The 51652-nt window shown below is 42.9% G+C and overlaps 3 protein-coding genes across 3 annotated transcripts; 2 read left to right on the forward strand and 1 right to left on the reverse strand.

The window, feature by feature from the left end:
• The first annotated feature begins 6859 nt into the window (after positions 1-6859).
• LOC143706061 (trace amine-associated receptor 13c-like) lies at positions 6860-7879 on the forward strand. Its single transcript, XM_077197613.1, has one exon. It carries the CDS (start codon positions 6875-6877, stop codon positions 7877-7879), a length of 1005 nt encoding a protein of 334 aa, XP_077053728.1. The 5' UTR covers positions 6860-6874.
• A 5427-nt stretch (positions 7880-13306) lies between these two features.
• On the forward strand, positions 13307-15769 carry LOC143706060 (serine/threonine-protein kinase pim-3-like). The gene is made up of 6 exons (XM_077197612.1): positions 13307-13423; positions 13569-13619; positions 13710-14088; positions 14874-15050; positions 15279-15367; positions 15496-15769. Exons 1-6 carry the CDS (start codon positions 13310-13312, stop codon positions 15505-15507), a joined length of 822 nt encoding a protein of 273 aa, XP_077053727.1. The 5' UTR covers positions 13307-13309; the 3' UTR covers positions 15508-15769.
• Positions 15770-17194: 1425 nt separating this feature from the next.
• Positions 17195-29456, reverse strand: LOC143706059 (alpha-2-macroglobulin-like protein 1). Its single transcript, XM_077197611.1, has 34 exons — positions 29265-29456; positions 24256-24439; positions 24032-24188; positions 23873-23925; positions 23718-23738; positions 23449-23614; positions 23272-23356; positions 23094-23208; positions 22896-23016; positions 22700-22809; positions 22457-22627; positions 22153-22377; positions 21864-22076; positions 21636-21785; positions 21299-21448; positions 21135-21210; positions 20851-20989; positions 20532-20757; positions 20318-20441; positions 20122-20243; positions 19995-20046; positions 19819-19902; positions 19557-19733; positions 19344-19419; positions 19105-19261; positions 18950-19024; positions 18714-18876; positions 18435-18619; positions 18149-18367; positions 17935-18056; positions 17737-17818; positions 17573-17656; positions 17370-17475; positions 17195-17292 (listed from the first exon to the last, which is right to left on the reverse strand). The coding sequence occupies exons 1-34, from the start codon at positions 29342-29344 to the stop codon at positions 17252-17254; spliced, it is 4311 nt and encodes a 1436-aa protein (XP_077053726.1). The 5' UTR covers positions 29345-29456; the 3' UTR covers positions 17195-17251.
• Positions 29457-51652: the final 22196 nt, after the last annotated feature.

The raw sequence follows: 51652 nt of genomic DNA on the forward strand, positions 1-51652 counted from the left end.
AAGACTAAGACTAAGACTAAATTAAAAATAGGTGCCAAAATTAACACTATATCATTGAGCCAATTACATTTTCAAACTGGGCAGGCCCAATCTTTCCTGTGCTAAAAGAGGATGGTACAGTCCGCATTTGTGGAGACTATAAGCAGACAATCAATCAAGCAGCGAAGGTGGAGACAAACCCTATCCCAAGAGTGGAAGATTTGTTCTCAATGCTGACGGGAGGCAAAACCTTCACTAAGCTTGATATGAGACATGCCTATCAGCAGTTGTTGCTGGAAGAGGAGTCAAAGCAATACGTCACGATCAACACTCACAAGGGGCTGTTTAAATATAACAGGCTGGTGTTTGGGGTGGCGTCTAGCCCGGCCATTTTTCAGAGAACAATGGAAAACCTGTTGCAGGGAATTCCAAACGTGGCAGTATACCTCGATGACATTCTGGTCACAGGGAAGACAGAAGAGGAGCATGTCAGTAACCTCGACCAGGTGCTCAAGAGGATGTCGAAGGCAGGTCTGCGCTAAAAAAATGCAAGTGTACATTCCAGGCAGAGAGTGTAACCTTCATGGGACATCAAATATCAGCCCATGGCATTTTTCCAGTGGCCGAAAAAGTCAGGGCCGTCAAGGAGGCCCGCAAGCCTGGAAATGTGTCAAAGCTTAAGTCATTCCTGGGGATGGTAACGTTGTACAGGCTGTTACATCATGATTGCCAGTGGAAGTGGGGAGGGTAGCAGGAGGCTGCTTTCACCAAAGTCAAAAATCTGCTGCAGTCAGCCAGTGTGTTAGTCCATTTTGACCCCGAGAAGGAGCTTACAGTGCCGTGTGATGCCTCTCCATATGGCATTGGGGCTGTTCTGTCACACATAATGGAGGAGGGCTCAGAGAAACCTATTGCTTACAAAAGCAGTGAAGGGTTATTCTCAACTAGACAAAGAGGGCTTGGCCGTGGTATTTGCTGTGAAGCGTTTTCACCAATATCTCTACGGCCATTCCTTCACAGTTTTCACAGACCATAAGCTGTTGATGAGCCTGTTCAGTGAGCATAAGAGTGTCCCTTCCATCGCGTCGGCTAGTATCCAGAGGGAGGCACTGACATTCTCTGCCTATCAATATCGTATAGTGTACAGAGCGGGGAAGGAGAATGCCAATGCGCATGCACTGAGCCGATTGCCACTTCCAGACACCCCTGTGTCCACTCCTCTGCCTCCTGAAACTGTTTTCTTGCTGGAAAAGTTGAGTGACTCTCCAGTGAGTGCGAAGCAGATCAAAGCTTGGACAGAAAGGGACAAGGTCTTGACAAAAGTCAAAAGATTCGTGCTACAGGGTTGGCCATCCATTGTTGCGGACGCAGAGTTGAAACCTTTTGAGAAAAGGAAAAATGAGCTCTCAATTCAGGATGGTTGCATCTTATGGGGTTCAAGAGTGGTGGTGCCTCTGCCAGGGCGAGCCAGAGTCTTACAGGAGGTCCACATAGCCCATCCTGGGGTTTCATGCATGAAGAGTTTAGCAAGGGCCTATGTCTGGTGGCCAAATATGGATCAAGATATCGAAAACAAGGTCCAACGCTGCAGGGAGTGACAGGAAAACCAGAAAATGCCCCCACCCGTTTCTCTTCAGACCTGGGATTGGTCTAACAGGCCTTGGTCCAGGTTGCACTTGGATTTTGCGGGTCCTTTCATGGGGCGTATGTTTTTGGTCATGGTGGATGCTCGCACCAAATGGCTGGAGGCACCCATTTTGAAAAACATTACATCTGCTGTGACAATTGAAACACTGCGGGATGTAGTTGTAACTGATAATGGACTGACCTTTACAGGAGAGCTGTTTCAAGAATTTGTCAAGAAGAATGGAATTAGACACATTCGTACAGCACCTTTCCATCCGGCATCGAACGGGCTGGCCGAGAGACCGGTGCAGACGTTGAAAACCGTTTTAAAGAAGATGTCAGGGGCAAATGTTGAAACTAACCTCTCTCGTTTTCTGTTCCAATATTGGATTACTCCGCAGACTACTACCGGCCTGGCGCCCGCGGATATGTTGCTGGGTCGGAAACCGAAATCTCACCTAGATTTGCTGCATCCTGATGTTGGGGAGAAAGTGAGAATCCAGCAAGAGAAGCAGAAAGCTCGGCATGACAAGCATGCAAGAGAACGGAGCTTCGGGGAAGGTGAGACGGTCTTTGTCAGGAATTCCGCCAGAGGTCAGCGCTGGTTGCCGGGAGCCGTTGTGAAAAAAAGGGGTCCCCGCTCATGTGTAGTGAGGCTGTCAGATGGACGTGATGTCCATCCTCATCAGGATGAGGTGAGGAGCCGTCATGTGGAGGAGCAGCAGGAGTGTGAGGATCAAGTGGAAAGGGCTGAAAAACGAGAGAACTCTGACATAACAGCTCTCTCTGTGCCACAGGGGGCACTTGTGCCTCCAGGAAGTGTACCAATCGTCCCTGAGGAAACTTCAGAGACTTTAAGGAGATCAGGACGCCAAATGAAAGCACCTAATAGGCTTAATCTTTAGGTCATAGTAGGGTTAATTGTTAAATAGCCTGTATGGGGATACTGAAAAAGAGACATTCTGTTTGGGCTGTTAAGGGTTGGTAATGTTGATTATTAGGGGGGAGAGATGTTATAATAATGGGTTATGGTACCTTTAAGGAAGGTTCTAGTATATGTTATGCTGTCACTACTCAAACCCTGTCTGAACCCTGTCTGAACCCTGTCTGAACCCTGTCTGAACCCCGTCTGAACCCCGTCTGAGTCCTGTCTGTGTCCTACCGGATCCCTGTTTGGTGATGCCTTTTCTCATTAATTGCTCTTTATCAATTTGATCTGTATTCTGCCCAGTTAATCTGTTGCTGAAGGCTGGTCCTACCCCGCGTCCAGTCTCCCGCTGCCCGCTACTTTAACGTTGACTGCCCGCTGACTTCTGGTGTCCAGTCCGGGGTCTTCTATCTACCTGAGTTATTATTTCAAGAAGAATATTTCTGTTGAACTGCCTTCTGCCCGTTAAGTGGCCAATTACCTTTGTTACATTAAAGAGACATTATTTACCTGCATTTTGCGCTTGGGTCCTCTGTTTTCCATCTGATTCAATAATCTCGCCAGAACGGCCCCAGCGGAGGATAATCCTTTCCAGATGGCGGTCGAACTTCAAGGAGCCATGCTGGGCAAGCATGAGCAGGAACTCTCTGCTACTCGGCACGCAGTGGACTCTCTGACTGCCCAGATGTCCGATTTGTCTCAGCAATTTTATTGTCTTCGCACAGAGCCTCCGCACTCCCCAAGGACCCCTGACGTTCCCAAGCCCAGGAATAATAATCCTCCCTGTTACGCAGGTGAGCCCACAGAGTGTTATTCATTCCTAACCCAGTGTGAGGTGTTTTTTTTTCCCTCCAATCTCTCACTTATGCTAAGGACCGTTGCTTTTGTGGTTTCCCTTCTGACCAGACGGGCTCGTGAGTGGGGAATGGCTGTCTGGGAGGCTGAGGCGGAATGCTGTACTCGCTATGCTATTTTCAAGGAGGAGATGATCTGGGTTTTCGACCACTGCGCTCACGGGGTTGAGGCATCACGTCTTCTCTCAACACTACGTCAGTGAAGACGCTCGGCTGCTGATTTTTCGATTGAGTTCCGTACCCTGGTAACCACGTGCAGCTGGAACGAGCCTGCGCTGATCGCTCGTTTTTTGGAGGGACTCAACGCTGACCCCAAGGACGAGATTCTCTCCCAGGAGCTACCTACTCGTCTAGATCCCCTCATCGACTTGACCATACGCATCGAAAGACGCTTTGACCTACGCCGCTGGGCTCGGAGCATGGAAGCTGGTCTCTTTTCCGTCCCTGTCTCTGGTTCTTCTTATTCCGTGGTCCCTGAGCCGGAACCTATGCAATTGGGGGAAATCGCATCTCCGCCCCTGAACGTGAACGGCGAATCGTCAACCGCCTATGCGTATATTGCAGGTCTGCAAATCATTTCGTCTCACTCTGTCCGTTAAAAGCAAAGGCTCGCCAGTAGAGAGAGGTGTAGCAATGTTCAGGGAAGAAGGAGGCGGGAACCAGCGAACATTTAAACATACTTTATTTAAAATAAAATAAACAAACTAAAATACCGCCAGCAGCCCCTCGCGGACGACTGCTGGCTTACCCAAAATAAACATAACGGCCAGCAGCCCCTCGCGGACGACTGCTGACTAAAATAAAACACAAATACAAAAAACAAAACTCAACCAAAATACAGGCCTGTTCCTCTCTCGATCATCAACGTCGTCACTCCTCCTTTATGCTTCCGCTCCTCAGTGAGAGATGCGAAACCGGTGTGCTCACAGGTGTTGCTCATTATCAATCGCACCACCGGCCTCGCGCCGTTCTCTCACGTCCCTCGGCCGTCCTGTTCGCCACATACCCCCATCGCCCCTCACAGGCCGGGGGGTACCCACGAGCCTGTGCCTACTCCCCCCGGCGGCGGCGATCCCTGGGGGGTATGGGCCGACAAGCCGAGGCAAACGGAGACGGAAGCATGAGGAGCGACAGATCGAGAGAGGGGAGAGAGGAAAAAAAAATTAGTCCGGTTCCCACAACGCGCTGCCATCTGGTCCCCCACCAGCTGGGCGATCTCCTCCGCGGTGCCTGGCGGTGACGCTGGGTAGCCCTCGGTGGACGTCTCGACGCTCCTCCGCCGCCTGGTGGACCGCGACGGCTCCTCGGGTGCCTTGGGAAGACGGTAGGAGTCCCCCGCTCCCTGCTCCTCCCCTTCGCTGGTGGACGGCAGCAGGCTCCGGCCCACGGCGAGCGGCGGCGACTCCTCCTCTCCCTCCCGGATGGCAGCCGCCCCTCCAATACCAGGGCGGCCAGCAGCGAGCTCGACCGTCCCACCGGAAACTCACTCCAGCGCACCGCCTCGAGCGTCCATGGCCTCGAGTCCCCCGCTCCCTGCTCCTCCCCTTCTGGCGGATGGCAGCAGGCTCCGGGCCACGGCGAGCGGCGGCGACTCGTGCACCATGCTCGATGGCACCGCGGATACCCCACAGCGGCGAGGACTCTCTGACAGCGCGTTCCTGCCTCTTCCCGGATTTCGAGAAGACTAACTCGGAATGGCATTTCCATTCCCTGTGTGTCCCAGCCTGACAGAAAGTATGCTCCCACATTTAAATTATCAGGGGTGTAAATCACCCTGAAGGACAGGGACCTGTCCTGAGTCCAAAGCAGAACCTGCTGCACTAGCCTGTTCAGACGGGCTGAACGCAGCCCACCTTGGCGATTTATGTAGGCAACTAACGTAGTGTTGTCCACTCGCTCTAGGACATCAGAACCCTTTAACTGTTGGAAGAAGTACTTCAGGGTCAGAAATACAGCCATCAATTCGAGGCAATTGATGTGCTAATCGAGATGATGACCACTCCAGATCCCTTGAGCTGGGTGGCCATCTACGACCGCACCCCGCACCCTCAATTTTGATTATTAATTGATTCATAGAAATGTTAATTTCTGGGGTTGGGCAATAACTTTCTGTTTTACAGTACTACAAAGAGCATTTTAGTCAGCATCTAGACTCTGTTTGCAGGGCAGATAATCAGAATCAAATACGTATAGTGCACAAGTTTTATTAACTAAATCACAAACATAACTAATCTAAACACAACATACACACAATTACACATACGTGGGTAAAATGGTAAGTGACAGAATGAAACTGGAAGCAGGAAATGGAACTATGGAAAATATCCATTTAACTATGAAAAGAACCATCAGCTTATAATTTTTAGAGCACCTAATTAAATGTATACTTGCAGTGAAAGCATTTCGTGAAGCTCTTGAAGAAGGATTTTGATGGTTCCATGAGTATTCAATCGATTTCTTCTGCGTTGAATGAAGAAATGGTGATGAACTGGAATGGTTTGTTTGATCATTCTGGTTGAAAGTTCTCTCTCTCTCTCTCTCTCTCTCTCTCTCTCTCTCTCTCTCTCTCTCTCTCTCTCTCTCTCTCTCTCTCTCTCTCTCTCTCTCTCTCTCTCTCTCTCTCTCTCTCTCTCTCTCTCTCTCTGTGAGCACATGGCTGGTTGTAAGTCAAGGCCTGCTGCCCTGGGGCCTGGTGCGACCACGCAGGACAGCAACTCGAACGTACCGAGAAGGCCAAGAAGAGTTGATGGTTGCCCATTCAGTGATGGTACAGTTGCAGTTTACTTCTGAGTTGGAATGAAGAAATTACAGTCTGACTCTGTTGGGAGAGTGAAGGCATAGCAGGCCGTGGTAATGGCCTGCCGGTGCCCATGGGCCCCAGTGGGGGTCCCCAAAGACGCATCAACGTTTAAAAAACATTCAGAAATAACGTTAATAACTTAATGGGAATGTTAGTGAAACATTCTAAGAACAAATTTTTGTTATCTGGGAATGTTGTTCTAAAAATGTTTTCTCTCAATATTATGAAAATGTATTTAACTATGGAAAGGAAACATTAAGACTGTTCCAGAAACATTATTTTAGGAACGTTTTTTTAGCTAACATTTACATAACTTTTACATAACTTTTTAGTGAAAGTTCTGGGAACGTCCCCTGTTAGCTGGGTAACTGGTTAAAGCAATAACCACCACACCTGTGTTTAGTTCAGTTCCACCTGTGCATTCATGTGAAACTACAAAACAATAACAAAACAGTGAAGAAATTAAAACCGAATGCATTTGCTTTTGAACAGCGTCTGAGAATCCTAAACTGGACTGAATAAATGGCTTGTATTTCAAAGCTAATGTTCAAAAAATAAATTATTCACACAAAAAAAAAAAAAAAAAAATACATCAGAGTGGGCGTCAGAGGGGTTGGTCCATCTGATCCAGACACTGTATAAATGAAAGGAGAGCAGAACAAACTCCTCACAGGAGGAGACTCAGTCATGGCCTATGAGACAGAAGATCGTGAGACTCAATGCTTTCCTGCCATCAACTCATCATGTATCAAGGGAAAACGCTCTAAATATGAATACAATATCATGTATGTGTTTGTATCATTCCTATCAGCATGGACTGTGTTTCTGAACCTGCTGGTGATCATCTCCATCTCTCACTTCAAGAAGCTTCACACTCCAACCAACCTGATTATTCTCTCTCTGTCTGTGGCCGACCTACTTATGGGACTTATTGTGATACCCATAGAGGGCACTAGGCTGATTGAGACGTGTTGGTACTTTGGAGACACTTACTGTAGACTGTTTATGATAATCCTTGGATTGGTCTTCTCAGCATCTTTCAGTAGTTTAGGTTTAATTGCTGTTGATCGTTATGTGGCTGTGTGTCACCCTTTACAATACCCACAGAAAATAACCACAACTAAAACTTTAGTGAGCATCGGTCTGAGCTGGCTTTCTTTTTCAACTTATAACACTATCCTTGTAATTTATAATGGATATTTTGACACTTCACACAGAACAGACATGTGTTATGGAGAGTGTTCGGTTACGGTGGGTTTTGCCTGGAGAGTTACTGATCTGTTCATGTCTTTTATTTTTCCATGTACCCTGATCATAACGTTATATTTGAGGATATTTTATGTTGCACGTCAGCAAGTGAAAGTTATAAACTCTCTGATGAAGGGTGGTAAATGTGTAATGGGTGGTTCAGTAAGGAGAAAATCTGAGCGCAAAGCTGCTCTGACATTAGGAATTATTGTGACAGTTTATCTGCTGTGTTATATTCCGTACTATATCTGTTCTATGTCAGTAATTTCTTCCACAACCATAAGTTTTTTGACATGGGTTGTGTATACAAATTCAGGTCTGAATCCTCTGGTCTATGCTTTATTTTATTCCTGGTTTAAAAATACTGTTAAAAACATCTTAACTCTTAAAATATTTCAGCCAAAATCCTCTTTGGTCAACATTTTTACAGAATATCAATTGTAAGTAAACTGGTAAAGCTGTCACTCATGAAGGTAGATATAATTATCATTGTCTAATTTATCTTTGTAATTTTCAAAACATGTATAGCTCATTTAATTGAGTATGTTTGCTGTTTACATCTCAAATGCAGGTTTTGTCAGAATTGAACAATTAAGCAAACTTCGTTAGACACACATTGAAATTAAGTGACAAAATTGTTCATGAATTGTGTTGCATTGGATCATTAAGTTAACAGTATAAATCCTCAATCTACTGGAATAATGAAAAAGGTAGATAGTATGTACTTTATACTTTCATTAGTTATGCCTCATCTGTGTTAGCATATAGGAAAAACACAATTACAAAAAAAAGGACAGTCATATAGAGGAGTGGTTGTCAACTTTAAACCTGGAGTTGTCCAGCTCTGCACAGTTTAGATGTCTCTCTTATCAAACCTGATTCAACTTGTCCGCTCATTAGTAACTCAGCTAACAAAAATTTTTGTGGAAAAAATCACCTTTTTTTTTTTGTGTGCGAACATTCCAAATAAGTTATGAAAACGTTATTTCTAAAAGTTTTTTTTAATCGTTCAAAATGTTTTTTTAAGAAATTGTTTTAATTGGTTTATGTGATTATTAGAGAAACATTCCATTCTATCATTAGCCATTTCTTCTTATTCTTCTTCTTCTTCCGCTCTGGAAGTCTATGGTAGCCCATAGAACCGCCTGTGGGAAAGTTATGAAATTTGACACACTGATAGAGGACGGTCTAAACCGTCACCATAGCAAATTTGAAGTCAAATATGGGTCATCACGATGCCCTGAAGGACCCTGAGAAGCTCTGGAAAAATGTAAACACCCTGGAAAAATGTGTCAACATCTCGAGTTGCCATCTGGCTCTGCACCGGTTTTGACCGTTGCTGCAGGACAAGCACATACTGTATTGGTTCAGACAGACAACACTGCAACGGGTGGTTTACATTTACATCGCAAGTACCATCATAAAAGCCGCTATGGGCCAAATCTTCCACAAGATTTTTTTTTTTTATGTTGTTGTAAATGTAATTGACTTTAATACTATGATAGTTGCGGGTTTTTAAAAAAAAAAAACTTTTAAAACAAGTATTATGTAACTGACCCCTGAATAGCGAGCAGCCGCATATTGCATCAGTGCATTCACAGTGTGTTTAGATGTGTTGCATGCACACCTCTAATGAATCTCAATCTCATCTCACCCTCAGGTGCACATTTACTCAACAGCAAACCATAATTGACTTGTCATCAGGAGTAAATGAGACACTTGTCATTGCTTGTTTTACTAATCAACAGCTTCAAAGAAACTGGTAGCCAGGCAACAGACAAGTGACCAATCCTGAGTGGAGATTTCACTCCATGCATTCTACCAGCACTGCTTCCTACTGTTTCCTTCCTTTTTCTGCTGTGTAACAAGAAAGGGGATATGTGCCACCCAATGGTCAAAGTTGACACACTGTGCATTAGAGGGCACCAGCAGAAAGAAAAAATATATTGTTACAACCAAAAGGGAGACCACATGCAACAATTCTAAATGAAACATTTATTTTAATGATGCATACGCACAAGCTCAAACGTTGGGTATCTGGTGAAAAGTCAATCTCCCCTATTGAGATTGCGCAAGCAATTTTAATTAGTCCAGGATAAGCACAAGTACAATTTTGATGAACAAAACAACACACGTGTCTTCTCTTTATGTTGTAAACAAACACAGCATCCACTCATGTGTGAGTTTGCTCCTGCGCATACGTCATTGTGTGACAGGTAGCTCGTGCTCCAGACTGGTATGAATACGCTCTGGACTATTTGCTGAGGCTGTGGATTACGTGGAAAAATATTGTATATAGTTTTCAGTTTCTTGCATAGGCCGATTGTTTCGCTACTTAAGACCTCAGTGCATCGTCAAGAGGAATGGGTATTAATTGACCCATGCTCTGTGTGGCCAAAACATTTTTGGACTAAAACCCAAACTCTCCTGTGTCACCTCCAGGCTACGAGCATCAAGACAGACCCTCTTCCCAATCCTGATTAAAAATTCAACATAGTAAGTGCGTAACAACGACTTCAGAGACTGATGAAAACGCTTTGACGCAGCTTGACTCAAAGCGTCATATGCACAAGACTGGTTCTACATTCTAGATGTAAAACTGGTCCTTCAATCGCTCTGAATAATCTTGAGCATACCGAAAATGGAAATAAATTGGTTTAAAGCTTTGACCACAGCCTTGGTAGTCATCTTACACAGGGGATAAATCGTGGGATAACGCATTGTTTGGAACATTACTGTAAGCAAACACGAGTTTTTTGGAGGCAATGGCCCAGGCCAACACAAATAATTATGTGTACAAAAGGTTTATTTATTACTGGAATCGGGCACAACAGCACAGGTTTTAAAGCCTGATTGGGTTTACCCAACATCTAGCAGGTCACTATAGCAATAGCAGCTACAGCAAGTTAAAATATATGCAGCAACATCTTTTTTTAAAGTTGAAGCCAATAGAAATTGCCACAAAACCCTGTGATAAGTTTTTTTCCAGTCCCAAAAGGCCGGCAACATCTCTATGGGCAGCACTTAAAGAGATATTCACCCATAAATGAAAATTACCCCATGATTTACTCAACATCATCAAGTCATCCTAGGTGTATATGACATTCTTCTTTAAAGGGTAACTAAACCCTAAACCAACTTTTTTTAGTTAATGATCTGTAAGAATGGGGCTTTATTAGTGCTGTTCATTGATTCGAGTAACTTTTTTGACATTTGGGTGTAAAGTGTTTTAATTTTACAATATATGGTGTAAAAACGTCTGAGTGCTTCCCTCTTCAGGTTGAACGGTGGCTACTGCAGTTGAATTTTCCTATTGGGTGTTTGCGGTGGTACGTGACGTAAGGGGCGGGAGGTGACATAAGCAGGTTCCACTTCACCACGCCCTTGGTACGAGTTTCGTCATATCCACTGTAGAGAGTCAGGAGTTGGAATAGCAAGTATTGAAAACGATCAGGATAGAGTATTTAACTGCCCTCGGTTCATCCCCTCTATCTCCGCTGGGCTCCGCCCACTTTTCCAGCATTTTTCAAAAATTGCCAGTGGGTGGAGTCAGGCTGTGACCATGGGTTTAGTTACCCTTTAACTGTGACCGTAAAGGGTTTGCTATCCTGTGGCTCCCTCTGGTGGACAACATTAGTATTCATCTCTGAACCGAATTGACATACAGTAAATGTCTGATACTTTTTTTTAATGATTACATTTTTTAATGATTATTTTATTACTGATAATATTGCCGCATCAAACTCAAATTCACTGATTCATGGTACCTTATTTCATGCTGTAACAGTTGAATTTTAAACTTCCATTTTGTAGCTAAGCAGTAAATATACATTATTATATCACTAGTTAAATGGTTATTTAATAATTACATTCAGTCCTGCATGAACAGATTCGGTTTGTTTGCAGATTCGATGTGCGCTCACGCTCTCTGCTCACGCACGCGACTTCGGGTGCGCGTGCGTGCATATTAGTGATTCGAATTTGAGTTGCTATGGCGACGCGTGTTATGAATTCTGACTGCAAATATCAACACTTTGATCGCTATCTGTTGGTTGAGAGACGAGGCGAATTCAGAGACTTTTGCTGAATATTTTCTGAGCTGATCTTGATATTTTGAAGCTGTTTGGAGGATTTCATAGAGGAGACTTTTATTCTAGAAGGAGATGGGATAATATAGCTAACGTTACATCGTTTTATTTTTTAAAAGTTCATATTATTTCTGAGGACTCTTTAATTGTATTGTTCTTTTCTTATTTTAGAGGGAGTTTGGAGGTTTTTTTTTTTTTTGGGGAGGGGTATTTCTGAGGGGAGGGGTATTTCTGAGGAGCATTGTATTTTATTGTATTGTATTTTGTATTGTTTTTATTGCAGTTTGAAGGAGGATGCCAGGCCCGTCCCAGGCACAGAGCCAGGAGCTTATTCCCGGATATTTAACACCTCTGTCTTGTGAGTTTGTTTCTGTGTCCACAGGTCCGGCTGACAGGGAGAGAGAGTGGCAGAGAGACAGCCAGCAGAGCCCAGATGATGGACGTCCGTCCACTTCCTCTAAACACTCTCGCAGAGGTCCGGCACTGAAGAGAAAGCGTCGTTCTAGCGCTCAGGTGTCCGACTCCCATCAGAGCGCATCCTCAATATCCAGCACCCATGCGGCTGAACACCATCAACCCGTTAGTGCTGGTGCTGAGGAAGATGAGATGCCAATGGGAAAGAGGAGGAGGATGGAGAGTTTTGTGAAGCTTCATTACTGTGACTGGAGCGGCATCATCTCAGACCAGAAAACTGCACCGATAACTGAGAGAAGAGCTGAGGGTAAATCAAATGACCATTGGAGATTATCAGTGTCATTAATTACCATATATGACCACACTATATTATATCAAAATACAACTGAAGTTTGATCGAGGCAATAATCAGATTTATTTTTTATTCCAAGACATGTCATGACATATTTAAACAAGGATTGTTTAAAAATTAAAACATTTTACCAGAAGAATAGCCATAATATGAGTATCCAAAGCTTAATAATTATAATTATTAGTTTGAAACATGCTTTTGTTTGATATTCCCTGCTTTAGATCAGAATGGTGTCCAGTCCAGTGCCTGTGCTGCAGAGGATCATGGTCTTCAGGAAGCTGTATCCAGTGGTGTTGAAGATCAGCAGGTTCAAACCACTCCAGCTCCAGTCCATCACAGTCCAGCACTTCTCCAGGAATGGTTTAAGGTATTGGCCCTAATAAGCTACAAATGAATTTGAATATTAACATTTGGAAGATTTTGACACCTTTTTGTGCATTTGTTTTAAATGTTCTTTGTTTATTGTGATATGGGAATAAATCAAGGTCAAATCTCTTGTATGTGCTCTATGTATATCATCAGCCTGTTAGTGAGGAAAGTGCTAGTCAGGAGAGACAGAGGAAGAAGAGTAGTTGTGTAGATCTGCTCTGTCTTCACTGGAGTTCTGGAGAGCATCTCTCTCTTCACAGCAGTGGCTCAGGTCAGGCTCAGAAAGTGGAGGATCAGACCACTGCAACCATTAGTGAGAGACACGCTGAGGGTAAATCCAGTGACCAGTTGAGAATGTGGAAATGCTGTGTTTATTAGTGCTCTGTACATCAGAAAGTCTACATAATTTTTCCAGGACTTGTCTTAAATATTTAAACAGAACTTTTATTTTTTAAATCAGAGGATCATGGTCTTCAGGAAGCTGTATCCAGTGGTGTTGAAGATCAGCAGGTTCAAACCCCTCCAGCTCCGGTCCATCACAGTCCAGTCCGTCCAGCACCAGCTCACAACAACAGAGTGGACGTGACGACTGAGCGTGAGTTTACGGCCATGACCTCAAACATTAAACTCACTGCTGTCCATGACACTAAAATGAATCATCTTTTTGCAGACGACATTTTGAGCCGGTATGAAATGGGCAGAATGCTTGGTGAGGGATCATTCGGCTCTGTTTATGAAGGGAAACGCTTGGAGGACGGCCTTGAGGTATCGCCATTTTCTTACAATATTTAGCCAACAAATTATTTTGTCTCACTATATCCATTTCAAGTCTTTTTGTGGATATTTTTCCACTATTTACTGCATTTGACATATTAGAAATGTAACAATTTATTTATTTTTTGTTGATCAGGTGGCAGTGAAAATTGCCAGAAAGCCGCAGAACATGAAATACATCTACATTGTAAGTAGGCTACACTCACTATGTGTTTTTCAAATTAAAATATGTAAACATAATGACAACACCTTCATATAACAATGATCTTTGTTCCAGGCTGGTCATCCCGCACGCTTCCCATTAGAGGTCGGCCTATTAACCCTTGCTAATAGCGGCCCCAAAGTCTCCGAGATCATTGAGCTGCTGGACTGGCAGGACCAGCCTGACCGATATATCATGGTCTTGGAGCGTCCCTCACCCTGTGAAGATCTGTGGGATTTCTGGAACGGTCACGAAGGCGTCCTAAATGAGGACACAGCACGGTTTATTATGGCGCAGGCAACAATGGCAGCTCAAATGTGCTGTCGCCGTGGAGTGTTTCACCGGGATATTAAGCTGGAGAACCTGCTGATCAATACAGAAACTCTTGAGGTCAAACTGATTGACTTCGGGTGCGGGGATCTCCTGCAGGAATCTGGCTATGAACGATTCTGTGGTATGAATTATGAATCAAACCTGTAGTTTGGGACTTAAAGGGTTAGTTCACCCAAAAATGAAAATTAAGTCATTAATTACTCACCCCCATGCTGTACCAACCCCGTAAGACCTTCGTTCATCTTCGGAACACAAATGAAGATATTTTTGATTAAATCTGAGAGGTGGATCACTGCTACATAGGCTGCCAGAGGGAATGAAACTTGACGGCCCAGAAAGTCATTAAAGAACATGTTTAAATATTCCGTGTGCCTACAGTGGCTCAACTATAAGTTTATCAAGCGACGAGAATACTTTTTTTCCGGAAAAAAAAACATAAATAACGACTTTATTCGACTATTCCTTTTCTTCCTTGTGGGCCTGAGACGAGAGTTCAAGAGATTTCCACGACGCATGCGCGAGAACTGAACAAGAAGTATTAGAAGAAGAACGTCCTCTTCTCAGTTCTCGCGCATGCGTCGTGGAAATCTCTTGAACTCTCGTCTCAGGCAGTAGCAGTGATCCACCTCTCAGATTTGATCAAAAATATCTTAATTTGTGTTCCGAAGATGAATGAAGGTCTTACGGGGTTGGTACAGCATGGGGGTGAGTAATTAATGACTTAATTTTCATTTTTGGGTGAACTAACCCTTTAAGTTCTAGTGACTAGTTCAATCGGTGTCATATAAACCATATCTCACATGTGAGTCAGCATTTTTAAAAATTCAAAACACCAGATGTTTTTACCACATGCTACGGTAATTCATGCTATGGTACTTACCCATCAGACAACTCTTTTTCCTGCAGGCACTCTAGACTACCGCCCGCCTGAGTCCTGCACAGAGGGCAAGTACCACGGGAAACCAGCGACTGTGTGGTCTCTGGGAGTGCTCTTATTCCTGCTGGTGTGTGGACGCTTTCCAGAAGCAAGAGACAGGCAAATGATGGATGAAGACATCTGGTCTGAGCCGGGCTTGTCCAACGGTAAGATGGCATTCATCACAACAAAGAAGACCAACTGTCATTTAAATCATACAAAACAAAGAAATTACAAAAAAGTAACACCAAAAGATAGATATTGGATAATACAAGCATTTTTTTCTGATTTTCTGACCGTACTTTATAGAATAGTCGAATCTTACAGCTTAACACAAAGACAGCAGGTGTAAAGTTGAAGGTAATAATCTGACTCACTTCTGTCGTTCTGCACAGAATGCTGCCTCCTGATCCGATCCCTCCTGAAGGAAAGCCCAAGACAACGCATTTATTTGAGGAAAATCCTTCGACATGAATGGTTTAAGGTAATGAGCCTAAGATCAGCTACAAATGATTTTGAAGACTACATTCACTTTTCATTTTAAAGATTTTAAAAATGTTTCCGTTCTAATTGTAATCTATGACTGTAACCTTTTGTGTTTGCTTGTTTCAGGTCACAGAATAAGACATGAAGAGGAATGCCAGAAGTTCCTGTGAAAGCTGCTTCTGCCACGGCCTTCTCCAAAGATCCTGCACCGGATCCACAGAGTCTCCAGTCTTCGGCTGCTTCCTCCTTCTGCTGTGCATCTAACAGCTGATATGAGGCTCACACAATGCTTTAGATACTTTGTCCGGCTCCTTGTTTTGAGGAAGGAATATTTTCATCTTGCAGTATTTGGTGACCACACATGCAAATGCAATGTAGATAGTGTAAATATTAGAAATCTGTTATTTGTTCCCGATCAAATAGTTTTGACTGAGGACAAAGTTAAGTTTTATAACTTTATATTTTTATTTAACCTTTGTACTTTGACCGAAGATCAAATTATTGTTCATTATTATTGTTCAATAAATAATATTTTATATAAACAATATTGGCGTACCTGATTTTGAGAAATAGTATGTGTGTTAGACCGCTTAACACTGATTACTATCAGGATATGAGGAGACTTTCAACCAGCATAATAAAAAATAATGTAGACAATCCCCTATTGCACCTCAGCATTTTCCAAACACTTCTATCTTTATATGGAAATAATTCTGTATTCTTCAGGAGGGGCAGGTCCTCTATCCACATTATTATTTATTTTTTAATGCCAATGTATCAAAAACACAAGTACATAGCAAAAATGTAAAAGTTACATACAATTAAATGAGATTATATCCCTAATTTATACATGGGCCTATACATACAGGTTTCATAAAGCCCATTACAGCATTATTAGCAAGTTAGACCTCAAGTTAGTTCACGTAGTGTAATAGCGTAGCGCTTCTGTGTTGTTCGTCACATGTAGGCTCACTATTCAAAATCTGTTGTGACTTAATGGGCCATTAAAACGAATAAAAGTTTCTTGCGGTGTAGAGATCTTCTTGACCCAGACACTTTGCGCATCGTAGAGGATCACCCTTGAGGAGCGGTTAGGGTTGAGCAATTTAAAGTAATTTTATGCTGTGTTGGAGACATGTTTTCAGCCGTGCAAAACTTGTTTTCCATATTCTCCAACTGTAAACGTTAGAATGTCATGTAAACATTTCACTGCTAAAGTTCACATTTAACAAGCACTGCTGCATGCACAATAATTCTGGCTAAAACATAGATTTTGCATAAATTAATTACAACTTAAGGAAATTCTTTTTTTGGAAAGCAAGAATTCCCAGTTTTAAATGAAACAAAATGAAGCGTTTTAAACTTCACATAAAACTGCTTCACTGAGAGGCTTATTGAAACTCCACTATACATTCTAGTATTGTTTGTTTATTGCTTGTTATAGTAAAACTGGCTACACTGATATTATTCTAACTGAATGCCTACATTTAAAAATTAGCTTCTTGCCATGGTTGTCAAAGTAGTTTTGTAATCTGCAAGCTGTGCTTGATGAATGGATGCTTGCAAGCAAAATACAGAATTAATATGTGAAAGGAAGGTTAAAATTCAGTTAAGTGGCTTTGTAGATTAGTCTTTTTGTGGAAAATTGTCAAGTTCAAGCTCAAAGTTAATAACCACCACTGCCTGAGTGAAGTACATTTCAATCATGTTACAAGGATTTGAAGTCAAAGGATGAATACAAAATCATGAAGACTGCAACTTCCTGCTTCAAATGTCAGATGACAAACAAAACGGCACAAAAAAAAAAGCAATAAAAAAAGGACTTATTGTATAAAAGCAGTTTTATTCTAGTCAAGTGTCCTACAGCCAGTACTGAATCAAATCATGGACAGGGACATGTGTAGGTAGTCTCAAACGAATCACCTGAAAGGGAACAGAAAATAAACTGGATCATTTTTAACAATGAATTCAGCCAGAGCATGATTAGGACGAAAGCATACTTGTTTGATAGTAGTCATAAACGTTGATGACCGCTGGCTTGAGATTTTTCACTGCAAGAACCTGTTTCAGCTGCAGAGTGTAACTCATGGGGACGCCTTTGGGAACCTGCGAGAAAGGAAAGAAAAAAGGATGAACAGCAGCACATACACAGCACTCAAGATGGCAGTTAGTGAATATATACACCCAGTGTACACAGTCTCACCTCTTTCAGATACACTAAGACATGATCATCTTCAGCATCAACTCGCTCCACTAGCGGGGCAAATGATTGGGGTGAAGAACCAAGCTGAGGATAAGACACTAGTTTACAAACAATTACATCTGAAGGAGCTTAAATCATCTTGGGACTTTCTAAACCATACGAACCAGTGACGTATCTGCCGTGAAGCCCGACAGGAGCTTAATGTCCACTAGAACCATGTTAGTGCTTGCTTTTACACCATTGTATCTGAATGAGGGTGATGGAAATAAAGAGGTATTGTCAAAAAGGATCAAGACCGCTTCCTTTTGGAAGCGTCATTTACATGAGCTGCTTTCAGGACACAAATTCAAAGCTGCTCTTACTTCACCCTGAAGTTCAACATAAGATTGGCTCCAAGCAGTTGACAGTCTCCAGTCACCTGCGCTTCGACGCTCAGCGTTTTGGCAGTTTTAACAGGTGTTGGGATGTTGTAGAAACAAGCAACCTACAGTATGAGCGCAGAGCAAACAAAGCACAGTAACATTTGGATGTGCACAACAGAAACAGAAAGGGGGGGGAGGTGATGAAACTACAGACCTGCACAGACACACAAGAGGATCCTGACGCTTTAACACTATATTTGCCGGGAACGTTCTTCAGCGGCTTCTCCTGATACAGCAACCTGTTGTCCCGATCCAGGTTGAAGCTATAAGAGTCTCCTACTACTGAGGACTGTACGGTAACGGTGCTGGAGCTGTCCAAGCTGAACACTTGAGCAGCGTACACCGACAGGGCATGAAGAGCCACCACAGTGTCCTAAAAACAAGCACTAATTAAAAACTCATCATAAATGACTGCGCTCATGTTTGGTAGTCAGAGGCACCTGGGTGGAGGAAAAGCCCCCATAGGGATTCTGCTGGGCCACTAGCCAGTTGACAATGCGGTTAGCATACACCAGATTAGCTGACGTGAGAGGCTGGACAGAGAGTACCGCTAGCAGAACGTAAGAGCTGATCTCCACTGCCAGAGTATCACCAGATGTTGTCTGAGACCAATGGACCTTAGAGCCTTAGGATGAGATGGAGGGGAGAAGGTTGATGACAAAGTGTGATGACATTTGTTGGACAAATGATGAACCAACATCGAGGCTGTTAAATCTCACCATCAGAAATGGCAAGGTTGTTCAAGCAAGTTAAAAGCTGCGATCGAGTGGTGGTCTCTCCAGCCAGACTGAAGGTGTAGGCCAGCAGAGCCGTGGCATAAGTGTTTCCCAGGTTCCCAACAAAAGGCCTCAAGCATGACAGAGCATTGGTAATGATGGGATCCTGAAAAAAACAACCAAATATCAGAAAACTCATCTGCAAGGAGCGCATAGAACTAGTGGAGATGTTATTTTACCGTGGTGGGGACGCCTAGTTCGAGCAGTGATGCAACAATGTAGCCAGTCATGGTCACGCCGTCACCAACTCCACCCTAAAACACCACCACATGTCATTTAGAAGAACGGTCTCATGCCAAGTCTATAGAGTAGAGCTAAGAAATATGAAATGCACCTTCATGTCGTTGTGGTGCAGAGTTCCCTGCTGCATGAAACAGCCGTCTGAACCCTGCTTGCTGATCAACCAATCCTTTGCACTCTGCAGGACTTGTGGATCAATGAAGGTAAATTGCCTCGCTAGCCCAAAGGACCTCAGGACAAAGGCAGTCAACCTGGCCATGGAGAAGATGTCAAACTGAACTTCACCACTGGTGCCACAACAGATTATACGCAGTAGAACAGTGCGAAACTCACCATGTATTCGATTCATCATTACCAAATGTGCTGTATGAACCATCCTTGTGTCTGTAGTTCAGTTGTCTTTGGTATCCTGAAAAGGCCAAAAGCCAATGCAAAATGCAAATTGGTCAGGGAGTTAGAGAGTCTGGCACACTCCAAGGGGAAAAGGACTAAACCTCCTTGGAATTTAGTTTCCTACAGATTTAAAGTGAATTTAGTCATCCATACCTTTTTGAAGGTATCCTGTGGCGGTCTCTCGGATGGCTGCAGTGAGTTGCCCCGTGACTTCCAGGTACAGCAGGATGTAAATATTGGGAGCAAGAACAATCATATTCTGTTCTCCACAGCCATACGGCATCTGTAGTAACCTGTCCAGATTCTTCAGTGCACGACCCATTATGTCCCCTACAAGAGGTCAAGCATAAAACACATCAGAAACAAAGTTATTCTGCTAATCACCTGTCAGTTTCTACACAAAGACATGCTTTACCAAGGACTGAAACTGAGCATCTGGCTGATCCTTGAACCACATTTTTTGGAAATGTCAGCGTCACGTCTTCAGAAAGAATGTTTCCTGCAGACCAAAAAAGAAAAAAAAGAAAAGCGCTAGGCAAAAGTTTGGCTATACAGGGAGAATGTATTGGGGAATCATTGAGTGCAACAAACCCTTTGGACACAGCAACCAACTCTGGGTGTTTGTCCTTTCAACTCCTTCAGGCTATAAATACAAAACTACATCAGAAAAGCAGCATGAGCTCCATGATCAAACTCCAGAAGGCTGGTTAACATTTACCAGGACAAGTAGTCTCCGAGTGACTATGTCAATGCGTCCTCTCGTCGGCACGGTCACAACCTCAGTGCCACATCGAGTCCGGGATGCTTCGGCTGAAGCACTGACAGTCACATTGACGGCTCCTGCAGTGACAGACAGGAAGTGAGCCACGCCTAATATACACTTCTAATTTAGAGAGAGGCAGTCCAAAACCTACCGAGAACAGAAGCTGAGAGAACCCATTTGAAGGTCTTTCTCCCATTGGCACAAAGACAGGATGAATATGGATCAGTGTATGGTTTAAGAGTGAAGGCCGTGGACGAAGCTGGTGTTACTTTAACCTGCCAATGAAACAGCACATGGAGCAAAGACACATGACCTTCTATATACACACACATCCATTTTATATGGCAAAATAAACCATGGTATACCATGATGCACTTGGACAGATAGCTGAAGACCGTGGCCTTCAGCTCAAAAGACTCCCCACGGACGATGGAGTACGGCAGAGAGAGCTCCAGGAAGAAGGGCTGGAAGACCGTCAGCAGAGCAGGAGGAGCCAGACCAAAACCTTTTGAGGACAGGCAGAACGCCTCAGTCTCCCATGTGGTGATGGTGTCAGGAACAGTAAGGGGAATTTGTGTGGATCCAGTGTCTCTGAAGGACAACAAAAGAAATAAATAAGGGGAACAGGAGAAGTAAAGATTGTGGGAAACTAGCTTAAGGAATAACACAAGATGCTTCACTAACCCCACTTGAGCAAGCTGCCAGAACCATGTTTCTGGAAAGTAAGTCCTAACAGTGACTTCTGCAGAGGAAGTGTCGCCTCCAGCACTTTCTTTTTCAGGAGGAGCACCAGGAGCCATTTCAAGAGGACCATTCAAATTCACTGAAAGAGAAAAAGCAACTTTACACCCATTTACTCAATTTGCCCATCCACAAAGAAAGAGGAATAACCTCCTAAAACTCCAGGCAAGTTCACCATGTCATGCAGAATTGTTTATGGAAAGAACTGCCCATCTGCATAGACCTACTTTCTGAGAAACGTCGATACAGCGGGCACGGAGGGGCTTGTACAGCAAGATTTGTTGCGATCTTCATTCCCAGGCTCTGTCATAGTAACAAATCAAAACAAGACAGATTTAAAGTTAATCACTCTGTATTACTCAGTGCCTATATATCATGAATGGTTTTCTACCTTGAAGGTTGTGTAGGCTTGATTTGTAGGACCAGTGTAGGCAGGATCTATAAGAAAAGCTAGACTGGGTCGAAAACCTAGACAATCTGGTTCATCCTGAACGCTGTATGGGTAACCAGATAGTGATCGCACCGGGAGCAAGTCAAACACCTAGGACCATAAATCAGTTTTGGTATGTCACTGGTTTACGGCATGTTATGGTCACATAATGGGTGTTAAATGTACATTGAAATTGCAAGAATTATAACATAGGTTTGTCCAATTGATCCATCAGCATGAATAAAATTCTAAAGCCAGTCAAGACCAACAAGAATTTAGATCAACTGCACATGGATACCATTTTAGCACTCAGACGTCTTCCTGGCTCAATGATCCGGATGCTCTGATCTACAGCACTGATGCCACACAGAGATCCTGCTTGAGCAGAGACGGTCAGAACATTTTCCTCAGCAGGAACGGCCGTAGCAGGAGAGAACTGTAGAGACACCTGGAACAAGGACCAACACGCTTTAGGACAAGTCACAATTACCCTCTTGAAGCCAAAAGATGCTAGTGCACATCATACCTGGTTTTGGAAACCCATTTCAGTGTCAAACGACGCACTACCAACAACAACATTCTCACTGGGCAGAACGCAGTAGACCAGAATCTGCACTGCTGGAGCCATATCCACACTGACAGACAGCTGGAACGACACAGAGCCGCTTGTGACTGTATTAGAAGCCCTCGCTCTGACCGTCTGAAATCCATGGAGGACGATCAATCCTCTGGACAAGACCTGACAAGACAAACAGGTGCATAAAACAGGCAAGAGCAATGTTTCTAAAATAAAAATCCCTCTGATGTTCACTCACTATATAGATTATGTCAGTGCTGTAGTCTCCAGCCTCTCCAACAAAAGAATACTTCACGGTCACTGGATACGCAGCATCAAATTTGAGCGGCTGCTCGAGCTTCACTATAGTCAGTTCACTAGATGGGTTGCTGGAAGAATCTGGTTGGAGAAGCTGAACAACCCTTGTATCTGTTGTGAAGTATGGAGATTTGGAGCTATGAACAGCCGCTGGAGTCGCACTTGCCTGGGGAACAACAAATGGAATGGGTTTCTTGCGAGTGTGAGAATATATGGTCTATACTTCACAAAATAGCAAATCGTACCACCAGATTCAGAGCGGCTTTAGGAAGACTAGCAGTGCAAAGGGAGAACGAGGCCAGTCCGTTCTGGTTTGTGGTCAGATTCTGCAGCAGTTTGTTGGGCCAGCTGTTACCATCCAGGAGATAAACTGCTTTGTTCGCGATTGGAGTCCCATCAAAACGAGACACGGATATCTGTTGGGAATCAAGGTTAGGAAAGGGAACCAATGGGAAGGTTTCTGCGACAGAGGATGAACTTTTACTTGCCTTTCCTTTTATTGTTGATCCAGGTTTAAAATAATCCGGGAGGTCCACAAACGTGACCTTGCCGACTTCAAACGAAATGGACACTGTTGCAGATTTTGACATCAAAACATCTGGAGAAAGAGAAACAAAAACACTGAACAAACAAGTTAACTTCCTCCATACACATACCATTGGTTCAGATCAGCCAACAGCTCACCTGTTCCCTCCTCAGTGACCATCACATTTACAAGAAAAGTGTCTTGCATATTATTTTCAAATTTGGTTTTAAAAAACATGGATGTATCAACAGTAAGGGAGACACAGCCTGTTGCATTCATCTGGTAGAAGAACAAAGAGTCAAATTTAGTAGAGCACAAGCAGAAGAAATAAATCCACTGAAAGGCAGGAGTCACACCTTTGCGGTTTGATTCAGGCACCAACGGGTCAACTCAGGAACCACAACATATGGAAGTGGATCACGGCACACTTCCACCAAGGCTTGGCCAGGTACAGGTTGGCCATATGTGTATCTGGGAAACATCACAAGATCAAGAACTGACCAACCACAAGACAAGAAAATAAGTGTCACTCACTTGGCACAAGCCTCAACTTTCAGTCCCACATCTGCAACGCTGTACGTCTGTGGTTGGTTTACAGTCACGTCAAACCTGGGCAAAACTAAACCAGAAACAAAACGCTTTAAATGAAGACCTCAGATCTGTCGTTGTACTGTTGCACATTATATACACGCAGTGTTCAAAACAACTTACCATATTTTTTCACCTCAAAAACATGGGAGATAATTTGGTCGCCAATAAAAGCCTTTAGTGTGTACATCCCAATCTGAGCCTCTGGGTTTAACTCGTGAGAAAGCTGCAATATCCACCCCGTTGAGGAAATGTTTGTCCACTGACCAATCCGGTTATTATTATTGTCCTATTAAACAATCAACAGCTCAGAGAAATACTGCGAACACAGCAACTGCAAAATAAAGTAGCATTGGCTCCATTCAAAGACTTGCACCGGAGCAAATTCTCACCTCCACCACCACCAGATTGTACTGAAAGACACAAAGACAGGAATGTTAAGCATTTAAAAAGAACAAAACACTGATGCAGCAGTCACTGAAGAAAAGGATATTGTAAAACATTACATGTAAAAATAACCTGCAATTTGTTCATGGTCAGGCCTTACCATCTGATCAAGAGGCAAAAACTTGCCATCCATGGTGACAACTCTGAAATTCACTGCAAAAACAGCAAACGCTCACATTAATTGCAAAATGCACTTAGACTTGTAGCTTAATGGTCTTCTACACCTCGAATACTTAACCAAGGTTAATTCACAGCTCACCCGTTTGTCCTGGATTGTAGATGGGTTTGTCTGTTTGGATGAAGGTCAAAGGCAGGTAACGTCTGAACATGACTTTCCTCTCTTCAGTCGCTCTGAAGACCTTCCCTTGAACTTCTACCTTCAGCGTCTGCACAGATTCTCCATCTACTCGAGGAGCCTGTAGAGGAACCCAGTTAAGAAAACCAGACGACAAAAACCAAAACAACTTGCATCTAATGACAGACCTGGAAACAAAAGCAGCGGTGAAATGGCTTTGAAGAAACCTGCTGCACAAGTTGAGTCATCCCATTTTCACCATCAAGCAGAGAAACTGTCATTGTCACACTCTCTTGGGGTTTCAGAAGACTTGCACACAATTTGGCATTAGATCCAGTTTCAATAACTGAAGGGAACGTCACCATGAATAACCTGGGTAAACATCATGAAGTTTAGATTCAGGGTCACAATGGAATCAGGTCAGAACATTTACATGTTGGTTGAACATCCACAGAAATTAGCTAAATTAAACCACAGGTTTGCCAGGTCTGTGCATCAAAAATAGCCCAAAGAGATCATCTGTCAGGGAACTGAGCTGCACGACTTTGGATAAACTTTCAGGAAGAGGTCACGATACTGAACAAATAACTAAACACAATGGCCCTCATTTATCATTCTTGCGTAGAAACGGGCGTATATGTTGGCATAAGATTATGCTTGCACTCCTCTCACCGCCTGATTTATGAAGCTGTGCGTACCTTTGAAATCCAGGTGTACGCAATACCTGCGCTTGATAAATGCCGCGGCTGAAAACGATTGTCATTAGAATAACACGCCCCTATATATTCAAGTATCCGCTTCCCTCACGCCCTCATTTTTACGCCATGGACACACGGAAGACGGCAAAGAGGAGACACTTCTCCGATGTGGAGATCGAGACCATCACGAAAAATTATTAAGTCAAACAATATTGTTGATGATAAATTCAAAGTTAATTGAATTTCTCAAAACGCTATAAATCCATCCATTTTTTGTAAAAAAACAACAACAAGAGAACATGCAACATAATCAGGGACTCATACTATAAATTAAATAAGTGCAACTGCATTAAATAAATAAAAGCCAAACAAAATAAATAGTAAAATAAATTAATGGTTAAAATAAATATTTACAATGTCACGTTCCAATAGTGTTCACCACATAAAACATAATTTAAAAATCACACAAAAATACAGTCCTTAAATACAACAATGTTAAAAATACATTCAAATCATTTAGTAACACATTTAGGCTAATAGTCATTCGTGCCGAACTTGAAAAAAGTAATAACAATATTCAGGCCTACTATTAGGCTACGTGTTGTAGCCATTAACTAAGTGCATTTAGTTTCATATTTGTTAAATTATAATGTTATTTTTTCCCCATCTATGTTGATTATGAAAAGTGAACATAGGATGCGCAATATATCAGGAGACATGCTCAGACATGATTTTGGCCACTTAAGTTTTGTAGAAAGCCTTTCTTTAAAGTGAATTTCGTTTTGTATAAATTGTATCTTAATTTTAATATTTTTTTACATCAACCAATTGCCTGGATTTAATAAATAAGCAAATAGCAGACAATATAATCATGAGTCATGACATGGAGGTGCGGTCCCTTGCATTGCACGTGAACTGGAGCGCATCTCATCACAAATTAACCGAAACTCAGTATATGCCTCACAGACATGAGAAATATATCTATAAAGAAAGCTTGAAATGTCTTTAAACGAAACCATTATAAACGAAAATAAATAGGCTACTCTATAGGCGCGTTCACTACGGAGATGGTGATCAATTTCATCTTTGCAGACAACACTAGTTTATTAATATAAATAAAATACAAATTTATTTTTAAAAATGGCATTTAGGAAAAGAGCTCCTCATATCTTTTAGTTTGTCAGTGCGTTTTGTGGTGTTAAGAATTTTTTTTCTGCGCATTTCCGCACTAACTCAGAACGTGCGTACATGTACGCCACCTCCTGACCTGGCGTAGAATTTGAGCGTGCCGTACGCCAACGTCCATAACGATAAATAAAGTCACCGTGGTTTTGGGTGTACGCTGGAAATTTGGTGTACGCACTTTTGATAAATGAGGGCCATTGTAACCTAATAGAAGGTTCTAACAAGGTTAATTGATAGTGCATTTCAAAAAATAATGAAAAAAAAAATTCAGATTGAATGATTCATGAATACTTGTTTACATTCATTGGTCACCACTAGAGGCGTACAATCAAAACAATCATTATTTGAAGCGACGATTTCACACATGAACACTCCTCTCTGGCTCAGCAGCGCCAACACAGATTTGAATATGCTGTTTGATTGTCAAAGGTTTAACAAACAAATCTTTGTCATTTAGGAATAAGGGCCATGTGGGTATTTGAATCAAGATCACAATCTCTGAACGATTAATCGTGCAGCTCTAGATTGTAGATTGGAGCTTCGAATTTAAAGGCGCATCATGAAAATCTGACTATTTCTGTATTTAAGTGCTATAATCGGCTCCCTGGTGCCTCTACCAACACAGAAAATGTGAAAGTGACTGAGCCTGGTTGGTACCTGGATGGGAGACCCCCTGAGAAAACCAGGTTGCTGTTGGAAGAGGTGTTAGTGAGGCCAGTAGGGGGCGCTCACCCTGTGGCCTGTGTGGGTCCTAACGCCCCAGTATAGTGACGGGGACACTATACTGTCAAAGAGCACCATCTTTGGAGACGTTAAACAGAGGTCCTGACTGTCTGTGGTCAATAAAAATTTCAGGATGTCCTTCGAAAAAGAGTAGGGGTGTAACCCCGCATTCTGGCCAAATTTGCCCCTTGGCCTCATCATGGCCTCCTAATCATCCCCATAAATCTATACACACGCACTACTAACATGCTGCACATTGGTGGTGGTTGAGGAGATTCCCTCTTCCATATGTGAAAGCGCTTGAGTACGCAGTCAAAAAGCGCTATATAAATGTAATTAATTTCGCTCCCCTTCTGACGTAGAAAGGGGATCTTATAATACCGGCCCTTAATCTGCACGTTTCCACCATTTGGTTTTCGCAAGCGACAACAGTGTAACCAGGCAATAATTCGAGCAAAGCACGTTTGTCGTTGGCTGCACAGACGAGAACTAAACAAAAAATAAAAAAGCCATCTTATAAAGACCTCAGGGAACTGTCACCTTGTGTAAAAGTTAAACATGACAATACATTCAAGTCAAATAGAGGAGTCAATGCAACTCCACAAAACTACATAAAATGTACGTTTCTGAATGGTTAGTACATGCGAGTCTAAAAGTTGCAACCTCTTCCTGAGCTTCTCCGTAAGGCTACAGTCAGCTACTGGTAATTTCTGAGACTGGCATGTTTTTTTATTGCCATGGATCGGCTATCTTCTGAAAGGAGCAGCAGCTCATTTGCATTTAAAGGGGTCATATAATGCCATTTTCATACAAGTTAATTTGATTGTTTAGGGTCTAAATGAAAAGTTTGTAATATACTTTAATTAAAAATTCTCATTAGTATTGTAAGAAAACACTAATTTTACCTGGTCAAAAACAGCTGTTTTCAGCACGCCATTTCAGTGCATATGCCTTTAAATGATAATGAGCTTCGCTCACTCCGCCCCTCTGTTCTGCGTGCGTTCATAACAGCGTTATGACCACACCGCACGTGGAGTGTTTCCTTGACAACAGTTGAGGGTATAGGAAGAAAAAAAAAAAAAGGCCGCGGGAGTCTCTGAGGAGGACACATCTGTGCAACCGTATCAGTTTGAACCGGAGTCGGAACAAGATGACGGCCCGAAGAAGTTCGACAATTAAGGCTCGAACATGACGTTTCTGAATGGTTGGTTATTATATTGTCACTTTGATCTATCTTTGTGTACTGGCAGGGTAGAGTAACTTAGTGAGATTTACGAACGCTATGCGTTTACTGATGTAAGTTATACGTACTCAGTTTGTAATAACACAACCATAACACGTTGTTCATTATAAACGTGGGATTATGAATTATATTGAGAACGTCGTACATAGAAAACATGCCGTATGTACCCTGAGTGTAAACCTTAGCCGCATTCATCGTGAAGCGATTTGCAAAGATTAATATAAAGGTTAATACAATTTTACACTCACTTTTTCTGGAGGTTCAGCAGGGAGACATGAATAGTTGGTAACGATTCTTTTTTCAGGAGCAGCTTCTTATCAAAATCAGCTTTATAAGTTACTTCCTTCGTTAATAAAGCAGTCTGGTGAGAAAAGATTTGCGAATCGCGCAAACATGAAAGCATTGACGTTGCTCGTGGGGAATATTCCCTTCGAAAACAAAACTCAGCCACTGTGTCTTCAGCGGTTCGGATTTAGGAACATCAAACTTACTGCTGTGTTCGTCATTACACCCAAGAACAGTACACCACAATCGCTTAGACGACATTCTGCTCCAGCGTATCAACAATGACGGACTATGATGACTGACAGCTCGCTCAGGGCAGGGATCTGTTGAAATGCTGCTGTCAATCAACAATCGTGGGAGGGTGTCCAATTTAGTGACGTCACAAAATCGAACGGCTCAATTTGAGGCAGGGGAAAACATAAGGAGATTAAAACAAAAACACTGGATAGATTTTTATCATTATATGATGGTTGTGTACAGGCACTGCCAACACACATTTCAGTACAATCAACTTGAAAAAGTGCATGTACCATTATATGACCCTTTTAAGGGACACAAAAACGGCACATTTTTGATCACCCCCAAAACGGGGCAAAATTGACAAGCTATAATAAGGATCTGGGTGGTATTTTGAGATGAAATTTCAGACACATTCTGGGGACACCATAGATATATTACATCTTGTGAAAAGGGACATAATATCACCTTTAAATACGTGGGGTTGGTCGTCTGAGAAACCTTTTACCTGTGGGGGGGATAAAACCCACAGAATTGGCAACACTGAATTGCCATGGTTAAAAATAAATATTAAAAAGAGAGCACAAGCCCATTTTTGTTTTGTTGATGAGGAACAAGAAACTCGTTTCAACAATGACTTACAAGACATAAAACAAGTGTTAATGAACAATTCATCATTTTGCCACTAGATGGTCACAAAATACAACATGATCAATTAACTTTTAACATATGGTTAAAACTTTGGGGATTAATTTCGGCATCTTTAAAATTGCATCAGCATAAACATTAGACTGCTTCTGTTCACTTCAAAGCCACTGGTACTTACGGTCTTTTGTGTCCATCAACAGCAAAGAGAAAAAGGGCTAAAATGAGCCCTTTCCAAACACAAAACTCCCTCACAGCCATGAAGAGCAATCATCCAAGACTAGACAGAAATCAAGATCTCTTTCAAAAACCCTGCAGCACTTCTGTTAAGATTCACGCTGTTCAGCTGCTCTACAGCTTAACTCCAGATCAACTGCACTGATGCCAGCGTTATTTATACGCTCTTAATAATTCAGAACAGGTTGATTTAGCTCTCACCGGCAATCTGGACGTCTTTAGGGCGGAGCCCCGGTAATTAATCACAGGGTTGCCAACTCTGAAACACAGGCTCTACAGGAAGGTGTAGTTTTTTAAAACTCTGCAGGACAGTAGCCCTCCAGGACAGACATTGCCCATCCCTGCTGGACGCGTGGTGTCTTATGATCATGGTGGATCAAACCTTTAGTTTGGGTTTTTCAGAACTTTTTTATAGGATTTGGATCACTTTGATCCAAAAAATCTGGATTAAACTGATCCCATCAGAAGGGTGGATTCAGCGTGGATTTCATGCCCAAAATGTAATGAAAACTTTAAAAATGTATCAATAATACTATATTTGGATCATGCAGAATCTTACAAGATATCCTATATTTATTCATAAGGTTTTAATTTTATTTGTTCATCCGTCAGGCTACAGTGATTAGGTAGGCTTTAACGTATTCACCCTTTCAGTATAGGCCTACAGCAGAGTGGAAAGAGTTTGGCCTCATAAAATAATCCCCCAAACAGCTGTCAAAATTGACCAAAAACAATACATTTTATTCTGTCACTAGTTGATATATATATATATATTCATCACAATCGAAAATATTTTTGTTTTTAGAATATTTATTAGTGATGCATGCAATGATTACAGAATAACCAAAAAAAATGCAAAGAATGGCAATCACTGATTTTTGAAATCCAAAACAAATCCAAATCAGAAATAGTGTCTAACTATTGCGTCCCTTGTTGCACGTCCTGTTTGCTGGTTCTGGCAGAATGCAGGAGGTTGGTTAGGGTCTCCAAGGGGCTCAGGTGCATCATTGTCAGCACAGAGAGGGACATTGCGCTTAGTAGCGATGTTGTGCAGGACAATACAGGCAAGGGAATTATTATGAAATTATTGTAGAGTATTTGACATTAAGTATTTTTTTTTTAATTCAATACATCTATATTTGAAACTTGTTAAATATCCTCAATGTACAGTGTTTGTTACTTGATTTGTCTACTTGTTGCTCTTTACATATCTATAGTTCTACATTGTGATTTCCTATCCGGTTTGAGCACTGGTTATCCAGATTTGGTGATCCTGAAAAGTTCGTATCCGGATCAGATTGATCCAATACGATGTTGCTTTGAAAAACTGGCTCAAAAGTAAGCTGGATTACGTGATCACGGATCGCAAAAAAAAGGATTACTAAATCCAGATCAATTTGATCCAGATTAAATTTTTTGAAAAACTGGGCCCAGAATAGATTTCCACGAAGTTAAGATTGAACTACCTGGAATTCAACCAGATGTGGCTCTTTCATTCCTGTACAATTTAAAATTTAATCATTTAAATCAAATATCCTATCTTGGATAAATGGGGCGTTTGGATGTTTTATTGGGTGATGTCTAAAGCATTGATGCAAGGAGGAGATCCAGTCACATGATCAAGTCAAATTTTATTTTTTAACAGCAGACAATCAAATAATAAATGAAGAGTAAAATTAATTAATCTGTCATCAGGATTAAAAATGTAATAAAGAAACATTTTAACAGTTAAAATTAGCCTACTTTTAATATTTCTAAGTAAAATATAATTAGCTAACACACAAGGTATAATATTATTTGCCTAAAGATAATTCAAGTTGGTTGAGAGATCTCTCTTCGAAAAGAACAGGTTGAAAGAAGCAAGGAATGAGTCCAAACACTGACCAGCACAGCAAATATTATTTCTCTTATGCAGATGATTATCAGCACATGGCTAAAAAACGTTCACACATTGTCTCGTACCCCAAATGTGTCAGAAAGTTGTTTATCTTAATACAATACACAATAAAGAACTACTGCACAACATGTCTCTTCTGCAAGATGTTCAGCAAAGATAACATTCGTTTGTCACTTTATTCTGAGACATTCGAGCATTTGTGACATGCAAACATCTAACAGAAACTTACAGACTTTTGCCCTCATCTAAACACCAAGTACAAAAGTTCAGCTTAAGTCAATCAGCTACATTTTGAGGCATAAAGATTAATAAAAGAAAAGCATTAAAACACAGGCCTACATTTCAAATGATAATAATTGGTAAACACATCAAAATTATAATAATGAGATTAAGTTTGTTTAAATTATATTTAAGATCTAAATGATTAAATGATAAAACATAAGCAAATGATAAAACAAGCAAGAAATAAATATTTTTTTCTTTTTCTGCTTCATCAAGCATCACAAACACCTCTGAACGATAGTCATATCAGATGGGTGAAATCTGAGATCTGATAAAATCTGTGATCCATTTTTGAGGTAAAATTATTCCTGGTTTGTATATTTGGTCATGAAGACACATCTTACAGCACACGTGTTTTGTGTGACTGACTTTGTGTTTCTGTAAAGTGGATGTGAAGAATGAGTTTAATGACTGTAAATACAGCTCATGTTTGGCTGCTATAGTTAATACAAGTGTGAAATCTAATTGAAAATCTACATTAAACCTGGAATTAAACCTAGAATAAAAATGTGTATGGAGTTAATATTGTTCCATAATTAAACAAACAAATCCAGCATTTTGCAAAAAAATCCAGCATTTTGCAAACAAACTTGATCTGCTTTGCAAAGGAAAACTCGACTCGCAAACAAACAGAAAGCAATGTGCAAGTACAAAGGTCAATTTGAGCGGAAATGCAGTGGAGTAACACATATGCATTGTGTTTTGCCAATATAAATAAATGAGCCTAGATAATATTTCACAAATAAATACAAACCATCCTACAAATTGCATGTAACCTTTGAACAAATACCAAATCTAATGCATGTCTGCCTGTTATGATTGTGAGACACTTGAGAATACCACCCATTTCTGAGCGTAGAGGCGTCTTGTCAACGGCACTTTTGCCTCAGTGATCGTTTTCAGCACCCTATCCGGGAGACACCCGGGTACCTGTTGAGGGGCCATACATGAAGGGCCAACAAGTCGGGACGGGGATGCCAGATTTTCCCGTTTGCCTGCGTGAGGAGATCTTTCCTCAGCGGTATCGGCCATGGGGCTGTTTCCAGCAGCTGTGCCAGCTCGGAGAACCATAACTGGGTCTTCCAGAGAGGTGCTATCAGTAGCAAAATAGTAGTAAAAATATTTGGCAATGAGCGTTGTCTTCTGAGGCGAAGAGGTCGACCTCTGCCTCACCGAAGATGCTCCATATTAGCTGAACCGTCTGTGGGTGAAGAGATCATTCCCCTGGGGAAACATTGTCTCTGGATAACATATCCACACCCTGGTTCATAATGCCTGGCACATGCACCGCCCTTAGGGAGCGCAGGTTGTGCTGAGCCCATAAAAAGATGTTCTTGGCTATGGCATGCAGGTTGGTTGACCTGAGACCGCCCTGGCGATTTATGTAGGACACCACTGCCATGTTGTCCGTCCGGACCAGGACGTAGTGGCCTTTTAAGCATGGGAGAAAAGCTTGCAGCGCTAGAGCGTCTGCTCTCATCTCTAGACAGTTTATGTGTAGGCGCCTCTCCAGGCTTGCCATAGGCCAGAGATGGGCCTGCCCTCGTAAAAGCCCGACTCATTTTGTGAAAATGTCTGTAATGCATACCGATAACCGAAACGAAAGCCTCGTACCGAACAGTTCACAGTTTCAGCGATTTCAGCGTAGCTAGTTCTAGGCCGAAAACGCACTCATAGTGTCCGTCTGGGTCATGCAGAGAGCTCGAGAGGAGAACAAGAGAGAACTCTTCTGTTCGAAAAGTTCATCAAAATGAACAAATATTTTTTCGAGTCATTTCGTTCGTTGAATGAACGAAATGACTCGAAAAAAGACTCGTTAAAAATTAACAAATCTTTTTTCGAGCCATTTCTTTTGTTGACTGAATGAAATGACTCGAAAAAAAGATTCGTTCATTTTGATGAACGAGTTCGAACAGGAGAGAGTCACGAACGTGCTTCACAGAACAGAGCAAGGCGAGCATTTGTGCTTATAAAACTTAAACTTTTTTATTTATTTTTGAAATGACCGATCGTTTTCGCAAGATAAGACCCTTATGCATCGTCTGGTGTCGTTTAAAGTCATTTGAAGCTGCACTGAAACTGTCATTATTTGGACCTTGGACCGTTTGGTACCCTATGAAGTCCATTATATGGAGAAAAATCCTAGAATGTTTTCATCAAAAACCTTAATTTCTTTTCGACTGAAGAAAGAAAGACATGGACATCTTGGATGACATGGGGGTGAGTAAATTATCAGTAAAAGTTTTTTAAAAAGTGAACTAATCCTTTAAAGGGCAACTAAACCCCTGCTCAAAGCCTGACTCCACCCACTAGCAATATTTGAAAAATGCTGGAAAAGTGGGCAGATCCCAGCGGAGATAGAGGCGACGAACCGAGGGCGGAGCTGAGCGGGGTTGGGTGTGCACCTGAGACCCGCAGTGACAGCTGCTGTCAAACTAGCTAAAATGGAGTGACGCAAGTAGCTTTGCAACAGAGCGGTCATTTGAAGTCGAGAACTTTTCTCCCCCACCTTCACCTGAAGTGGAGGAGGGTGAATTGTCTGTGGACACCAGCTCAAACTGCGGTCTTGACTCCCGCATCGCGATCGGCATCCGATTATTCTTATATTCAGTCATTTTGAGGTAATTTTTTCCAGGATTATTATTACTATTACGTTAAATATATTTTGCTGCTATGTGAAAAAAATAATCAGCAAATCGCGCCGGCGCGTTTGTCGACACCAGAGGATTAACTTTAGCCTAATAAGAAGGAACATAAATTGTGATTAAAGGGTAACTAAACACTAAAACAACTTTTTTTAGTTAATTATCTGTAAGAATGGAGCTTCATAAATGCTGTTCATTGATTCGAGTACATTTTTTGACATTTGGGTATAAAGTGTTTTAATTTTCAAATATCTGGTGTAAAAACGTCAGAGTGCTGCCCTCTTCAGGTTAAACGGAAAGCTCCTGCAGTAGGGGTACTCTCTGACGTAGAATACTCTCTGACGTCATTCTGTCACGCCCTTGGTGCGAGCTGACCACGCCCTTGGCAGCCCCTGGAATAAAAGCATCTGGTTCCGTCAAAACTACTGTAGCGAGTCAGGAGTTGGAATTACGAGTATAGAGTATATAACGGGGATATATATATATATATATATATATATATATATATATATATATATATATATATATATATATATATATTAGCATATAGTTAGCATAGCATTTATATAGTTATTTAGATTATTTCGTGTAGCCTAGGTAGTTAATCTCGCCTATCGCTCCAGTGTGCAACCTGCATTTTACGTGGGATTGCTTCTCCAACGCAATGGATGTGGAAATGGGCTTCTCCACACAGCTTGCGCTGCCAAACGCTGCTCTTCATACCTGCATGAACTCCACCACCGCAGCGGCGTCATGATGTGAGTGAGCATATATTTTTAATCACAATTTATGTTCCGTCTTATTAGGCTAAAGTTAATCCTCTGGGGCCAGTTGTTCAAAGGTAAACTGATCGGATTTTGGTTATCGGATTGGATCAAATCTTGAAAATGGGTTGTTCAAAAGGGAAAGAATGAGTCTGAAATCAGATTAGATCATGGAATCCAATCCTAATTTGAATCTGGATCAAACCTTCAGTTTGTGTTGTTCAAAACTTGTCAGTATGATTTGGATAACTTTGATAAAAAAAACAGTATTATCCTGATCCCAACAGGGGGTAGGATTTCAAGGTGGATTCCAAGAAGAAAATGTAGTAAAACTTTTAAATTGGTCAAATAATACTTTTGTATCATTTAGTGTATATATATACTTTTATTTATATTTTGCACTTGACTTGTGTAACCCGTTGTAACAGTGATAAAGTAGACATAGGCTACCAATAAACTATTCAGTAAAGTAAAGTAAAAATAAAAATGATCTTGTCCCCATGAAATAATTTCAATAACAAACAAAAATAATATAATTCCATTTTTCTGTCATTCATCACCGTATGTTAATTTCAAAGAAACAATCATCAGAGATGAGCCTGTCAAAAATAATTTCTAACAATTGCATACTATACATCCAGTCAGTCCCTCATTCAAAAAAATGTTTTAAGACGTTTTCAAAATATCCACAATGTATATATACATATATTTTTTTTGTGGCTCAGATGAGGGGTCATAAAATAAATTTATGAATGGAAGTGGATGTTTTTGTTATTTTTGTGTTTTTGTCTCAAAATAAGAAGCATTTACAGTGACTCCATGTTGGCTCTTCTACCTGTTCTTTACATAGCTAAAGGATATGTTGTCCCATTAAGAACACTGGTAATCCGGATTTGGTAATCTTTAAAACTGTGTATCTGGATCAGGGTGATCCAGTCCAATGTTGGTTTGAAAAAACGGCATAAAAGTAAGACGGATTACCTGATCCTGAATAGGAAAAAATGGGATTTCAAAATCCGGATCATTTTGATCCAGATTAAATGTTTTGAACAACTGGCCCCTGGTGTCGACAAACGCGCCGGCGCGATTTGCTGATAATTTTTTTCACATAGCAGCAAAATATATTGAACGTAATAGTAATAATAATCCTGGAAAAAATTACCTCAAAATGACTGAATATAAGAATAATCGGATGCCAATCGCAATGCGGGAGTCAAGACCGCAGTTTGAGCTGGTGTCCACAGACAATTCACCCTCCTCCACTTCAGGTGAAGGTGGGGGAGAAAAGTTCTCGACTTCAAATGACCGCTCTGTTGCAAAGCTACTTGCGTCACTCCATTTTAGCTAGTTTGACAGCAGCTGTCACTGCGGGTCTCAGGTGCACGCCCCCCCGCTCAGCTCCGCCCTCGGTTCGTCGCCTCTATCTCCGCTGGGATCTGCCCACTTTTCCAGCATTTTTCAAATATTGCCAGTGGGTGGAGTCAGGCTTTGAGCAGGGGTTTAGTTGCCCTTTAAAAATATATGCTCACTCACATCATGACGCCGCTGCGGTGGTGGAGTTCATGCAGGTATGAAGAGCAGCGTTTGGCAGCGCAAGCTGTGTGGAGAAGCCCATTTCCACATCCATTGCGTTGGAGAAGCAATCCCACGTAAATTGCAGGTTGCACACTGGAGCGATTTGCGAGATTAACTACCTAGGCTACACGAAATAATCTAAATAACTATATAAATGCTATGCTAACTAGATGCTAATATATACAGTATCTATCCTGATCGTTTTCAATACTTGTAATTCCAACTCCTGACTCGCTACAGTAGTTTTGACGGAACCAGATGCTTTTATTCCAGGGGCTGCCAAGGGCGTGGTCAGCTCGCACCAAGGGCGTGACAGAGTGACGTCAGAGAGTATTCTACGTCAGAGAGTACCCCTACTGCAGGAGCTTTCCGTTTAACCTGAAGAGGGCAGCACTCTGACGTTTTTACACCATATATTTGAAAATTAAAACACTTTATACCCAAATGTCAAAAAATGTACTCGAATCAATGAACAGCATTTATGAAGCTCCATTCTTACAGATAATTAACTAAAAAAAGTTGTTTTAGTGTTTAGTTACCCTTTAATAATAATTAAGTTATAATGCTAACTTTGTTTTAAATGGTTGATATAAAAACTTTTAGATTGTTAGATTTATTCAGATATACAGAAAAATAAATGTACATATAATGAATATGTAATATAGTGCCAAAAGTAATTTTCTAGTGTTATTTTTCTAATTTTCTAATGAGTTTATTGATTGACTTTTATGAGGTAAATGTGACATTGTTCTCAAGCTTTCTTAGTTTGAAACATTTCATGAGACATGATTAGTTTATTCCTGATAGTTTACTTAGAAAGGAAGAAATGGTATTCAGAACCGCTTGAACTGAGGAGCTACATCATTTGAAATCTGAAACTTTATAACAAAGCACACAAGCAAATTGCGATTTATTGGATAGAAGGGGCACTACAATGTTCTGTTCGTTCAACAACTAAAAATGACTGACTAAAAGATTGATTCTTCAAATTTAAGAATTGATATTCCTTCATGAAAATAAGAAATGAATAAAAATGAGAATTAGTTATTTTTACCCAGCCCTATTTTGAATCAATATTCATATGGATCACGCAAAATAAAAACGTGCAATGTGCTTCCGGGTTTCTCTTTGTGTTTTATGTATAAATTATGGATTTTATTATCATTTAAATTTTAAATTTTTGCTATGTACTGGTATTTTTGATACCTTGGCATTAAAAAAATTGAATAAAATAAAAAATAAGGTGGATATAGGACCTGCCCCTCCTGAAGAATACAGATTTTTTTCCATTTAAAGATAAAAGTGTTTGGAAAATGCTGAGGTTCTGTAGGTGATTGTCTACAAATGTTCCCTTTCGAGAGGTCTCTCGTATTGCGTAAGGCTAGCTCACGCTATGGGAAAACTACTTTTCTCCAGAATATTGAAGCCAAATTTTAAAACGTAGTGCAGCTGCACAGCAGACATAGATGAGCGACTAGCGTGGTCATTGGCTGTGCTGCGGCAACTGCACGAACCTATGGCGAGGCAGCTCAGATGCGAGAACCAATCAGGCTGCTTCACGCCAGAATGGGCGTGGCCTAAGCCTTCATAATGGCCCATTCAGCCAAGGTAGTCAGATTTTGTCTCCTTCAGCGAAATCACCACTTTGCTGATCTCTGGAAAAGAAGCCTTCGCCGCCGTCAAAAAGCCTTCAGCGGGATAAGCCTGGTCTTCACCGGACGCCGCCATCAGCACACTGTTCTGCTGTGCCATCCGGCACGCTATCTCCTTTTAAAACAATAGTGTGTTCGCCGTCGCGTCACACTTTTTCTAAAAGATCAATTTAACTGGATCTCCCCACCCTGCGGGCTCGACTGCCTGTTTTCGCTGACGACGACCCCGCTCTTCCCTCTCTCTCTCTCTCTCTCTCTCCCTTTGATCGAGCCACGCAAAAAGAAGTGACACTCACAAAGGATGCCAGAGCGGACGGACAGGAATCCTCGCTCTGTTTCGCGCGTCATGCAGAGCCCTCTCGAGCTCTCTGCATGACCCAGACGGACACTATGAGTGGGTTTTCGGCCTGGAACCAGCCACGCTGAAATCGCTGAAACTGTGAACTGTTTGGTACGAGGCTTTCGGTTCGGTAATCAGTACGCATTACAGACATTTTCACAAAGCGAGTCGGGCTTTTACAGTCGTTACTTCCTCGTTCCAAAAAAGCATGGCGGCCTCAGCCCATCCTAGACCTCTGGCATCTGAACAAAGCACTTATGATGCGACCGTTCAGGATGCTGAAAACCAAACAAATTCGTCCCTTTACAAGACATTTCTCAGATTCGCCAGGCTTACCAGTACACAGTACTACCGTTCGGCCTATCACTAGCGCCTCGTACTTTAACGAAGTGCATGTACACAGCACTTACCCCCCTGGGACAGCGGGGAGTGCGAGTGTTAAACTAGCTCGACGATTGGCTGGTTATAGCCCAATCAGAGGAATAATTGATAACTCACAGATCCTGGCTCCTCAGCCATATAGAAAGCCTAGGGCTCAGGATCAACATTTCCAAGAGCACACTGTCTCCCAGCCAGAGTATTTCTTTCCTGGGTACAGTGATAGACTCTGTTCAAATGAAATCGCGCCTCACATCAGAACGTGCGCTCACTATTCAGTGCCTGCGCGCCTCTCAAGAGATTTCAGAGGATGTTGGGTCTTATGGCCTCAGCATCATCAGTACTCCAGCTCGGACTAATGCACATACGCTGCTCTCCAGCGCTGGCTAAAACCCTGTGTACCAACTCACGCATGGCGATCTGACCACTTACAAATCAGAGCGAACCACAGGTGTATCAGAGCCCTGGCTCCCTGCAAAGCAGCCGACTGGTATCAGTCAGGAGTGAGTATGGGTGTGGTTACAAAGAGAAAGGTGATCTCGACAGATGCCCTTTACGAGGGCAGGTCCATCTCTGAACTATGGCAAGCCCGGAGAGGCGCCTACACATAAACTGTCTAGAGATGAGAGCAGTTGCTCTAGCGCTGCAAGCTTTTCTCCCATGCTTAAAAGGCCACTACGTCCTGGTCTGGACGGACAACATGGCAGTGGTGTCCTACATAAATTGCCAGGGTGGTCTCAGGTCAACCAACCTGCATGCCATAGCCAAGAACATCTTTTTATGGGCTCAGCACAACCTGCGCTCCCTAAGGGCGGTGCATGTGCCAGGCATTATGAACCAGGGTGTGGATATGTTATCCAGAGACAATGTTCCCCCAGGGGAATGATCTCTTCACCCACAGACGGTTCAGCTAATATGGAGCATCTTCGGTGAGGCAGAGGTCGACCTCTTCGCCTCAGAAGACAACGCTCATTGCCAAATATTTTTACTACTATTTTGCTACTGATAGCACCTCTCTGGAAGACCCAGTTATGGTTCTCCGAGCTGGCACAGCTGCTGGAAACAGCCCCATGGCCGATACCGCTGAGAAAAGGTCAAGTTTGTTTGCAAAATGCTGGATTTGTTTGCAAAATGCTGGATTTGTTTGTTTAATTATGGAACAATATTAACTCCATACACATTTTTATTCTAGGTTTAATTTCAGGTTTAATGTAGATTTTCAATTAGATTTCACACTTGTATTAACTATAGCAGCCAAACATGAGCTGTATTTACAGTCATTAATCTCATTCTTCACATCCACTTTACAGAAACACAAAGTCAGTCACACAAAACACGCTGTAAGATGTGTCTTCATGACCAAATATACAAACCAGGAATAATTTTACCTCAAACATGGATCACAGATTTTATCAGATCTCAGATTCCACCCATCTGGTATGACTATCGTTCAGAGGTGTTTGTGATGCTTGATGAAGCAGAAAAAGAAAAAAATATTTATTTCTTGCTTGTTTTATCATTTGCTTATGTTTTATCATTTAATCATTTAGATCTGAAATACAATTTAATCAAACTTAATCTCATTATTATAATGTTGATGTGTTTACCAATTATTATCATTTGAAATGTAGGCCTGTGTTTTAATGCTTTTCTTTTATTCATCTTTATGCCTCAAAATGTAGCTGATTGACTTAAGCTGAACTTTTGTACTTGGTGTTTAGATGAGGGCAAAAGTCTGTAAGTTTCTGTTAGATGTTTGCATGTCACAAATACTTGAATGTCTCAGAATAAAGTGACAAACGAATGTTATCTTTGCCGAACATCTTGCAGAAGAGACATGTTGTGCAGTAGTTCTCTATTGTGTATTGTATTAAGATAAACAACTTTCTGACACAATTTGGGGTACGAGACAATGTGTGAAAGTTTTTTAGCCATGTGCTGATAAGCATCTGCATAAGAGAAATAATATTTGCTGTGCTGGTCAGTGTTTGGACTCATTCCTTGCTTCTTTCAACCTGTTCTTTTCGAAGAGAGATCTCTCAACCAACTTGAATTATCTTTAGGCAAATAATATTATACCTTGTGTGTTAGCTAATTATATTTTACTTAGAAATATTAAAAGTAGGCTAATTTTAACTGTTAAAATGTTTCTTTATTAAATTTTTAATCCTGATGACAGATTAATTAATTTTACTCTTCATTTATTATTTGATTGTCTGCTGTTAAAAAATAAAATTTGACTTGATCATGTGAAAACCTCTTTTCCACGAGATATTGAAGCCAAAAATTATCCTTTAATTTTGATTAATGTAAAACGCTGTGCGGCAGCGTGCAGACATAGGCAAGACGGCTTGCGCGCCTATTGGCTGCCCTGCGGCAACAGCAGCAAGCCTATCGAGAGAGGCCCTGCGTGACGTGACATCCAATGGGGGTGCTTCGCGCCCATTTCGTCGCGTCCCGCCAGAATAGGCGTGGCCTTGGCCAATAAATACGCTCGACAGGCTGATACAAACTGGTTTTCATCGCTGAAGCGAACCAGCGCTGTTGTATGCACGGCAAGATACGCAGTACTCGTTCCCTCTCTAGAGAGAACCGAGGTTACGTTAGTAACCGAGTACGTTCTCTTACGAGAGTATCTCTCGTACTGCGTAATATCTTACGCTATGGGGAACACAATGTAAGACGCCGTGCGTACTGGGATCCGACACCAAAGTCCCAAGGGCAGTAGCCCGGGGCTCATATAGTGCATAATCACCGTAGACTCACAGAGAGTCGGAGAAGAGAGGCTACCAGCATCATTCCCCATGAAATAGCATCCCATAGGAGCTAGTTATGTCAACAGTATATCCCGCAGACAGGGTGAACGCGTTCAGCCTGAACTGGGCAAAAGTAAGGGCTATTCAACACCCATGGAGCTGTTCCATCGATCAGTGAGCGATACTCAATCAAAACTCAGCATTCTGCGCCTGCCCAGCGGGACAGATAGTACTGAATTCTAGACCGACAGCAGCTTGGCCTGTAAGGTCGGGAACCTCTAGGTTATAGAACTTTATAAATGTAGACGGCGAGGCCCAGCCCGCCGCCATACAGATATCATGCAAGGAAATCCCACTAGACCACGCCCACGACGAGGCCACGCCTCTCGTGGAGTGCGCTCTGACACCCAAAGGACACTGCAGGCCCTTAGAAGTGTAAGCCAGCGCTATGGCATCGACTATCCATCTGGATAGGCTCTGTTTTGATGTGGCCAGTCCCTTGGAGTGTCCGCCAAACAAAACAAAGAGCTGCTCGGTCTGCCTGAAGACAGACGAGCGGGACACATAAGCTCTCAGCGCCCTGACGGGGCAAAGGAGATTAGCATCCGCCTCCTCATTGTTCACCGGGAGGGCGCACAGGGAAATAACCTGGGCCCTGAACGGTGTGTTGAGGGATTTTGGCACATACCCGTGCCTTGGTTTGAGTATGACTTTTGAGTCATTAGGCCCAAACTCCATACAGGACGCGCTTACTGAAAGCGCTTGTAAGTCCCCCACGCGCTTTATTCAGCAGGAGCCACAAGAAATACAATTTTGAAAGACAGGTGCTTCATGTCTGACAAATGGATTGGCTCGAATGGGGCACCTTTCAGGGCTTCCAGAACCGTAGAAAGGTCCCACATAGGGACTGAGGGAGGTCTGGAAGGACTCAGCCTCCGAGCTCCCCTGAGGAATCGCACAACGAGGTCGTTTTTCCCCAGTGACTGGCCAGACGTCGGTTTTGCAAACGCCGTTATGGCCGCCACGTATACTTTGAGCGTGGACGGGGTTCTACCCTTATCCAGCAGCTCCTGAAGGAAGGAGAGCACTTCCGTAACCCCGCAGTCTACGGATGAAAAGCCCTGAGCTTGACACCAGGTAGAGAACACTTACCATTTCGAGGAGTAGAGCCGTCTAGTAGACGGGGCCCTAGCCTGCGTGATCGTGTTTAACACTCCCTCCGGGAGGTTAGCGGGTACCCGTTGATGGCCCACATATGTAGGGACCATAACTCCGGGCGAGGATGCCAAATCGAGCCCTTTGCCTGAGAGAGGAGGTCTCTCCTCACCGGTATCGGCCACGGGGCAGTGCTGGTCAGCTGCATCAGGACTGGGAACCAGGTTTGGTTCGTCCATAGCGGAGCCACGAGCAGCACTGGGCATCCATTTTCCCTGATTCGTTCCAGCACTTGAGGCAGGAGCGAGACGGGGGGAAAAGCATAGAGTGGGCGTCGGGGCCATACGTGGGCCAGCGCATCCCTGCTCTTAGAGAAAAAGTTCGGACAGTGAGCGTTTTCCTGGGACGCGAACAGGTCCACCTGCGCTCTGCCGAATGTCTCCCACAGCAGTTGGATCGCCTGCGGGTGCAGCGACCATTCCCCTGCTGGGACATTGTTTCTGGACAGTCTGTCTGGTCCCAGATTCAGGTGACCAGGCACATGCGCTGCTTTCAGTGAAAGCAGGTTGTGCTGAGCCCAGTCCAGGAAGCGTTTCGTCAGCCTGTAAAGGCTTCGGGACCTGACGCCGCCCTGGTGATTTATGTACGCCACCACTGACATGTTGTCCGACCGGACTAAGACGTGGCGGCCTTTTATCTGGGGACAAAAGCGCCTTAGCGCGTTGTCTACTGCCAGCATTTCTAGACAGTTTATGTGTAGGACCTTCTCCCGTTCTGACCACTGGCCAAAGAACGGTCTGCCCTCGAGCAGCGCTCCCCATCCCGAGGTGGAGGCGTCCGTGGACACCACCATCACACTCGAGGGAGTCCCCAGACTCACGCCTGACCAGTCAGCTTTTTTCCAGTCAGCTTCCAGTCAGGTACCAGTAAGCTTTTTGCCAAGGTTTCAGAGCCGAGACGCATTTCCTGTCGACCCTGAGGCGAAACAGACCAGCGGCCCAAGCCCCGGGCGGAACTCGTGCTTTCAGCCATAACTGCAGTGGGCGCATGCGAAGCAGGCCCAGCTGAAGTACTGAGGATGCTGAGGCCATGAGGCCCAGCATTTTCTGAAACCGTTTGAGCGGGACTATAGAGCCACGGCGGAAGGATTTCACGGCGCGCTGAATGTTCAGTCCTCGCTCCGGCGACAGACGTGCTGTCATAGACAGCAAGTCCATCACTGTTCCCAGAAAAGAGATTTTCTGGCTGGGAGACAGCGAACCCTTCTTCCAATTGACTGTGAGACCCAAATTCTCGAGATGCTCGAGTAAAACGGTCTTGTGTTCTATGAGCTCTGATCGTGATCGAGCTAGAATCAACCAGTCGTCCAAGTACTTCAAAATTCGCATGCCCTGAAGTCTCAGGGGTGCGAGAGCCGTGTCCATGCACTTCGTGAATATACGGGGTGCTGGGGACAGGCCGAACGGTAGGACTGTGTATTGATATGCCTGGCCCTCGAAGGCGAATCTCAAGAATCGCCTGTGACGTGACGCAATCTGTATTTGGAAATAGGCGTCTTTCAGATCTATTGACATGAACCAGTCTCCCTGGCGCACGTGCGCAAGGATTTTGCTGGTTGTCAGCATTTTGAACTTGCGTTTCAGAAGCGCTTTGTTCAATTGTCGCAGATCTAGAATGGGTCTGAGACCCCCGTCTTTTTTCGGTATCAGAAAATATCTGCTGTATACACCCCCTTCGCTCTGAGCCTGAGATAAAGGTTCTATGGCCCCTTTGCTCAGTAGTTTCGCTATTTCGGTTTGAAGTAGATGAGATACTTCGTTGTCCACCGTGGTTTCGACACGTGCCGTGCAACGGCGGGGACGTCGAGCGAACTGTAGCGAATAGCCTCTCTTTATAGTGTTCAACACCCATTCTGATACCCCGGGAAGCATTGCCCATGCATTCGCGTGGATAGCTAGAGGCAGAATGATATCCGGGCTCTGGCCGCGGCACAGCGGCGGCTGCAGAGCTTCGGTGTGCTGAGACATGAACACTGTGTTTAAAGTGTGCGAGGCGGGGGGCGCGCTGATCACGGCGGGCAGCCTGTTCGCACTCGCTTTCTCTATGACAAATTGTGGAGAGAGAACGAGCGGGACAAACCCCGTAGGGTTCAGCGTGTCTGTGAGTGAATGTGGGCGCGGGACAGCGGGCACATTTACTGCACTGAAAACACCGTCGGCTTGCGCTGACTGAATATGTGTTGGTTTCGTTTTTACAGAAACCGTGGGACACGCACTGTGTAGTGTTTGTGGGCACTGTGTCGTGGGCACATTCACTACGTTTGCACAATCGACATGAGTCGATTTTATTTGTGCTAGCCCTGAACTGTGGCGGGCTGTGTCTGCGTGTGGGAATGGGCACTGTGACGTGGGCATTCTTACAACACTCATAACACCATCGGCTATGGCCGGGACACCAGAAAATACACTCTTTATTGGATTTATCTGGGTCGCCGTAAAAATGGCGTTAATGTTCAGGCAAGCGGGCTGTGGTACCGGCTTGTTTACTGCGAAATACACTGGAACAGTCACATTGTTTGGAACTGAACGAGCAAGAGGTTTCGGTGGAGTCTGGCCGCGGCGAGACTTAAACACCGTGGGTCTTAGCTGACTGTATGTGTGTTGGTTTCGTTTTACAGAAAACGTGGCACATGCAGTGTGTAGTGTTTGTGGGCACTGGGTTGTGGGCACATTCACTACATTTAATGCACAATTGACATGAGTCGATTTCATATGTGCGAGCCCTGCACTGTGGCGGGCTGTGTTTGTGTGTAGAAATGAACACTGGGCTGTGGGCATTTTTATTACACTCATAACACCATCGGCTGTGGCCGGAATACCAGAAAATACATTGCTTATATGATTTTTCTGGGTCGCCGTGGAAACGGCATTTGTGTGCAGGCAAGCGGGCCATGATACCGGCTTGTTTACTGCAAAATACACTGGAACAGTCACATTTTCTTGGAACTGAACGAGCGAAAAGTATCAGTGCAAGTCTGGCCGCGGCAAGACTAAATTTTACTGCGAGAGCTGGGATCGAACACGGGTCTCCCGTGCGATGGCTGTAGGTTTCGCCACTGAGCCACAGGGGGAAATGACAACAGCTTAAAATAGCTCGAGCACATAATAGAGCGTCATCACAGTTTTGTGTGTGTTGGCGTTTGTTTGCAGGCGTGCGTGTTATACAACAGGCTCATTGCTGCAATATTGACATTTTCAGCCGCTCAAACTAAGAGGAGCTGAGAAATGTTTGAGAAATGGAGATTGGTCCGGCCTCGGCGGGACTAAAAATACACTCTTTCCTCATTTCGCCGGTGACGCATGCCCACGGGGGGCGGGGGCGGGGTAGCTTTCCTATAACGTAAAGAAAGCTAGCCGCGGTTTTGATGCTGGCCCGTTTCCCTGATGACTCGCGGGCAGAAGGGGGAGATCCACAGAGCTCGCCCAATCCTCACTGTCCAACGCGGGGATATAGCAGCTGGCCTCCTCTACAGATGCAGCTATCTCGTCGTCATTAATGGCGGAAGCGGCGGCGCGCGAACCGGCGCTGTCCGTCAGTGAGCGACTCGATTGAAGCTGGTGAAGCTGGCGGGCGAACCGGCGAGCTTTCACGGGCTGGAGAAGGCTCGAGGACCCGCTGAATACGGCGCTTTGCGGCGCGGCACTACAGCGGGCGGGAGTGCAGACTCGGAGAAAAAATGCCAGGCAAGTCCTCAGAGTCACCATAGCAATAGTTCCACAGGAACGAAGCGTCTTCAAAAAGACGCTGCTCTTTTAGATAAAGAGAGAGAGAGAGAGAGAGAGAGAGAGAGAGAGAGAGAGAGAGAGAGAGAGTGTGAGTCGCGACGGCGAACACACACTCTAGCAGTGAAAAAGGATATTAACGCCGGAAAGCGTAGCAGGTACGGCGGCTGAAGGCGGCGAGGTGAAGGCCAGCGGCTTCAGGCTTGAAGGCTCGTCCCACAGAAGGCTTACTATCAGACGGCGCGGCTTCTCACTCCGGATCCAGCGATGCAGTAGTGCTTCGCTGAAGAGATGAAAATCAGTGTGTATCAGCCTGTCGAGCGTATTTATAGGCCAAGGCCACGCCTATTCTGGCGGGACGCGACGAAATGGGCGCGAAGCACCCGTATTGGATGTCACCTCACGCAGGGCCTCTCTCGATAGGCTTGCTGCTGTTGCCGCAGGGCAGCCAATAGGCGCGCAAGCCGTCTTGCCTATGTCTGCACGCTGCCGCACAGCGTTTTACATTCATCAAAATTAAAGGATAATTTTTGGCTTCAATATCTCGTGGAAAAGAGGTTTTCCCCATAGCGTAAGATATTACACAGTACGAGAGATACTCTCGTAAGAGAACATCCAAACGCCCCATTTATCCAAGATAGGATATTTGATTTAAATGATTAAATATTAAATTGTACAGGAATGAAAGAGCCACATCTAATTGAATTCCAGGTAGTTCAATCTTAACTTCGTGGAAATCTATTCTGGGCCCAGTTTTTCAAAAAATTGAATCTGGATCAAATTGATCTGGATTTAGTAATTCTTTTTTTTGCGATCCGTGATCACGTAATCCAGCTTACTTTTGAGCCAGTTTTTCAAAGCAACATCGGATTGGATCAATCTGATCCGGATAGGAACTTTCCAGGATCACCAAATCTGGATAACCAGTGCTCAAACCGGATAGGAAATCACAATGTAGAACTATAGATATGTAAAGAGCAACAAGTAGACAAACCAAGTAACAAACACTGTACATTGAGGATATTTAACAAGTTTCAAATATAGATGTATTGAATTAAAAAAAAAATACTTAATGTCAAATACTCCACAATAATTTCATAATAATTCCCTTGCCTGTATTGTCCTGCACAACATCGCTACTAAGCGCAATGTCCCTCTCTGTGCTGACAATGATGCACCTGAGCCCCTTGGAGACCCTAACCAACCTCCTGCATTCTGCCAGAACCAGCAAACAGGACGTGCAACAAGGGACGCAATAGTTAGACACTATTTCTGATTTGGATTTGTTTTGGATTTCAAAAATCAGTGATTGCCATTCTTTGCATTTTTTTTTTTGGTTATTCTGTAATCATTGCATGCATCGCTAATAAATATTCTAAAAACAAAAATATTTTCGATTGTGATGAATATATATATATATCAACTAGTGACAGAATAAAATGTATTGTTTTTGGTCAATTTTGACAGCTGTTTGGGGGATTATTTTATGAGGCCAAACTCTTTCCACTTTGCTGTAGGCCTATACTGAAAGGCTGAATACGTTAAAGCCTACCTAATCACTGTAGCCTGACGGATGAACAAATAAAATTAAAACCTTATGAATAAATATAGGATATCTTGTAAGATACTGCATGATCCAAATATAGTAGCCTATTATTTGATACATTTTTAAAGTTTTCATTACATTTTGGGCATGAAATCCAGGGTGAATCCACCCTTCTGATGGGATCAGTTTAATCCAGATTTTTTGGATCAAAGTGATCCAAATCCTATAAAAAAGTTCTGAAAACCCAAACTAAAGGTTTGATCCAACATGATCTAATCCGATTATGTAATCCGTTTTTTCTTTTGAAAAACCCATTTTCAACATTTGATCCAATCCGTTATCCAAAATCCTAGTGGATTACTTTTGAAAAACTGGGCCCTGATGGGATAACTTTTGAAAAATGTAATCCAACAGCGAAGCGAATTCAATTCTAGCGCGAGAGCACAGAGACATTCGCGAGTGCACGCAATATCTGAGTGAGAAGAAAGCGGTTCATAAGACACCACGCGTCCAGCAGGGATGGGCAATGTCTGTCCTGGAGGGCTACTGTCCTGCAGAGTTTTAAAAAACTACACCTTCCTGTAGAGCCTGTGTTTCAGAGTTGGCAACCCTGTGATTAATTACCGGGGCTCCGCCCTAAAGACGTCCAGATTGCCGGTGAGAGCTAAATCAACCTGTTCTGAATTATTAAGAGCGTTTAAATAACGCTGGCATCAGTGCAGTTGATCTGGAGTTAACCCTCAAACCATGTTCACATTACAGTCCTTAATACCGTGTTCGTGGACAAATGTGGGCACAGAGGTCTCAGGTGTGATCCAATTTTTTATTTATTATAAATGTTATATCACTGTCTTCGATACAATTTTATCTATCAATGTATGGTGTTTTTTTATTTTTGGGGTATTTTTAAATTTATTTACCTCTGAAAGTACCATATTTTCTATGTAAATTATGCTTATTTTTATGTTATATTTAATATTTATTTAACTACATTAAAATATCATTCCACTAAGTTCAGAGAGCTAAAACCTAAAGATAAAGTGACTTTGGTTCCATCTGGTGTCTTATATTGGTATTAAATTAACAAAAAAGCAGTAATATCAATAGCCACTAGATGGCTGTAGTTCTCAATGGCTGCATATAGGCTTAACTCTATAAACCACTGTTATGACGAATTTAACCTCTTAAGTTTTTGACTTTATCACAAGTTAAAATTGTAATTTAAAAAAATATATATCTGTGTTAGGTGAGACTATACAAAGATGCCAAAATATGCTTAGATAAATATGACCATGCTAGAAGGAAAAGACAAAGTAGTAGATCATTTATCATTTATTTCAAACAAAAAACATCAAATTTCAATAACTAATTGCAACCAAACGGGTAAGAATATACATAACAATAACTAAATAAATGTTAGCTAAGAATAAACAGGTAAGAACAAGCAAACAGGTAAGAACAAACAATAATAGTTATTTACATAATTTACATGCACTTGTGGCAGCAGGTAATTGTAACCGAATGTTCTTTGCAGATATATTCTTTGCATTTTCCACATACAATGCTGGGTTTTTTTCTGTTTGAAGTACAGACATGGCACCTTTTTCTCTTGGTTGGGGTAGTTGCTGTGGATGTGGCAGGGATGTTTTCTGAGGAGGGTTGTCTGATCCGATTCAGCATCCTCAGAGAGGCCGCTCCAAGGGGAACGCCCTTCCGTCTCTCAATCTGTGGGGACACCAGAGCCTTCCCGAGCTCTTCCAGAAAGATCCGCCTTCTGAAGGTCTTTCCTGCATTCCAGGCAGGATTGATTTCTGACCACAGGACGAAGGCGTTCAGGGCAGATACATCCAACATGTTGGAAAACACAACCATGGGCCAACGGTTGGATTTTCGCTTACAAGTGTAAGCAGCGACCATCTTGAATAATACACACAGGAAAAGAATAAAAATCAAACACTATACTGACAAAAGTACATTTACATTTATTCACTTAGCAATTCATACATTTGTTACCATTTATAAACCACAAGCAATTTGTCATAGGAAAATTAATAAACAAAGCAAAAAAAAAAAAAGTTAAATACCTGGTCAAGGCTGTCCACTCCACCCTTGGTTTTGTTGTAATCCAGGATTACATCTGGCTTCCTCTCTTCACCTGTGCTGACTGTTGCTTCCTTGTGAACTGTGCTCATCAAGAGCACATTTTTATTTTTTTTGGGACAGTAAGACACAAGTGTGTGTGTACTGGTAAATGCAAACACTGAAGAGAATTTCTCTCTGCCCCTTGTCTTCACCAGTGCAGATGGGAGCTCAGGCTTGTTTTTCCTCACTGTTCCCAGCATGCCTAGTTTCCTCTTCAGGAGCTCCTGGCCAAGGGCATACGATGTGAAGAAATTGTCACACGTGATGGTGTGCCCTTGGAGACCCGCTGACATGTCGAGGACAACGCGCTTTGCCAGGTTCTTTTCTCGCTGCCCATCAGCCGGCTTGCCAGTATAGATTTGCATATTGTATGCATAACTGGTTTTAGAATCACAGGCTGCCCAGATTTTGATTCCGTATCTAGCTGGTTTGCTTGGCATGTACTGCTTGAAGCGACAGCGTCCTCTGAAAGGTACTAGGCATTCATCTACTGTGACTTCTCGGCCTGGGTTGTACATTAGAGGCAGATGTTCGACCCATTTGTCCCAGATTTTCCGTATCGCAGCCAGTTTGTCATCTCTCCAACGGGCAGGTCTTGTGTCTCGGTTGTCAAACCGGATGACCCTTGTCATGATTTCAAAGGCTTGCAGAGACATTGTAGCACGAAAAATGGCTCTCCCTGTGTCTGCATTCCACAAGCTCAGTGTGGCCTCGTTGTGAGAACGATAAACACCGGCCAGCAATAGCAGACCAATGTAGGCCTGTAAGTCCACCCAGTCCACCTCTTTCCATGACTCCCTATACACTCTTTTCCCCTCTAAATTTGTCATGTCAATCAGTGTCTTTTGAGTTTCCTCAGGAAAAAAAAGCTCAAAAGCTGACCTTATGTTGTCCACACGCGAACAGGCATATCTGGTTGGCCCAGGGGTCATCTTCATCACGTGCTCTGCAGGTGCTCTCCCTGGTGTTTGGGTAGGTGCATTAGCAGTCCACACGATTTCTCCATTTTTAGATTCATAAGTTACTACACCAGGATCGTCTTCCTCAGAGTCTTCCCCATCGGTGTCCTCATAATCCTGGTCAAACTCTGTCTGACTATCTGTTTCAGATCCTTGATCACCTGATGACTCCAAACCACAGTCTGGCAGGCCTCCTTCCTCCCCACTGGATTCCAGTAGAATATCCAGGGTCTCTGCTGCACTATACCTCTTACTCATTGTGCTGCTTCCGAGTGAACTGATAAAATAACTGCCACTGCAGGTTTAGGTAGCATATGCTGCAGAAACGTTTTGTTTCGAAGTATCAACAAACCTTGCAGTAGCACTTTGATCTGACTCTGAAGTGTGCCTGCGTGTGAGAGAGAGTCTGATGAGCCAGGTGGATGATTGGATCACACCAAAAAACATGGTGAGACATTG

Source organism: Siphateles boraxobius, unplaced genomic scaffold (assembly GCF_051911475.1).
Source record: "Siphateles boraxobius isolate OS27281-9 unplaced genomic scaffold, OSU_SipBor_1 401, whole genome shotgun sequence".
Lineage (NCBI taxonomy): Eukaryota > Metazoa > Chordata > Actinopteri > Cypriniformes > Leuciscidae > Siphateles > Siphateles boraxobius.

Excerpts from the sequence above, each read along its gene's own strand:
- LOC143706061 (XM_077197613.1), top strand. The coding sequence starts at position 6,875 with ATGGCCTATGAGACAGAAGATCGTGAGACTCAATGCTTTCCTGCCATC.
- LOC143706060 (XM_077197612.1), top strand. The coding sequence starts at position 13,310 with ATGAATCATCTTTTTGCAGACGACATTTTGAGCCGGTATGAAATGGGC. Across the intron at positions 13,620-13,709 it reads ACATGAAATACATCTACATT|GCTGGTCATCCCGCACGCTT; the intron begins GTAAGTAGGCTA and ends TCTTTGTTCCAG. Across the intron at positions 14,089-14,873 it reads TGGCTATGAACGATTCTGTG|GCACTCTAGACTACCGCCCG; the intron begins GTATGAATTATG and ends TTTTTCCTGCAG.
- LOC143706059 (XM_077197611.1), bottom strand. The coding sequence starts at position 29,344 with ATGGCTGTGAGGGAGTTTTGTGTTTGGAAAGGGCTCATTTTAGCCCTT. Across the intron at positions 20,990-21,134 it reads GTATCGACGTTTCTCAGAAA|TGAATTTGAATGGTCCTCTT; the intron begins GTAGGTCTATGC and ends TTTCTCTTTCAG. Across the intron at positions 18,057-18,148 it reads CCTCTTGTGTGTCTGTGCAG|GTTGCTTGTTTCTACAACAT; the intron begins GTCTGTAGTTTC and ends CTCATACTGTAG.